The 70,407-nt window shown below is 43.1% G+C and overlaps 2 protein-coding genes, 1 long non-coding RNA gene and 1 pseudogene across 5 annotated transcripts; 3 read left to right on the forward strand and 1 right to left on the reverse strand.

Moving 5' to 3' along the window:
• Window positions 1-6,806: 6,806 nt before the first annotated feature.
• On the forward strand, window positions 6,807-13,720 carry LOC109934674 (zinc finger protein 271-like). Of its 2 annotated transcripts, none has more exons than XM_020533353.2 (2): window positions 6,807-6,846; window positions 11,219-13,720. In XM_020533353.2, exon 2 carries the CDS (start codon window positions 11,654-11,656, stop codon window positions 13,175-13,177), a length of 1,524 nt encoding a protein of 507 aa, XP_020388942.2. In that variant the 5' UTR covers window positions 6,807-6,846; window positions 11,219-11,653; the 3' UTR covers window positions 13,178-13,720. The 2 variants fall into 2 exon arrangements, with proteins under 2 accessions (XP_020388942.2, XP_048472721.1); XM_048616764.1 differs by lacking the exon at window positions 6,807-6,846 and adding an exon at window positions 8,182-8,321.
• Window positions 13,721-17,459: 3,739 nt separating this feature from the next.
• LOC109934675 (zinc finger protein 271-like) lies at window positions 17,460-25,907 on the reverse strand. 2 transcript variants are annotated; one of them, XM_048616768.1, is made up of 2 exons: window positions 25,858-25,907; window positions 17,460-23,793 (listed from the first exon to the last, which is right to left on the reverse strand). In XM_048616768.1, exon 2 carries the CDS (start codon window positions 23,319-23,321, stop codon window positions 22,281-22,283), a length of 1,041 nt encoding a protein of 346 aa, XP_048472725.1. In that variant the 5' UTR covers window positions 23,322-23,793; window positions 25,858-25,907; the 3' UTR covers window positions 17,460-22,280. The 2 variants fall into 2 exon arrangements, with proteins under 2 accessions (XP_048472725.1, XP_048472726.1); XM_048616769.1 differs by having other exon boundaries at window positions 25,713-25,873.
• A 5,143-nt stretch (window positions 25,908-31,050) lies between these two features.
• Window positions 31,051-50,975, forward strand: LOC125487009. Its single transcript, XR_007265562.1, has 3 exons — window positions 31,051-31,095; window positions 38,138-38,217; window positions 50,642-50,975. It is a non-coding gene; the product is annotated as an uncharacterized LOC125487009 (long non-coding RNA).
• Window positions 50,976-55,636: 4,661 nt separating this feature from the next.
• LOC109920672 lies at window positions 55,637-60,647 on the forward strand (annotated as a pseudogene).
• Window positions 60,648-70,407: the final 9,760 nt, after the last annotated feature.

A 70,407-nucleotide genomic window follows, 5' to 3' on the forward strand; every position in this document is an offset into this window, starting at 1 on the left:
TTTAAGGGTTATTGTAAGCAGGCGGGTAAGTGGAACTGAGTCCATGAAAAGATCAGCCATGACCTTATTGAATGGCAGAGCAGGCTCAAGGGGCCTGATGGCCTACCCCTGCTCCTATTTCTTATGTTCTTATGATTCCATTAATTCAGTTACTGGGAATTTAAATCCAACTTAAAATTTTTCAGTCTCTCCAGTGAATGCACAATTTGCTCAATCAATAGCTTTAAAAAGCAGATTATCTGGTCATTATCACATTGCTATTTCTTGAAATTTGCTGCACTCACATTAGAAGGCACATTTCCAGCTTTTCAAGAGTAAGCACACTTCAAAAGTACTTCATTGGCTGTAAAGTGATTTGGGACATCTGGTTGTCCCAAAAGGGTCTATCTCAATGTAATTTGTTCCAAACTTTTTGGAGAAGTTTGCACAGGTTGTGGGTTAGGGTTGGGCAGGAGTATGGGTCTTGGATGAATTTGAAATGACAGAGCATATCTAGATTCCAACAAACTGTGACTTTGTGACAGGATAAAAACCAGCTTAAAACACGCACTTGGAACTCGATGTTAGAAAATCAGTGAGAATCCTTTAACACTCTACATCTCCCAGACAATTACGCCTCATCTTCTCATTTTCAGGAATGAGCTATCATCAAAACTCAACCTGAAACCAGAAGGGAACGCTTCTGATAAACACACTCAATATCCAAACATAGCTTCGGTCAAACAGATCAGCACAATCCACCAAGGAAACGGGTCTCTCAGCTGGATCTTCTCACGCAGCAAAAGGGACGCAATCTCAGCTCCATTGGTAAATGTTTAACAGAGATTTCTAGTGTTGGAATAACATTCCTCATCCTCAGAGGCTTTCAAACTGACACAATCAGTGTGGGAGCTATAGTCACCATGCGTTTGACAGCAGAGCAGTAAACAGCTGCAGTCTTCCAAGACCGTATCCATGCAGTGACGGGATCAGCAATGAATGGGAGGAGGGAAGATAAATTGTTCTGCATTATTCAGTCCTGCTGGAATTCCCCCTCGATTGCGTCGACTGAACCCCTGCAGCACCAGACTCTGAAGCAGTTGTTCCAGATCCTACCCCTCGTTGTGCGAAGAAGTTTTTTCTTCAGGTCGCCATTGACTCATCAGAAATTCCCTGATATCTGTGCCTCTGGTGAGAAAGATGATGATGACAAAAACTGAAGGGAGGCGAGAAGAAGGGGGAAAGAGGGCATTTGGGCTGAAGGGAGGAGGAAGAGCCTGTGATATACAGGAGCGCACCTGCAATCCCTCGCGACAGCCGCTCGGGCTTACGCGCTCTCAGATTCGAACTCCCGAATGCTGAGCGCCGACAGCCGTTGCTCGTGTCAGAACTACAACTCCCGTCAGGCACAGCGGGCCGGGTCTCTTTTCACCCCACTCCGTATCGATACTCTAAACCACAGCGCGCAGGCGTGGAGCTCACGTGCAGCATGGGTAATGTAGTTCGGAGCGGGATTGTGAGGAGCTGTTGTACGAGAGGTGAGGAGTTTAGGTTGATAACCTCCGGAGTTGGGAATTGAGGTACAGAAATGCGAAACGGGGATTGATAAAATAGATTTGAATCAAAAACAGAAATTGCTGGAGAAGCTCAGAAGAGACTGGCAGCATAGAGTCAGACAGCACAGAAACAAACCCTTCGACCCAACTACCGACCAGGTTTCCTGAACTGATCTTGTCCAACTTACCTGCGTTTAGCCCATATCCTTCCAAATCTTTCCTATCATGTACCTGCCCAGTTGGATTTTAAATGCTGCAATTATACACGCCTCTGCCACTTCCTCTGGCAACTCGTTCTACACATGCATCACTGTGTGAAAAGTTGGCCCTCAGGTCCTTTTTAAATTTCACCCCTCTGATCTTAAACTTATGCCCTCTAGTTTTGGAGTCCCCTATTCTGGGGAGGAGACCTCGGCTATTCACTTTATCTATGCCCCTCATGAGTTTATAAACCTCCATAAGGTCACCCCTCAGCCTCCTAGACTCCAGGGGAAAAAAATACAGCCTCTCCTTACTTTAATGTCCAGTCTCGGTAACATCCCTGCAAATCTTCTGCATCCTTTCCAGTTCAATTATAGCAGGGTGACCAGAATTGTCTGGCATACTCCAAATGTAGCCTTACAAATATCTTGTACAGCCGTAACATGACCCACCAAAGCCATGCACTCAATGCTCAGGCTAATGAAGGCAAGTGTGCCAAAACCTTCTTCACCACTCTATATCACCACTTTCAAGAAACTATGTATCTGCACCCCAAGGTCTTTCTGCTTGACAACTCTCTCCAGGGCCTACCATTAATTGTGTAAATCCAGTCCTGGTCTGTTTTATTGAAAACTCAACACTTTCCATTTATCTAAGTTAAACTCTGCATCTGTGGAGACAAAGCAGAATTAAGTTCTGAGGAAGGGTCACCGGACCCAAAACGTTAACTCTGTTTTCTCCTTCACAGATGCTGCCAGACCTGCTGAGCTTTTCCAGCAACTTTGTTTTTGAAGCAGAATTAAAGTTTATGGTCCAGCGACACTTCTTAAGAACTGATGGTAGCTATGAAAAAGTGCTCTTTAAAGTGAAGCTGAAGTGTAGGTGAGGTAAGGGGCTGGGGGGAGGTGGTGTTTTGGGGTTAGTGGGTGCGATGGTGATGGTGAGCGGTGAGTGGGTAGGAAGAGGCAGAGTCCAGAGACAGCTACCTACCACTCCAACACTGTGTTCCCTAGCCAAATCTTTGTCTCGGAATTGCTGTAGTGTTCCAGTGAAGTTCAGCACAAGCTGGGAGAACAATACCTCATTTTCTGCTTGGGGACTCTGCAGCCTCTGGGATTCAACATTGAGTTCAATAAATTGAGAGCCTGATTCCATCCTTCCATTTATTTTTTTCTCCACCCAACACCCAATCCTATCAAGGGATTGCTAAAGCATAGTCACCAATTCCCACATACTCCTAGAGCCATTAGCATATTAAGTGGGTGTGTTCAGCACAGGTAACCCATTTTCTCACTCTTGCCTCTTCATTATCACTTATTCAGCTTTTCTTCTGTCCTGGCCTGCTGTCTGCAATCTTCTTGCTAATGTATCTCGTTTAATATCTCAGCTTCAGCATATTTTATTTTCCTATCTATTAACATTCTAATCAAGAGTTACCAGAGTTGAAACGTTAACTCTGCTTTCTTCCCACAGATGCTACCTGTCTGCTGAGTTTCTCCAACAATTTGAGTTTTTGTTTCAGATCTCCAGCATCTGCTATTCTTGGTTTTATTGACAAAGTGCATATTTCCTAATATGGGGCTTTCTAGAAGGAGAGATCATAGTTTTAGGAGAAAGGATAGCAGATTTAAAATAGAGATGAGGAGAAATTACCTCTCTCAAAGGGTCATGAATCTGGAATTCATCATCCTTGAGTGTTGTGGATGCCAGGACATTGAGTAAATATGATGAGGACATAGACTTTTTTTTACATAATATTGGGTTGAAGTGTTAAGGGAAGGTAGCGGGAAAGTAGAGTTGAGGTCACTATAAGATCAGCCATGACAATCTTAAATGGTGGAGCAGACTGAAGGGGCTAAATTGCTCATTCTTGTTCCCAGTTCTTTTCTTGAATTTAATATCTCTCATTTTATAACTGTTATAAAGCAGAGTTTGATCTCTCCCAAAAAAACTAAAACCAAAATACCCAAAGAGGAACACCTTGCCCTATAATCTGTAGAAAGAATGTGAAAAGTGGTGTAACTTGCCTTTCAGCAACTTCTAGTTGTTAAATAAAACAAAGCCCTGACACTCACTTTACAATCAACAAGTAACAATTTATTTATCTAACTGTAACAATGAACAAACTAACCAAATTATTAACAAACCAAATAAATCCCTTCTAACTACTAACTCTTTCCAAATAAAACAAGATCCTAATAGTATGCTCTTCCAATAAATATGAGTCCCACTTAAATAAAATAAACTATAAAAAGAATTTAGTCTCTCGAAATTACAGCCAGATTACCTGTCTTCCAGAATGTTCTGTGTCTTCCCTGTTGAATGTTGTCAGGAATGCCTCCTCTGTCAGGGATATTAACTAGTTATGCCATTGGTAACTTTGATTTTTAGATGGTGTTCTCTGTAAGACTTAGAGAAGCTATGAGAGCCAACGATTCTCCTGAGAACTGAAAGCTGTTAGCTTTGGCAGATGGCAGTTAGTTCTCCTGCATGTGTCCAACTGTCTTCTTCTTTTATACCCTTGATGACATATCAATGTCTTACATTAGGATTGGTCCTCTGTTATCGGAACCATCAGATTCAAATTTAATTGATTTTTGGTATTGAAGTGCCTGGCTCAAATTGATTGGCTAAATTCAAAACTTTTCTTGGTAACAAAACAAAAGTGCTGCTTGGCCTGTTAACTGTATGACCTTTGATTCAAACGTTTCAATTTGGGTGCTCTCTGTACTTGCAGACTTTCAAGCTGCTCACAGGCTTTTTTTTATCTCTAAGCATGGAAAAAAAGCACATCCTCTTTTAAAGGGACCATGCAATGCTTTCTTCCCCCTAACATTTTACAAACACCAATATTTTATAAACACCAAGTTCTAATGTCCTGCCTCCCAATACACAAGTACTGTACCCAACTTCGCAACAATAACCAAATATGAGTTTTTACTGTAATGTCCGAGATATTGCTGCAGGTGTTGGCTTTTCACAAGATTTTGGGACAGAACTGATAAATGTTGGCATCAATTCTTAGTGATATAACTGTCTAAGAATAAAACATTTTAATACAAATTACAGGAAAATTTTTGTGAGGAAGGGCTTCAAATTTTGGATTGTTTTGCGTGAAATCCGTCCTAATTGTCACTGCAGTGTGGAAGTTGTGGGCATGGCTTTTACAGAGACCTAGTCAGTGTCCAATGTCTATTGTTGTCCCACCAGAAAAATTACTTCCCATATTAGTGGCTCATTAAAAACCAACAATCTGTCAATAGTTAATGCATTCTTTCAACTTTCTCAGTAATTACAGCAACATGGTGAGGGCTTCAAGCTGCGAACTCAGAGCTGTATCCCTGGTTGGGTTGGTGTCCAGGTACAGAGCATGGCAGGAAGGAGGACACCACAATGCTGGATTTTACTTCTCGGACTTGTGAAGAGCACATTCACTCTTACACATGTCATGGAAAACTATTATTTTGTATTATTCAAATTCTGTTATTTTCAATGTGGGTCATTATTTTTGTACTTTGTTTTTAGGTTAACATCCTCAAAATTAAGGAACATGTATACTTGAGAGTTCTTGGGATGGTGAGTCTGTTGTGAATCAATTCTGGAAGTTTGCTAATACAAGGGTAATGTTAGTTAATCTTTGCTGATCTGTCAACTAAGTAATGAGGTTTTATGTGGGAGCACTTCATATTATTCCCTACAGTTTGGAAGTAGGTCATTTGGACCATCGAGTCCACACCAATCCTCAGAAGAACATTCCACCCAGACCCACCCACCCGACTCTATTCCTGCATTTCCCATGGCTAATCCACCTAATCTGAACATTCCTAGACTCTCTAGGTAGTCTAGCACAGCAAATCTAGCTAACCTGCATATCTTTGGACTGAGGGAAGAAACCAGAGCACCCAGAGGAAACCCATGCAGACACAGGGAGAATGTGCAAACTCCAAACAGACGGTCACTCGAGGCTGGAATTGAACCCGGGTCCCTGGTGCTGTGAGACAGCAGTGCTGCCCACTCTGTGCCACTCCAGTAGAGATAATTTATCATTCCTATAGATCACCTCAGAAGACTCGAAGATATTTCCTCCAGTGATTCGGCTATCTGTCTCCCATGACTACATGTCACCTGTATGATTTCCAAAATTTCCCACCATCTCCTTTCTCCCTGATTCTCTCACAAACATTTCCCCTACTCTTTCAGAGTGATTGTTTTCCTCTGAGCTGATTTTCCGAACTGATACACTTTGGCCAATGCAGTGAATTTTTTTTTGATGTTTCCATTACACTGCCGCGTGCACGAAAATGTGTTCAAAGTGACATCACACATGTTCATCCCGGGAATTCCTGACTATCCAATCAGAGTGTTCTGACCGTGTAACCAGTCAGGACACTGAAAGGTGAACCAATCAGGGCAGTGAAAAGATGTCCATTTTCAATGTGAGTTTAGTCATGAAATATGGTCAATGTTTATTACAAAACCAATCGCTGACATAGAGGATATTTTTGGTGAAATAACTGGCAGATCTTGCACCATTTTTTGCGAAGCGTACGTTTTGACTAATGGAGAACAATTCGTCCCCTTCCCTCCAGTTCATGTGCTGATCCAATCACTGCACCTGGACACATTTTTCCAACAGATGGAGACCACACATCCCACACCTGATGTTGTCAGTTTGAAAACCTCTGATGACGAAGAATGCTCTTTCCTCACGAGAAATCTCTGTTTAACATTACCAGGGAAACTGAGGTAGCAGCTGCAATGAGCAAGGTTTATTTAGATGGTTCTATAGCAAGTTTAAGTCTTCACCTTATCTGCTGCTCAAAGTCATCTCCCTTTCACCTGTCAGTTTCCCAAGCTTCAGGAAGCTTATCAGATCTGACAAAGGATCGCTGCACTCGAATGTTAACTCTTATTTCTCTTCAGAGATGCTACGGGATGCTGAGCTCCTCTTACAATTTCTGATATCCGAAACTTTACGTTGTTCCAGAAATATTTGGATTGGCTATGAGAGACGTCAATCAGAGAGCCCACCCACACTGCCCATTCAAACCTCTTCCTCTTCCAGAGCTGGTTCACTTCCTATAGGGACTGAAAACCAAGTGAGGAGATGGTGAGTGAAGGAGCAGCTGTTATACAAATTGTATTCGATAATATCCACTCCAATCTTCAGGCAGTCTGACTATCCTGTGGGCAATCAGGGGTGGAAATGTCCCTTTTGCTGTTGGAAAAGATCCAACTGAGGGAGCTGTTAGTCGGTGCCTTGTGCTGAACTGTTTGACTGGAGCTGTGTGTTGGATATTGAGTGTGTTTATTGGAAGCATTTCCCTTCTGATTCCAGGCTGAGTTTTGTTGATGGCTCATTCCTGAATTTGAGAAGGTGAGGTGTAATTATCTGGGAGGTGCAGAGTCTGAGGATTCGTACTGATTTCCTGTTGTTGAGTTGTGTGTGGAAGTTGGGCGCTGGTTCTTACCCACCGTACTGTCAATGATCAGATCTTTCTGTGTGCTGGGATCTAGTTGTTGCCTATCTTCTAAAAGGCAGGCATTATTACAACATCTCCTATAACTATCTGATGTCCCAAAGTGTTTTGCAGACAATGAAGCGCTTTTGAAGGAGTGGTTCCTTAGCTGTTGTAGGAAACGTCGCAGGAAGTCTATGCATCGAAAACTCCCAAATTTAGTTAACACTCCTGCAGTGCGCATTGGGTCACTAAAAAATGCTTAAGGTGCTTTATAAATGCAAGTTGTTGTCTATGTTTGTGTGTAAAATGCTAGAAAGTGAGCAGATGTTCAACGTGATTCCCCTCGTTGCTCACTATCTGACTGATCCTAACTATGAAACAGTCTCCCAGTGTGGAGATAGACCCAGTGTAGAGGAAGATAGAGTTGGAACCTCAAATGGAGCAGAACAGGATAGGAATAGCTGTACTTGGGTTGAGCTTTGTCAAGGAGCACTGAAAGATGTCCCTTTAAGTTGCAGTCCCCCTCCCTGATATTACCAAGCAGTGGTTCTCATTCTCAGAGAGTGCACTTCTGGGAAAATAATGGGGCCTACAGAATCTCCATCTGAACAGACTCTGCAGGAATTACCTGGAAATTGTGTTTTTTCTTCTGTGGGCAATTCCTCTGTAGCGGGAATTCTCCAAAAATCTCCTTTAAAAATATGAGACCTCGGATGGCTCTGATGAAAATCAGAAAAATAGTTATGCAGGAAAAGTTAAAATAAATATATAGCCTAAACCCTGTGTATCTGTTGAACTGACCCCTGACTTGGTTCATGCACGTTCAGCTTTAGGGAGTGGAAGGTGAGTTACTCATTGTAAGATTCAGAACTTCTCACCCACTCTTGTATGTATATTCTGCTAAAATCCAGGATGTTGATAGTGGGGGATTCAGTGATGGTAATATCATTGATTATCTCCTCAGATGCTGAAGCAGTCCATGTTCAAATGCAAAGAAGTCTGGACATTTTCCAAGCTTGGGCTGAAAAATGGCAAGTAATATTTGCACCACACAAATGCCAGGCAGTGACCATCTCCAATAAGAAGCAAGCTAACCACATCCCCTTCTCATCTACAAGAGCAGGTCAGAGGCTCCGAATATTACAATGAGTAACTCACATTTTCACTACCAAAGTGTGTCCACCATCCACAAATCAGGAATGACATGGATGGGTGCAGCTCCAACAACACTCCAGAAACTTACACCATCCAGAATAAAACAATCCACTTGATTGACACCATATCCACTCCCTCCACCACCAATGCTCAGTGGCAATGATGATGTGAATTCTCTACACAATGCACTGCAGAAATGGATGGCACGGTAGTTCAGTGGTTAGCGCTGCTGTCTCTTAGCTCCAGGGGCCCGGGTTCAATTCCATCCTCAGGCGACTGTCTGTGTGGAGTTTGCACATTCTCCCTGTGTCTGCATGGGTTTCCTCCGGGTGCTCCGGTTTCCTCCCACAGTCCAAAGATGTGCAGGCTAGGTGGATTGCCATGCTAAATTGCCCACAGCGTTCAGGGACGTGTAGATTAGGTGGATTACACAGGGATGGGTCTGGGTGGGATGCTCTGAGGGTCAGTGTGGACTTGTTGGGCCGAAGGGCCTGTTTCCACACTGTAGAGATTCTAAGAATTCACCAAAGATCCTGAGACAGCACCTTCCAAACAAGCATAGCAGATACATGGAAACATCACCACCTGCAAGGTCTTATGAGGAAAGGCTGAGGGACTTGAGGCTGTTTTCGTTAGAGAGAAGAAGGTTAAGAGGTGACTTAATAGAGATATACAAGATGATCAGAGGATTAGATAGGGTGGATAGTGGGAGCCTTTTTCCTCAGATGGTGATGGTTAGCACAAGGGGACATAGCTTTAAATTGAGGGGTGATAGATAGAGGACAGATGTCAGAGGTAGGTTCTTTACTCAGAGAGTAGTAAGGGCATGGAATGCCCTGCCTGCAAAAGTAGTAGACTCGCCAACTTTAAGGGCATTTAAATGGTCATTGGATAAACATATGGATGATAATGGAATAGTACAGTTGGATGGGCTTCAGATTGGTTTCACAGGTCGGCGCAACATCGAGGGCCGAAGGGCCTGTACTGCACTGTAATGTTCTATGTTCTATGCAAGGTGCCCTCCAAGCCAGTCAACATCCTGACTTGGAAATATATCACCATTCCTTTAGTGTCACTGGGTCAAAACCCTGGAAATCCTTCCCAGAGGGCATTGAAGGTTGAAGAAGACAGCTCAGTATCACCTTCTTCAAGGCAACTGGGACAGGCAGCAAGTATTGTCCTGCCAGCAATGTCCATGTCCCATGAATGAATAAAAATACTTCAGCGGTCACCTACCCCTCCCTAGTTTGCATCGTACCCCTCCCCAGCTGCCATTCTACACAGCTAGCATGTTATTGCCATCCCATTGGGCAACCCAGCACCCAATACCCAGCACAGTTGACCCCTCACCACCTGGCAGCCTCTTACCTGGAATTGAAACCCCTGTCTATCTGGCATTAACACTCCCAGCACCTGAACGTTCCCCCAACCTTATAGTTTCAAATCAACCTATTCAGAGATGTTACTCCACATCTGTGGAGCAGGTAGAACTTGAACCCAAACGTCCAGGTTTACAGGTAGGGACACTACTACTGCATCTCAAAATCTCCTGACACTTACCTTCTATCCTTAACCTTTAACATTGCTGTCAAAGTGACTGCTGGGACCTTTAAATTTCAAAATACTGCAGCTGACTGCTGTGGAAAGGGGGCCTCCCTCTGACAGTCCTCTTAGAAATATGGAGGTCCCTTCTTTCGAAACAAAAGAAGGATTTTAGCAACAATCTGCATGAGATTACCCCTCTCCAGAAAATCTGGCCCAATGAGCTAGAAACTAATCCCAGGATACAACAGACAGCTTTCATCTAGAAGAGAAGTCTTGGTCAAAAAACCTAAACTTCTATATAAATGGATATCCTCTCTGAAAGAGCAACTCTGGTCTCCAAAAATTACACAATCTTGGCTTCAATATAACATGAGGGTGAGTTCCATAAAATTCCACTGATCTTGTTATAATCATCAAACGTTATCCAAACACTAACACCAAATCACAGGCAGAGATATTAGGACATTATCCAAGACGTGGTCTATGAGGTCGGTTTACAAAAGGAGGAGGATGAGATGGAGAAGGTTAAGAAGGATATCCAGAGTTCGGGGTCTCAGTAGATGATGGCACTCATGGTGGCTCCTGACACCAATTAGTGGGATGTTGAAATGGGAGATGCTTAAGTGGCCACAAGGAGGAGTGCAGAGATGCTGAAGGAGATTACAGAGATAGGGAGGACTGAAACCATGGTGGAGGGATTTGAAGAAAAGGATGAGACTTTTAAAATGATCTCCTGTCAGACTGGGATTAATGAATAGGTCAGTGACTAGGACGGTGATGAATGAACAGAGCTTGGTATGAATTCAAATAAAGGCAGCAAGATTTTAACTCTCAATCTCTGCATTGTTGATGTTAGGGGAGAAAGTTGACAATTTGGATTGAGTGATCACTTCTCCTAAGTGTTTTTACATTAAACGCATAATCTAAAGGTAAGACTGGTCTTCACCAGCATGACACAAGCCCATGGTGAATTGAAAGCCTGTTATACACTTCAGCTGACTATCTTTCCCATTGTCCTCAAGGTGTCTGGGAACATGGGGGTCTGGGTGGAAGAAAGAAAGTAGTCACATTATCTGCTCCTTGTTATCCCTACTGGAAACACAGGATGTGTGACTATCAACTGAGGAAAAAGGATTTGCATTTGAGCACTGCTCCCTATCCCATACCAACACACACACACACACACACACTCACATACACACAGACACAAGTAGCGGACTGGCACTCATGGTGGAACAGTCTCTAACTGAGGAATCAGCCCTTTCAGAAATCGGGGAGAGGGTTTTGCAGAAACTCATTATTCCTTTCTGTATTTTACAGAAGATTCCACTGTGTAGAAAAGAAAACAGAAATGCTCAACACCACTAAACATCACCCAAGGAACAATTGTTGAAACACATTCACAGCGTTTCCGTTCACAGCATTGCTCGATACAAAGAAGGTTGAACAGTGAAACCATCATCTGGAAATCAGTCAGGTCAGGGGAGCTTTGACCTATCATCAGGTCTGAAACCCGTCAGTGGTGCGGAGCCTTCCATCAGAACCAGTCTTTCTGAGTGTTCATCTATGGGTGATTGGTCAAGGTGAAGCTGGGAAGAAGTGTGAGTGTCTCAGAGTGCGGTGAGAGTTTCATTTATTCATTGAACCGCATAGACCAGTGACTCATTCCTCAACAGGTGAAAGGCTGCTTGCATGTGAGCTGAGAGACAGGGCTGTATATGCTTGTTGCACAACTGTTCACACCGGGACAGCCACATGGAAGGGAAACCATTCAAGTGTGAAGTTTGTGATAAAGCTTTTGTGGCCTCTTCAACCCTCCTGAGACACCAGAGGATTCACACAGGAGAGAAACCCTTCAGGTGTAAGGTTTGTAGCAAAGCATTTATCCAATCCTCGGATCTCCTGAAGCACGAGAGGATACACACAGGGGAGAAACCATTTACATGTGAGGTGTGTGACAAATCATTCTCAGACTCATCGGCCCTCCGCAAACACCAACGTATTCACACTGGAGAGAAACCATTTACATGTGAGGTGTGTGATAAATCATTCTCAGACTTATCGACCTTCCGCAGACACCAACACATTCATGTAGGGGAGAAACTATTCACATGTGAGGTGTGTGATAAATCATTCTCAGACTCATTGGTCCTCCACAAACACCAATGCAGTCACACAGAGGAGAAACTATTCATGTGTGAGGTGTGTGACAAATTATTCTCAGACTTAGCAAGTCTATGTGTACACCAATGCATGCACACAGGCATGAAACCCTTTGTGTGTAAACTATGTGACAAATCATTCCCAGATGTAGCAGGCATCTGTAAACACCAAAGACTTCACACCCAGAAGAAACCATTTACATGCGAAGTGTGTGACAAATCATTCTCACAATTAACAAACCTCCGTGCACACCGACACATTCACACTGGAGAGAAACCATTTACATGTGAGATGTGTGACAAATCATTTTCGCAGTCATCGACCCTCCGTGTCCACCGACACATTCATACCGGGGAGAAACCGTTCACATGTGAGGTGTGTCACAAATCATTTTCGCAGTCATCAACCCTCCGTGTCCACCGACACATTCACACTGGGGAGAAACCCTTCACATGTGAGATATGTGGAAAATCATTCTCACAGTTAACAAACCTCCAAACACACCAACGCGTTCACACTGGAGAGAAACCATTCAAATGCGAAGTGTGTGACAAATCATTCTCACAGTCATCAATCCTCCACGCACATCGACACATTCACACTGGAGAGAAACCATTCACATGCAAAGTGTGTGATAAAGCATTCTCACATTTAACAAACCTCCATGCCCATGAACGCATTCACACTGGAGAAAAACCATTCAAATGCAAGATGTGTGACAAATCATTCTCACATTTGACGAACTTACACACACATCAGCGTATTCACACTGGTGAGAAACCATTCATGTGCAAGGTGTGTGACAAATCATTCTCACAATCATCAATACTCCGCATACATCAACATATTCACACCGGGGAGAAACCATTCACGTGTGAGGTATGTGACAAATCATTTTCACATTTAACAAACTTCCGCACACACCATCGCATTCACACTGGGGAGAAACCATTTACGTGTGAAGTGTGTGACAAATCATTCTCACAATCATCAATCCTCCGTGTACATCGACACATTCACACACAGCAAAAACCATTCAAGTGTGATGTGTGTGGCAAATCATTCTCAAGATCATCCTACCTCCTACTGCATCAGAGAATCCACACAGTAATGTAAACCTTTCAAGTGTGAGGTTTGTGATAAAGCTTTAGGAATGTCTTCAATGTTCCTGACACACCAAAGGATACCACAGGACACAAACTATTCAAATATGAGATGTGGATCTTGCACATTAAATTGATCTTCTTGTCCATGAATTCACACATAGACAGGAGAAATCCTATTGGTGTTACTTCTGTAATTAGGCCTCACAGTCTCCAGGAACATCAACAAAAACCACATAAAAACTGCCAATCTGACTCCAAGATTTGGACCAAATCTGAGACATCTGACTGACAGATCAAGCAAACTGCACGAGGAGCAACTCTCTAAATACTACAGTGATGAAACAATGGACTGAATCCAACAAGTACACATCTATTACTATAAGAACATTGGACAGAGATGAAGTGATCACCCAAAATGGCATCTTGTATAAAGGGAGCAGGATCATTAACACACTCCCAAGAAAAGAGATGCTGAAGCACATCCCACACAAACCATCAAGGAATTGAGTCTAGTCTGAGGAAGCTAAACAAAGTGCTTATGTTTGGCCAGATAAGCAATGTGATGAAGGACCACATCATCTTGCGCAGTGCTTGTAATGAACATCAAGCGAAACAAGATAAAGAGTTGCTCATGACTTGTGACATCCCATGGATGAAGCTTCACCATCACTGAAACTGATTACCTCATCACAGTCGACTACTATTCAGGCAGCAGGGAGTTAGAGAAACTGAGGTGAGTGACTGTCTGAAAGCACACTTCGGTCATCATGACATTCCTGGTATTGTGACTAGTGACAATCACCTTAATTCAGAAGTGAAGAATTAAGACATTGCATCATTGATTGAAAAACTTGGCACCACACATCATCTCCACACTATCCCCAGTCAAATGGAAAGGGTGAGGAAGTGGTGAAAATTGCAAAAGGGATCATCAAAATCGACGTGCTCCAGCATAAATATCATTGCCAGAACTGAGAGTTGTAGAGCGAGAGTGCAGATTTTAAATGCATTCAAGAAAAGCCAGCCCACATGCAAACTTGAGACCCGTGTCCAGATGTTGTCACTGTGATCATACATGGTGAAATGGAACTATCAGATGTGTTGTCAAAACAGCAGTCACTGACATGCAGCTGGAGAAGCTGCTTTACTGCAGATACCTGATGAGGCAGATCACATTACTGAGTCAGGAATTGAATGACCATCGGTCCCAGAGATTATCCATCTGCCAACAAATTCAATGGATCACCAACAACAGTTATCACAGTAACAGTCCCTTTCTCACAGAACTGTGGGTGTACTGACACCACCGCAGACGGCAGCTGGTCAAGAAGGTAAATCACCACCAACTTTTCAAGGGATATATCAGTGTGACTCAACAACAAATTAAGGCAGAGTGAGGGATGTCCAAATCCTGTAATGAATTTAAAGAAGTACTTACATGGCCAGAACATTCCCGAGAGAGAGACAAAGTCACCTGAGAAACCAGCTGACACCAGTTGAGTTGCCAACAATTCTCACCCTTACAATAAAAACATCTGAAAAATTTAAAGCTTACATGTGTGCAATGTTTTTGTAGGGAAAAACACAATTGGGAAATACAAGAAAGAACAGATTTTTTTTCCATGTTTGGTCATTTTATTTATGGATTATGAAAATGAAATAAATTTTAAAAGTAAAGGCATGCAATCCCTTTCCTTTATGAACAAAGAGATGTTTGCATAAATACTTCTATACACTGATGTCAATGTAAACAAAGGTTTGAGACAGAAGCCATCTTAAATAGAACCTGAAATGTTTACAATTCAAATTGCTCCAAATATTGGAAAGCATGAGTATCCTGAAGCTTAATAAACTGACCAGACAAATGGAGGTGACTGAGCAGTAGATAAGGTAGGGATTTAAACTTGTCATTGTCCCATCTGAATAAAACCCCAGTTATTGCAGCTCTGCTCAGTTCCCCTGGAAAACATTTGAGATTTTTTATATGGGAATAGATACTCCACATCATCAGAAGTTAATTTGCTCTATTCCTCCACCTCCTATCACTTCTTTGTCTCTTAACTATCATCCTCTGTCTTCTTTTCACTTTGTCTTCTTTCCTAGCTCTCTTTGCTCTATGTCCTCTCTCACACCTATCTTTCGATCTTCAATATTTTCTACTGCTCTACCCCTCTCCCCTATCAGTCATACTTTGTGATTCTTTCGTGCTCACTTATCTCTCCTCTTCCTGTATCTCTTGTCATCCATTGTTGTAAAGATGATTGAGATAAAAAGAAGATGCACTGTTTTAAATTCTACTAAGCAGAAACTATTCTGCATTATTAAGGAAATAATATTAATCTTAACTGTTACTCCTATTTATAGGACACTGTAATGATACTAGGACTTTAAAGAGGTGGATCTTATCCTTTGTTTTTGAAGAAGAGGTATCGAGGTGTCTATTGAAAGTCCATAAAGTAAACAGCTTGGGAGGCCTTGGATTGTTGTAAAGTTGGAACAATAGAAGCAGCCTGAATGGGTGGGGAAAGCTCCCACAAAACAAGGATTTTTAGCTTTAGGTTTTTTAGTAGCAGTTGCTGCTGGGATCTTGAAGCTGGATGTGGAAGTTGTGTCTTCCTCTCTTGGTTACAGCTAAAAGCTGGGGTTCTCTACCTGCTGCTAGAATTACATGTATGACAATCTATTGTTCTGAGTTTTCCTTTGCCAAGGGTGTGTTTATGGGATGTTACTATATTGGAACAGTTAATTAGTAGTAGGAATAGTTAATAATCTATTATTCTGTTACGTTTTCCAATAGAGTTAAGTTATTCCAATTTCTTTTTTTTGTTGTATTTTAACGGAAGTGTATGAATAAAGTGTGTTTTGCTTCAAATCTGCTAGTCTGACCAATCAAATTGCATCCACAACACAAAGCCTGGCATTTGCCTTTAAAATAAGTAAAGATTTGGGTCTAGACTATCTTCTTAATATATTTTGAGGCAGCTTGATCTGGTCATAACAACACAATTGAAACAAATTGTTAACTGTGGACTTGTAGTTTGCTGAAATAATTGTTGGCCACATTAAGTAGACTGGGGTCATGAATATGACTGACGTTTAATGCCTGAACACTGAAAAATCCTGATTTAATTTTGAACGGCGAACTGAAATAAGTGCAATCAGCAGAAACTCATCACTCTCATTATTCTTATCTGGGGTTGTGACCATTTCTTTGGTTCGTACCAGCGTCCTGGCTGATGCTTAATAAACCAGTGTTAAAGATTACAGAAGTTCAATTTATGCTTGATGTAATTGACATCTAAATTCTTGATCAAATTGTCAGATTATGTTGCTAAAACCGACACAAGAACAGGTAAGCACTGAGCCAGAACCTGTGCTTGTGGTTGTTCCTTTTACTCTTCAAGCAGTTTTACTGAAGCAAACATTGAAAAAAAAATCATGTGACTAATTGAAACAGTTTTGATTCAGATGATGCATTTTGATTTGATTTGAGTTCATCATCAATGCAGTGTGTAAACAACGATTAGTTAATTTTTTTACACATTTTACAATAAATGGTGCTGGGGAATATTTATATAGGAGCTTAAGACCCAAGGAATTACTTATATGGCCCTGGCAACAACGTTTAATCCTTGTTCTCTAAGTCAGAGGGTTCTGGGTTCAAGTCCTACGTCAGGACATGATCACAGAAATTCCTGTCTGACAATTCAGTGCAATATTGAGGGTTGGAAGAGATTATAGGGAACGGCAAGGTCATGGAGGGATTCAAAAACCTCACTCAAACTACCACTTGGGAAGAGTGAGTTATTCCTCATGTTTCATTATGACATATTGTTAGAACTCTGCAGAAACAACAGGACTTTCCTGAGTGAATAAAAGCAGAATTGTCCATCAGCAATATTGATTGAAGACAATCCCTTAAGACATCTGCTCCAGCTAAGCCCAGAGACTTTACCACTTTTCACAGCTTCAGGAACCCAGACATAAAGACAACCTGACACCTGCAGCTCTAACTAGTTACCATTTTGAATCAAATATAGGAGGAAGGGATCCTGTACACAGAGTTGGGACTGAACCCTTAGGAAACTGAAATGAATACAACTGAAATCACTAAGACTGGACATCAATAGTCTTCAGATACAAACGACATCAAGGCATGTGGGTATAGTGGGAATGGAGAGAGGTATAGAGGTAGCTGATTTGTCATCATCTGTTTAAAATGCACACTTTGAGTTGAAGGGCCTGTTCCTGCTACTATTTTCTATGTTCCTTTGGAATATTGTAAGTATTGTTGGACGTGGCTCACTAATCAATCTCGTTTCTGACTTGTGTTGTGGCTTCAAGCCTCACTCCAGTGACCTGAACGCTGAGGCTCACACTTGAAGGAATGTTCCACTATGTGGGGTACCATCTTTCAGAATCCAAATCTCCATTCACGCTGTGGTGAATGTAAAAGATCCCATGATGCTATTGAAGCAAAGTAGCAGAGTAATCCTTAATATCTTAGTGAATATACATTCCGCAGTCATTCACAAAATTAGATTATCTGGTCATTATCACGTTGCTGAAATGGGGATCTTACTATGCACACACTGGCTGACACATTTCCTATATTCCTGCAAGACACTATTGAAAGTATTTTATTGCCTGGAGAGTGCTTGCAGACATCTTGAATTTATGAAAGTTGATATTTAAATGGAAGTCTTTGTATCTTGAGCAAACATGATGCTGTGAACTAGAAGTTATAAACCCATTGATGAAGAAAATGTCTCAGTCCACAGTGACATTGACCAATAAATCGTCTAAGGACACTTACTGTAGGATCCTGAATGTTTCAGTGAATAGGAACATTCCAGGTTGCAGATCAGGTAGTTTCTTTTTAAATGAGATTTACAATAAACCAATGCAGAAGATTGAAAGAACACAAGCAACAATCACATTGTTCAGCTTACACCAAAATAACAAAACAATAACTCAAGCTCTTTTCCAACCTGTCAACATGTAACGAATCTTGGAAAAAGTATAAGGCAGAACTCAGATCTATAAAGATTCACTCCCACTCCCTCACAAGAGGATAGCCATCCTCCCAGACAACACAGTACAAACATTCCCTGAAACAGATTTTCAAATCAATCTGTTCAGAGATGCTATTACTTAAATGCCAGTTTCCTGGCTCAGAGATAGGGACATTATCACTGCAACACAAGAGCCTCTTCAAGGTCTGATTCTACCCCAGACCTGTTCAAGACAGCTGGCTCATGTGACGAAAACACACACACTCACTGTCACATCAGGGAAAATCTCTCAGAATACCACTGACAGAAGTATTCCTCTGTTTGGGGGTGGGGGGGGGGTGGAATCTAAAAAAAGGGTTGGAACATTGAAATTAGAGCTAGGTTGTTCAGGGATGATGTCAGTAAATACTTCTTCACAAAAAGGCTGAACAGGTTGGGACCCACTGGAGTTTAGAAGAATAACAGGTGATCTTACTGAAGCACATTGATTCTTATGGGAGTTGACAGGAAAGATGTCGAGAGGATGTCTCCCTTAACGGGCATGCCTAGGAGCAGAGGGCAGATTGTCAGAAGACAGGGGTGTCAGTTTAAGACTCTTAGTATGTTGTGAATCTTTGGAAGTCTTTATCACTGAGAGCTGCAGGGGCAGAGTCCTTGTATATATTTAAGGCTGAAATACATAGATTCCTTATCAAGAGTTACAGGGAAAGGGTAGGAAAGTGGATGTCAGAATACCCATGATCCGACTGAAAGGCCAATCAGGCAGCTCCTGTTTCTATTTCTTATGGTCTTAAAATGGGACTAGAGATCTGGAACTCTCTGACCACAAAAATTAGTGGAGGCTGGGAGACAATTGGAAGTTTCAAAACTGAAATTATTCAGTTTATTGTCAGGCAATGTTTACTGACACTGCATTGCAGACTTTGAAAACGCATGTGCACACGGTTCCAGAGCGGACCGGTGGGCTGAGGGAAATCAAAGGCGCTTCTCACATTCTCCACCCACACCCCCCCAACCTCTTTCCACCCCAGATTTCTTCCTGCCCAACCACCACCATACCATTCCTCCAGTTCTCTCCAGGGTCTCCATGCCAACTGTCTTCCCAGGACCCCATCATCGCTCAGCCCCCAACCTATCTGTATCCCCATATCTCACCTTTACCTACAGTATGGCAGGACAATTGATCAGGACCCTGGAGAGTGGAAATTGCGGTGCTGGGGGGGGTGGATGGATTGGAAGCAGGGGAGGGCAGATCAGGAAGTAGGGCAGATCTGAGGACAGAGAAAGGTGGGAAATAGGGACACAAGAAGCTGGGTGTGGAAGGAGTTGACACTGGGATAGCAGAGAGAGCTAGAGGAGTTGGAATGGGAAGAGCCAGAGGGCAGAACATACTCAAGGTTGGAGGGGAGGAGAAAAAGATCTGACCAGTGTTGGGGAGGGGGGCCCTAAATGGCCGGCGCTTCTCCGTCCAAATCTCCCTCTTCTCCCGGGTCTCAATCTCTCCCCTCCCGGAAACCCAACCTCCCTCCAGTTTTATGCACACACAGTGTTTAAAGTATATATGTTGATGTCAGCAAATGCAGCCTTATTCTTAAAAAAGGGGGTCAAGGTTTACAGAGTCAAGGCAGGTAGATAGAGTAAATGCTTTAATTGAATGGTGTAACAGGCTCAAGGGATTAATCCAGTTCTATATTCCTTAAATTCTTCTCGATTATTCTCTCCACCCTCAGTTCCAATAACAATTGGTCAGTGCTGGTTTCTTCAACTGCCAGCTGAGTTACTGGCACCACACTCTCTTCATTACAAAGATCACCTACTTTCTCTGTGACATTACCCATTTCCAACACCACACTACTCCCTATCTCCTGTTGAAACCCTCATCCAGGCTGTTGCTGCTTCTCAATTAGACCATTTCAATACTCTGATTTCTTCCTCACAGATGCTGCCAGAACTGCTGAGCTTTTCCAGCAATTTCTGTTTTTGTTCCTCATTTCAATACTATCAGCTTCCCATCTTCCACTCTCCATAACGCTCAGCTCAGCTCAAACTCTCTGCTCTCTGTCCTAACTCTCACACCTATCATCTCTGTGCTCACTGGCCGACACTTGTTCCCAGTCCCCCAGTGCCTCTAATTTAAAATTCTCATGTTCAAGTACAAATTAATCCTTGGCCTCACCCTTCCCAATCATTGTCACCTTCAGCCCAATCTCCCTCCAAGGTCTCTGCACTCCTCCAAGCCTTAACATTAACAACGACATCCAATATCCATGCTTTAAAGCTGTTTTCTTAACCCTTTCTGCATCTTCATCTCTGTCTCCTTATTCAGGAAGATCCTTAAATCCCACTTCTTCAGCCACAGTTTTGTAATCTCCTCTTAATATTACCTTCTCAGTCTCAGTGTTAATTTTTGTCTCATTACGTCTCTATAAAATACTTTGACGTGTTTTACTCTATAATCGCGCTACACAAATGCAACTGTTGTCCTCTCATATTCCCTCCAATCCTCAAAGTACAGACCTGTAGGATAGACAGTGGATATTGATTGGCCTCTAGTGCTCTGTTCCGAGTGGCCATTCAGCATGTGGAGAGCCAGCCAGTGAATGTTGTGAGACAAAGGAGACTGTCACAGCCGAGACACATCCTGCCCTCCCCCTGACTTCCCAGCTGGGCTCATTGATGAGGAATAGGATCCCTGGCTGATTCTCCTCCCCCTTAGACTAGAGACACTGAGGCTAATCGAGGTACCTCAATCACTACCCCAGGAACGGCTCCTCCCCAGGTCCTTATGCTGGTTGATCAGAAGCTGAAGCCTTTGTGACCACTGAGTCACTGATTGTCTTCTTGGTCAGAGTGAGAGTCAGTGAGTGACTTGTACCTAATGCTGCATTGAAAAGAAGCTGAGTTTGTATGGGAGCTTCTAAACATTTGGTCTTCTTCAAACGTTTGGAATGATTTTGGGAGAGGTTTGAGACAGATGCTGCTAAGACAGACAGTGATTTGGAACATCATTGGAAGGTAAACCACACAGACAACTCTCAGTGCAATGGAATCAGGTGTCCTGGCTCCAATTCCATATGGAGATGTCAGTGTACGGTGAGACAGGAAAAGGTAAAATAATCCTGACACACGTCTCACTGGAAGGGTTTGTCTCATTGATATTCTAGGGGGTCTGGCAACAATGTGAAGGTTTTTACAGAACTTAGACCAATAAGGGTTCTACCCTGTGTGAGTACATTGATAGACCATGAGATACGCTGACTTTGTGAAAGTCTTGTCACACACCTCACACCTGAATGGTTTCACTCCAGAATCTGGATCCACTGATGCTTCAGGTGACTAGAAGACTGGGTGAAAATCTTATCACAAAGATCACAGTTGATGTGTTTCACCCTGTGTGTCCCAGATGGGTCAAAGATGTTCCAAATGCTTTAGCACAAATCTCAGACCAGAAGATAACTGCCCTGCGTGGATCCTCTGGAGCAATGACCATTTTAAAATTTTTTTTATTTATTCACGGGATGAGGGTGTCGCTAGCTAGGCCAATATCTATTGTCCATCCCTAATTGCCTAAAGGGCAGGTAAGAGTCACATGTTGGCCAGACCCAGTAAAGATGGCAATTTCCTTCTCCAAAGGACTTTAGTGAACCAAATAGGTTTGCCAAACAATTAACACTGAATTTGTAGTCATTGTTAGGCTCTTAATTCCAGATTTTGTTTTAATTCAAATTCCACCATCTGCCATGGTGGGTTTCAAATACAGCTCCCCAGAACATTAGCTAGATTTCTGGATTAACTGTCCAGCAATAATTCCACTAGGCCATTGCCTCCCCGAAAGGAGGATTCGCAGAACACTAGGATATGATCATCTACTCCCCTGTGTGAATACGCTGGTGTCTGCGGACTGTTAGTGAGTGATAGAATGACTTGTCATGTGCTTCATATTTGAATGATTTATCCCCCTACATGGATCCGCTGGTGATTTGGGAGATCAGAGGAGTAGGTGAAAGCCTTGTCACAGATACTACACCTGAATGGTTTCTCGTCTGTGTGAATGCACTGGTGTACATACAGGTCTGACGTCTTGAAGAAAGATTTCTCTCACACATCACACCTCAATGGCTTCTCTCCAATGTGACTGTGCTGGTGATTCCCGAGTGTCGATGCCAGTGTGAAAGCCTTGTCACACACCTCACATTTAAAGGGTTTCTCTCCCGTGTGAATCCTCTGATGTAGCAGAAGCTGTGAGGACCTCGAGAAGGATTTGTCACATACTTCACACATAAACGGTTTTTCCCCAGTGTGAATGCGTTGGTGGGTGCGGAGTGTTGATGATCTTGCAAACGATCTGTCACACACCTCACATTTGAATGGTTTCTCACCTGTGTGAAGGCGGTAGTGACCCACAAGAGCTGATGACTGTGCAAAGTCTCTGTTACACACCTTACACTTGAATGGTCTTTCCCCGGTGTGCATGCGTTGGTGGACACGAAGGTTCCCAGACTTCAAAAAGGATTGGTTACAAACCTCGCACTTGAAAGGTCTCTCCCCTGTGTGAATCCTCTGGTGAATCAGAAGATTCGAAGCCTTCACAAAAGCTTGATCACAAATCTCACACTTGAATGGTTTCTCCCCTGTATGAGTTCGTTGGTGTGCAAGGAAGTTTGATGATGTCGAGAATGATTTATCACACACCTCGCAAGTGAATGGCTTCTCTCCCGTGTGAATACGTCGGTGATTCATGAGGCTTGATAGTTCTGTGAATCCTCTGTTACACACCTCACACTTGAACGGTTTCTCCCCTGTATGAATGCGCTGGTGTGCAAGAAGATTTGATAACCTTGAGAATGATTTGTCACACACCTCACACATGAATGGTTTCTCTCCTGTGTGAATACGTCGGTGATTCACGAGGCTCGATAGTTCTGTGAATCCTCTGTTACACACCTCACACGTAAATGGCTTCTCCCCAGTGTGAATGCGTTGGTGTCTGCGGAGATATGATGACTGAACAAATGATTTTTTGCACTCCCCACACTCAAATGGTTTCTCCCCTGTGTGAATGCGTTGATGTATACGAAAGTAAGACGAATGTGAGAACGATTTGTCACACACCTCACACTTAAATGGTTTCCCTTCCATGTTGCTGTCCTTGTATGATGCAGCTTGTCTGTTTGGAGATCTGATGAGCCTGTAGAATCCTCCTTACATACCTCACACTTGAACAGCCTCTCACCTGTGGGAATGAGTCAGTGATTCATGAGGCTCGATGAATGATTTAAGCTTTCACCACACTTGGAGCCCACTCACATTTCTTCCTGGCCTCACCCTGACTGATTACCCATAGCTGAACCTTCAGAAAGGTTGGTTCTGATGGAAGACTCAATGACTCACACCACTGACTAGTTTCAGATCTGATGATGCATCAAAGTCCCCCTGTCCCAACTGATTTCCAGATGATGGTTTCATTGCCCAGCCTTTTCTGTGTTGGGCAATGCTGTGAAAGGACTGGGTGTCTTCCCACAGGTGTGCAGTTGTTCCTTGGATGATGGTCAGCATCTATCTGTAGCTTCTATCCTGTCTGTATTCTCTGGTGTACTACGTTGCGATCCTTCTGTAAAACAGGAAAAGGAAACATGATTTCCTTCAACTCCCTCTCCTCCTTTGCTGAAGGACCTGCCACTGGATAGTGACCACAGCAGATAATGTGGCTAAATTATTTCCTCAGCCCAGCTCGCATCTTCCTAGATGTCATGAGGACAATGGAAAAGGCAGTTGGACAGAGTGTAAAACGGGCTCTCAATTCGCTATGATTTGTGTCATACAGGCAAAAACTAATTACACCTTTACAGTGTATGTTTAATATAAAAGACAGGAGAAGGCTAGTCTAATGCAGAAATTAGAAATTTCCCCCCTTGTTTCCCAACATTACTTGAAGTGAACACACTGGGCAGGAAGTGCTAGAAGCTGAGGAAAATATTGCTTCAGTGTAACTGATTGAAAGACACACTGCAATCTTTTAGCTGAATTTGGTGTGTGCAGTCTATCAGCCACAGCACTGGCAAAACTATTAAATCCAAACTCAGGCTTTGGGAATATCTGAAACTTTCAGGTAAAATCTTTAAATATATTCAACAACATTTCAATTAATGTATTTCTAGATATGCCAGCTGAGTGGCAATGTAAATTAGAGAGATATGGAGGTATTTGAAAACATTGAGGATAATTTTAAAATTGATGTGCTGCTTCACAAAGGGCCAGCATAGATCATCAGGCACAGGGATAATTGGGGAACAGGCCTTGGTGTCAGTTAAGACCTGTGCAGCAGAGTTTTGGAGGAACTCAGGTTTACAGAGCAAGATATGAGAGCAACCAGGAGAGCATTGGAATAGTTGAGTCTTGAGCCTGCAAAGATCTGGGTGAGAGTTTCAGCAGATGCGCTGAAACAGGGTATCACTGACCTCTGTTGTGAGTGGATTTTTCACCTTTTCCTGTGCACGATCCCTGCTCCTGACCAACACTGGGAAACAGCAGTGAGAACCAGGTATAGTCATGGAGAATGCTTCATAGTATCTGATTCTATCACAGAATAGTCCAGCACAAGACAAAAGAGGCAGAGGCAGAGCCACGCAGTCAGAAGAGCCGTCTTTCAGATGAGAGCTCCATCAAAGCCCCTTCTGCTCTCTCTGTAAAATATCTCAATGGCACTATTCTGAAGAATCAGAGGGGAGTTATTCCTGGAGTCCTGGCCAACATTACTCCACAAAACAACAGATTGTCCTGTCTCCATCACGTTGCTGATTGCAGGAACTGGCTGTGCACACAATGGCTGCCACATTTCCTACATTACAACAGTGAGCACATTTCAAAACAATTTAGTTTGTGATGATTGTCAGGAAAACCCCATCTGGTTGATTAATGTTCTTCAGGGAATGATATCTGCCTGCATGTAACTCCAGAGTAACTCCTACAGTGGTTGGCTCTTAACTGCCCTCTGGGCAATTTAAGGATGGGCAACAAATGATAGCCCAGCCAGTAAAACCCACATTCTATGAACGAACAAAAAAAAATTGGCTGCAAGGAGCTTTGGAACAATATGATGTTTGTGAATGGCTCCCTATAAACACACATCTTTCTTCTTTTCTTTTCTGATGAGGTGGCAGAGATTTGGTGGTGGGAAGACTGACAGGGATTTGAAAAAACAGAACCATCCAGATGCCACACACATACAGAATAGTCATACGATGTTACACTCTAAATGCAGCTAGGAAGGAAGTTCTAGGAAATTTCCCCAGAGACAATAAACAGTCGGCAGGATAATAACAGCTCCGAACGCGCACATAGAATTCAACAACTGGAAATCAGTACAAATCCTCATACACTCTGCACCTCCCAGATAATTACACGTCACCTTCTCATATTCAGGAATGAGCCATCAACAAAACTCAGCCTGGAAATCAGAGGGAAATGCTTCCAATAAACACATTCAATATCCAACACACAGCTCCAGTCAAACAGTTCAGCACAAAGTACCGAGTAAACAGCTCTCTCAGCTGGATCTTCTCACACAGCATAATGGACATTTCCACCCCGATTGCCCACAGGATAGTCAGACTGCCTGAAGATTGGTGTGGATATTATGGGACACAATTTGTATAAAAGCTGCTCCTTCACTCACCATCTCCTCACTTGGTTTTCAGTCCCTATAGGAAGGGAACCAGCTCTGGAAGAGGAAGAGGAGGGAATGCGCAGCGTGGGTGGGCTCTCTGATTGACGTCTCTCACAGCCAATCGAAATGTTCTTGGATCAACGTTTTAATATATTTTACACAAATCTTACACAGGTACAAGGGCAGTTTTCTTAGTCTTTGCATATCAAGAAAGAAAATTGTGGATCTGATATTCCCGGCAGTAGCAAAAGTCAAAGACATTACTTACTTATGCAGAATACTATTTACACATATTTAAGACAATGAGATGGTCTGACAACTGAATAGACTGCCATTGTACATTGGCAGAAAGGCCTTAGATGGTAGTCTTTGCCCACTGTGCCTTGGTGGCAGCTGCCCCAAGCTTTAGTATGTCTCTCAGCACGTTGTTCTGGATCTTGGAACGTGCCAGTCTGCAACACTCGTTTGAGGTCAACTCCTAGTTTTGGAAGACCAACATGTTTCGGGCAGAACAAAGAACATCTTTCACTGGGTTGGTGGTCTTTTAAGCACAGTCAATGTTTATGCTGGGGAACAGCCTGTAGAGCACTGAGTCGTGCATCACAGAGCTGCTCAGGACAAACCTCAACAAAAACCACAGCATCTGTCTCAACACCTTTGCAATGATATGTTCAAGAACAAGATACAAGCCACTCTCCAACCCAACCCGCCTACCCCCACAGCCGCTTTGAGGGCAGTGTGCCATGGTGCAGTGAGTCCAGGTATACATGAAGGATTTCACAGATAGTGCCCTTCTCATCAGCAGCCAAGCTACGTCTTGGTGCTTGTTGGAAAGTTCTGGCAATGAAGCATTCTGTGAAATGACTGACAGTCTCCTCAGGGAACCACAACATAGGAACCACTCTTTACTTTTTCTGCAGGCTGCTCAACAATTGCAAATGCTGGTTTCGGGCCTAGCAGTTCAGGCCCTGAGCTATCTGGTCACTAACTACTCTCTCAACCTGTCCTGCCACCTTCAGTAATTTTGCAGTTACATTGAGGGCCCTCTGTTCCTGTATCCTTTTAGAATTGTACCTTTGTGAGGTTGTTGACTTGCTCGCTGAGCTGGCTTGTTCTCGTGCAGACGTTTCGTCACCTTGCTAGGTGACATCATCAGTGGAGCCTCTACTGATGATGTCACCTGGCGTGGTGACAAAACGCCTGAATGAGAACAAGCCAGCTTGGCGAGCAAGTCAACAACTTCACCCACAACCCAAGCTACAGATCTTTGCCAAAACTTTAAGTTGTACTTTTATAGAATCATAGAGTCATTGAGATGTACAGCATAGAAACAGACCCTTCAGTTCAACTCGTCAATGCTGTCCAGGTATTCTAAAGTAATCTAGGTCCATTTGTCAGCATTTGGCCCATGTCCCTTTAAACCATTTCTAATTATGTGCCCATCTAGATGCTTTTTAAATGTTGTAATTGCACCCACCTCTACTACTTCCTCTGGCAGCTCATTCCATACACGCACCACCCTCTACGTGAAAAAATTACTCCTTAGGTCCCTTTTAAATCTTTTTCCTCTCACCTTAAACATATGCCTTCTAGTTTTGGACTTCCCTACGCTGGGGGAAAGACTGTGGCTGTTCACCCTATCCATGCCCCTCATGATTTTATAAATTTCTACAAGGTCAACCCTCAACCTCCAATGTTCCAGGGAAAATAGCCCCAGCCTCTCCCTATAGTTCAAACCCTTCAACCCTGGCAACATCTTTGTAAATCTTTTCTGACTCTTTTCAAGTTTAACAACATCCTTCCTGTAGCAGTGAGACCAGACTTGAACGCAGTATTCCAAAAGTGGTGTCACGAATGTCCTGTACAGCTACAACATGATCTCCTAACTCCTATACTCAATGCACTGACCAATAAAGGCATGCGTACCAACCGCCTTTTTCACTACCCTGTCTACCTGCGACTCTACTTTCAAAGAACAATGAACCTGCAACCAAGGTCTCTTTGTTCAATAATACTCCCCAGGAACTTATCATTAAATGCATAAGTCTTGCCCTGATTTGCCTTACCAAAATGCAGCACCTCACATTCATCTAAATTAAACTCCATCTGCCGCTCCTCAGCCCATCAGTCCATCTGATCAAGGTCCCATTATACTCTGAGATAACCTTCTTGGCTGTCCACTACATCAGCAAGTCTGGTTTCATCGGCAAACTTATTAATCATACCTCCTTTATTCACATTCAAATCATTAATATAAATGATAAAAAAAAGTGAATCCAGCATCAAGCTTGTGGCACGTTGCTGGTCACAGGCATCAGACCGAAAAGCAAGCCTCCACCACCACCCTCTCTCTCCTACCTTTGAGCCAGTTATGTATCCAAATGGCTAGTTCTCCCTGTATTCCATGTGATCTAACCTTGCTAACCAGTCGAACATGCAGAACCCTGTCAAATGCCTTTCTGAAGATAACCACATACACTGCTCTGCCTTCATCAATGCTTTTCGTCATGTCCTCAAAAAACTTGATCATTAGTGAGACACACCTTCCCACGCACAAAGCCATTGTTGAGTATCCCTAATCAGTCGGGTCCGGTGACCCTTCCTCAGAACTGACGGTGGCTGGGAAAACGGCAGTTTATATGCAGAAAATAGGGAGGTGGGTGGGATAGGGAGTAAACGATAGGATAGAGCCCGAAGAGAGAGAAAGACCGTTGGACAGACAAAGGAGTTGATAACGATCAGGCTGGGAGGGTGAATAGTTGTTAATGGGGACTGTTAGTGACTAACAACAGGGGGTGTGTAATGGCAGGCTATGTGGTATCAAGGCCTGGTGTGTGGGGTGAGGGGCTGGGACATGGGAGATTTTAGGCCCTAAAATTATTGAACTCAATATTGAGTCCGGAGGGCTGTAGGGTCCTCAAGCGGAAAATGAGGTATTGTTCCTCCAGCTTGCGCTGGGCTTCACTGGAACACTGTAGCAAGCTGGAGACAGAGATATTGGCCAGGGAGCAAGGTGGTGCATTGAAGTGGCAGGCAACAGGTAGTTCAGGGTCTTTTTTGCGAGCAGAACGTAGATGTTCTGCGAAGCGGTCGCCAAGTCTACGCTTCGTTTCCCCAGTGTACAGGAGACCACATTGTGAGCAGCAAATGCAGTAGACTAGATTCTTGGAAGTGCAGGTGAAGTGTTGCTTCACCTTCAACTTCGACAAGGGAGCCTCCGAAATGTCCACATTCTTCCTCAACCGAGGATTCCCCAGCTCCACTGTCGACAGGGCCCTCAATCGGGTCCGACCCATCTCCTGCACTTCTGCCCTTTCCCCTTCTCTTCCCTCCCGCAAATGAAGTGTAGACTTGGCGACCGCTTCGCAGAACATCTACATTCTGTTCGCAAAAAAGACCCTGAACTATCTGTAGCCTGCCACTTTAATGCACCACCCTGTTCCCTGGCCAACATCTCTGTCTCCAGCTTGCTACAGTGTTCCAGTGAAGCCCAGCGCAAGCTGGAGGAACAATACCTTATTTTCCGCTTGGGGACCCTACAGCCCTCCGGACTCAATATTGAGTTCAATAATTTTAGGGCCTAAACTCTCCCATGTCCCAGCCCCCCACCCCACACACCAGGCCTTGTTACCACATAGCCTGCCATTACACACCACCTGTTGTTAGTCACTAACAGTCCCCATTAACAACTATTCATCCTCCCAGCCTGATCGCTAGCAAATCCTTTGTCTGTCCAACTGTCTTTCTCTCTCTTTGGGCTCTATAATACCATTTACTCCTACCCCACCCACCTCCCTATTTTCTGCATATAAACTGACGTTTTCCCAGCCACCATCAATTCTGAGGAAGGGTCACCGGACCCGAAACGTTAACTCTGCTTTCTCCTCCACAGATGCTGCCAGACCTGCTGAGCTTTTCCAGCAACTTTGTTTTTGTTCCTGATTTACTGCATCCGCAGTTCTTTTGGTTTTTATCCCTAATCAGTCCTTGCCTCTCCAAATACATGTAAATCCTGTCCTTCAGAATCCTCTCCAACAACTTGATCAACACTGATATCAGGCTCACCAAATCCACTGATTTGATTATCCCTGCGTAATATTCACTTCTCTCTCTCCATGTCAATTTTTGTCTGGTTACATCTCTATTAAATACTTTTGGGAAAGGCCTTCAGATTAAGATGTTGTGAAAAGACATTTCAATGTATGCACTAGGCATGACAGCTCAATTGCTTCGGTGATTACACAGATAGAGAGGGACAAGGTGATAGAGGAATTTGAAAAGAAAGGAGAATTTTAAAACTGAGGTGCTGCTTGACCAGGAGCCAGAGATCAGCAAGTGCAGGGCTGTTTGGTAAACAGGTCTAGTGTCAGTTAGGACCCGGACAGTACAGTTTTGGATGAGTTTAGATTCACAGTGCAAGATATGACAGCAGCCAGGAGAGCATCGGAACAATTGAGTCCAGAGCCTACAAAGTTATGGATGAGGATCTAAGCCCCAGTTGAAGTAAGGCAGGGTGTCACTGGTCTTTCATATGAGTGAACTTGCACTCTCCTGTGCATCGTGTGCCTGTTGCTGACCAATCTGGGGAAATGACAATGAAAGCCAGATATCATAATGAAGAACCCTTCATAGAATCAGACACACTCACGGCGTAGTCCAGCACAAAAGGTGATCTCAGATGAGTTCTCAAACAGGGCCCCTTCTGATCCCTCTCTAAGGAAAGAAGCTGCTCTTTCATTCACCATCTCCTCACTTGGTCTCAAGTTCCGATACAAAATGAAGCAGCTCTGGAAGAGCAGAGAAGAAGCAGAGTAAACACATTGTAGAGCGGGAGGAACACAGCAGGCCAGGCAGCATCACAGGAGCAGGAAAGTTAATGTTTCAGGTCGGGACCCTATTAGTTGTGCTGGTGATGTTAGTTTGAAAGCCTCGAGGATGAAAAATGCTATTCCTAAACTGGAAATCTCTGTGAGATGTTTACCAGGGCAACTGAGACAGCAGCTGCAATAAGTGAGATTTTACTCAGATGTGACAATGACAAGTTTAAATCTCCACCTGATCTGATGCTCAAAGTCACATCCATTTCTCTGGTCAGTTTCCAAAGGTTCAGGAAGCTCATGTTGCTGCAGAAATATTTGACTGTGAGAGATGTCAATCAGAGAGCCCACCCACTCTGCCCATTCTCTCCTCTTCCTCTTCCAGAGCTGGTTCACTTCCTATAGGGATTGAAAACCAAGTGAGGAGATGGTGAGTGAAGGAGCAGCTTTTATACAAATTGTATCCCATAATATCCACACCAACCTTCAGGCAGTCTGACTATCCTGTGGGCAATCAGGGGTGGAAATGTCCCTTATGCTGTGTGAGAAGATCCAACTGAGAGAGCTGTTTACTCAATGCTTTGTACTGAACTGTTTGACTGGAGCTGTGTGTTGGATATTGTGTGTGTTTATTGGAAGCATTTCCCTTCTGATTTCCAGGCTGAGTTTTGTTGACCAATATACAATATACAACATCCTTTATTGTCCCGTGTGGGAGTGTAGTGAAAAGCCTTGACAATGTCTGCCTTCTTATGGCAACGTCTTCGGTACAAGTACCCATGTACAATTCTTGAATACAGCAGAGGAATAAAAGTAGTTGCCTACTTACAGAGTTGAAAATAAGTTAAAAATAGGAAAATATTAAGGAGTTAACATTACAGAGTTCTAAGTTAAGGATTGTCTCCTCATACCGTTCTCCGTCCAGGACTCGCTGCCTGTGCGCTGCTCCGGGTCTGATTGCCACGTGCAGGGCTTCTTTCCCGCGCTGCTCCGGGCTCACAGCCCACGTGCTGCTCCAGGCTCACTGCTCGCGGTGCTCTGGAGCTCATGAAGTGTACCTGCAGGGCCCAGAGCACAAGGCCCTGCTGCCCGTGCTGGTTCCACCGCGGGATTCGGCCCACGCTCTCTTCCATCCGCCACAGCACTCGGCCCATGCCCGCTCTGGTCCACCTCAGGACTTGGCCAGTTCGCTGCGGTCCACCACAGTTCTCAGCCTGCTCACTCTGGCCCTCCGAGGGACTCAGTCCGCTTGCTCTGCAGCTCCACTCTCCGGGGGTCAGGTGGGGAGGTGGGTGGAACTACAAGAGGAAAGAAAGAAAAGAGGGAGAAAAGGTAAAGGGATTGGCAAGCAGAGGAGTTCCAAGGAGCTCTGACTGGAGCGTCCTACTCTGCTGCCATCTTGAATCATTTTAATTGGCGAATTAATTGGAAAAACTGCAGTATTTTCGAAAAAAAAAGCATACTTGTGGACTCCACAGTGTTAAAAGATGTTGTGGTTTCATGGAGCTTGCTGGGTTACAGTAGTTTGTTCTTCTTCCTTGGGTTGACTTTCTGCTGTGCCTCACGAATGTGCCCCAGAAACTCCTGCTTTTGCTGCTCCACCGTCTTCCCTCCGAGACTTTCCTTCCAATCAACTCTGGCCAGCTCCTCCTCAAAGAATTCTAACAGATTTATCAAGCATGTCCTCACGATAATGAAGCCTTGCTGACTCGGCATTACTTTACTATGCACTTCCAAGTACTCCGCAATCTCATCCTTTATAATGGTTTCCAAAATCTTAGCAACAACTGAGGTCAGGCTAACTGGCCTATCGTTTCCGGTCTTCTGCCTCCCTCCCTTCTGAATCAGGGAATATTACATTAGCCATTTTCTAGTCATCTGGGACCTTCCCTGACTCCAGTGATTCTTGAAAGATCATCACAAGTGCCTCCACAATCTCCTCAGCTATCATCTTCAGAACTCTGGGGTGTAGTAGAGGAGTTGAGGAGTTGCATTACTGATCAAGGAGAATGTCATAGCTGCGCTCAGAGAGGACATCCACTGAGGCAATATGGGTAGAGCTCAAAAATTAGACAGGTGCAATCACTCTGATAGGATTGTACGAAAGGCCGAACAGCCACCAAGAGATTGAGGAACAAATACTAGGCAGGTTATAGAAAAATGCAATAAAACAGGGTTGCCATAGTGGGTGACTTTAATTTCCCCAATATTGACTGGGACTCCCTCAGAGCAAGAGACTTAGATGGAGCAGAATTTGTAAAGTGCGTCCAAAAGGGCTTCTTCTCAGGCAAGTCCACATTTGACATGTGGGAATTGTTTGAAGACTTACTGAGGAGAGTGCAGGGCCGACATGTTTCAGTAAGGAGGAAGGACAAGGTTAGAAAGGCAAGGGACCCTTGGGTAAAGAGGAAGGTTGTGAATTTAGTCAAAATTAAACAAGTGTATATGTAAGGTTAAGGAAGCTAAAATCGGACAGGACCATGAGAAATATAAAGAAAGCAGGGAAGAAGTCAAGCAGGAAATTAGGAGAGCAAGAAGGGTCCATGGAATAGAATAACCTGGTAAGTAGGGTTAAAGAGAATCCCAAGACATTCTATGGAAACATTAAAAACAAGAGGATAACTAGACAGAATATAGGACCACTTAAGCTAAAAGGAGGAACTTGTGCTTGGAGGCAGAGGATGTGGGTGAGATTCTAAATGAGTACTTTGCATCAGTATTCACCCAGAAGGATATGGAGGTTAGTGAGATTAGTGTGGAGCATGCTAATATGCTAGGGCACTTTGAGATCAAGAAAGAAATGGCATTGGGTCTCTTGAAACATATTAAGGTGGATAAGTCCCCAGGGTCCAATATCATCTATCCCAGGTTATTGAGAGAGGCAAGAGAGGAGATTGCTGGGGCTTTGACCAAGACCTTTTATCCTTACTAGCCACTGGAGAGTAGCAAATGTTGTTCTTCTGTTTAAGAAGAGAAATAGGAATAATCCAGGATACTATAGACTGGTGAGTCTCACATTGGCGGTTGGGAAGCTATTGGAGAGAAATCTTAGGGATAGGATTTACCCACATTTGGAAAAGCAAGACCTAATTAGGGACGGTCAGCATGGCTTTGTGCAGGGTGGGTCATGTCTTACTAACTTGATTGAATTTTTTGAGAACGTGACAAAGGTGATTGATGAGGGTAGAACAGTGGATGTTCTTTACGTGGATTTTAGTAAGGCTTTCAACAGGGTCCCTCATGGTAGGCTCATCCAGAAGATTAAGATGCTGGAATCCACGGTGACTTGGCTGCTTGGATTCAGAAGTGGCTTACCCATAAAAGGCAGAGTGTAGTGGTGGAAAGGTGTTTTTCAGGCTGGAGGTCTGTGACTACTGGTGTTCTGCAGGGATCCATACTGGGACCTCTGCTGTTTGTAATGTATATAAATGACTTGGATGAAAACATAGATGTGTGGGTTAGTAAGTTTGCAGATGATAGAAAGATCAGTGGAGTTCTGGATAATGTAGAAGATTGTCAAAGGATACAGAGGGATATAGAGCAATTGCAGATATATATACGGCAGAGAAATGACAGTCAGAGTTTAATCTGAGTAAGTGTGAGGTGCTGCATTTTGGGAGATCAAATGTTAAGGAAAAGTATACGTTACTGGCAGGACCTTAAACAGGGATTGATGTACAGAGGGATCTTGGGATTCAAGTCCATAGCTCCCTGAAAGTGGCCACGCAAGTAGATAGGGTGGTAAAGAAGGCGTATAGCATACTTGCCTTTATTGGTAGGGGAATTGAGTACAAGAGTCAGGATGTCATGTTGCTTTATAAGATTTTGTTAGGCCACACTTGGAGTATTGCATTCAGTTCTGGCTGCCTCATTACAGGAAGGATATGGATGCTTTGGAGAGGGTGCAGAAGAGGTTTACCAGGATTCTGCCTGGATTAGAGGGTATGAGCTTTAAGGAGAGGCTAGAAAAACTTGGCTTGTTTTCTCTGGAGCAGCAGAGGCTGAGGAGAGACAATAGAAGTCTATAAAATTATGAGATGCATAGATAGGGTTGACGGTCAACTTTTTGCCAGAGTTGGAATGTCTAATACTAGGGGATATGCATTAAAAGTGAGAGGGGTAAAGTTCAAAGGAGACATGAGGGACAAGTTTTTGACACAGAGAGTGATAGGAGTCTGGATTGTGCTGTCAGGGGTGGTGTTAGAGGCAGATATGATAGGGATATTTAAGGGGCTTTTAGATAAGCACATGAATATGCAAGGAATGGAGAAATATGGATCAAAGGCAGGCAGAAGGAATTAGTTTAATTTGGCGTCATGTTCGGCAAATATCATGGGACAAAGGGCCAATTCCTGTGCTGTGCAATTCTATGTTCAATGTGAGGTGTGTGAAAATCATTCTCAGATTCATCAAACTTCTGCAGACATCAACACATTCACACAGGCGAGAAACCTCACACATGCAAGGAATATGAAGTCATTCACGGGGTCATCAAAACTTCAAAAACACCAACGAAACTATGCAGCTGTGAGATGTGTGAAAAAACATTCTCAGAGTCATCAAAGCTATACAGACACCAAAGAATTCTCACAGGGGAGAAAACATTCACATGTGAGGTATGTGACATATCATTTTCAGACTCATCAAGACTCTTGGTCCACCAGAGGATTCACACAGGGGAGAAATCATTCATGTGCAAGGTGTGTGAAAAAACATTCTTGGAGTCAACACATCTTCAAAGATACCAACAAATTTGCACAGGAGAGAAACCATTCACATATGAGGTGTGTGACGGATCATTCTCAGACTCATCAACCCTCTGCACACACAAACAAATTCACGCAGGAGAGAAACCATTCATGTGTGAGGTATGTGACAAATCATTCCCAAACTCTTTGCAATGCCACAGGCACCAACGCATTCACACAGGAGAGAAACTGTTTATGTGTGAGGTGTGTGATGCACTGTTCACTCAATCTTCTGCTCCAACAGAGGAATCACAAAGTGTGGAACGCTTCAAATGGGAGGTTTGCAATAAAAGGTTTGTAACTTCTTCAAATCACCTGGGACATGAGGGGATTCAGAAAGTAACAAACTCTTCAGGTTTGATTGTGTGACAAAGCATTCACCCACACCTCCAACCTGAGCTACAGCAGACCCTCACTGGTGAGAAACCATTCAAGTGTGTGGTGTGTGAAAAGGCTTTCATATAGTCAGTATATCTCTTGGTCCATCAAAACGTGAGAAAATTTTGATTGGTCTGAATTCTGTAACAAAGCATTCATACACTTGTCCTGAAATATGAGTGAACATGTGTCAAACCCTTCCAGTATGAAATGTGCCAGGATTGTTTCACCTCTTCCTCCTCTCTCACAGAGGAAATCTCCACATGGTCTTTGAGCCAGGTCACCTACTTCTGTTGCACTGAGAGTGTTCACACAGGATACCTGTCATTTAAAAGTGCTCTATGTCTCAGCAGTGTCTGCCTCAAACCTCGCCCACCATCAAACCAATTGGTTCAAGTACATCAATTTAACCTTTGACCAGTTCACAGTAACACAGCCATCAATGGTGGATGTAACGAATGTCAGAATGGAAGAAGCCCAGAGAACTTGTAGAGAGAAGGGACCAGAGGTGACAAAGAGAGGGGGTGAGGCCATGGCAAATTCTGTCCTTTAGCATGGGGATTTTAAATTGGAGACTCTGAAGGACTGGGAAAAGTGTACAGGTCGGTGAGAACACTGGTGATAGGTGTATGTGAGGTTAGAGATTGCGAAGTTTTGGTTAAGCTGAAGTTTATCGGAGTGGAATATGTGGAGCTGAAATGGAGAGCATTTGAATGGTGTAGTCTAGTCTACAAGCAACAACAGCATGGATGAGGATTTCTACAGCAAATGGACTAACGTGGGGCTGGGAATGTTAGAATTTCCTAGGTGATTTCCTAGGTGATCGATGAGATGGAGAGGTATGGGGTTGAAAACTCACCTGGAGGCTGAAGAGGATGACACTGACCAATTGCTGTTGTGTACTTAATAAAAACCAAAAGAACTGTGGATGCAGTAAATCAGGAACAAAAACAGAAGTTGCTGGAAAAGCTCAGCAAGTCTGTGGCAGCATTTGGGAAGAGAAATCAGAGTTAACATTTCAGGTTTAGTGACCCTTCCTCAGAACTGTTGGTAGCTCAGAAAATGTTGGTTTATATGCAGAAGATAGGATGGGGGGAGGGGGTAAGGAATAAATGATAAGTGGGGAGAGAGCCCAAAGAAAGAGAAGAACAGTTGGACAAACAAAGGAGTGGATTACAATCTAGCTGGGAGAGTGAATAGCTGTTAATGGAGACTATTACTGGCTAACAACAGGTAGTCTGTAATTGCAGACTCTGTGATAACAAGGCCTGGTGTATGGCGTTGGTACCAGGATGTGGGAGAGTTCAGGTTGTAAAATTATTGAACTCAATGTTGAGTCCAGAGGGCTGTTCCCTGGCCCAAATCCCAGTCTGTCTCAGGCTTGTTGCAGTGTTCCAGTGAAGCTTAGCACAAGCCTGAAGAACAATACCTCAGTTTCCATGGAGGGCTCTGCAGCCCTCCAGAATTCAACATCGAGTTCAGTAATTTTAGGATCTGAGTTCTCCTATTTCCTAGGCCCCAACCCCACTCAATTCAATTCAAACTCCAATGGGAGTCTCCTGCTCACCTAATGTGCAGAACACTAGCTATTCATCATCAATCCACTGTTCCATCAAAAATACAAGTTGGAGATTCCTTGATCGTTTGATTCCAACTCCAAAGGAAAGCTGTCATAACCAATGCAGTGCAGGTGAGTGCTGAGCAGTTTCAAGAGCCATGCAGACTTTCAACATTGTTTTCTTCAAAATCTCCAGAGTTAATTTTAATGGAGTGGAACAAGGCTGGAAAGCGTTGAAGACAACTGTCATCTCTTACTGTTAGGCTACCACCAGCTACAAGACCACGAGAAACCAGGAGTGGGTCCAAAAGAACTACCTAAGACCTCATCAAAATGAAGAGGAAAGCTCTCCAGTGCTGGAAAAACATCACTGTCAAGTCAAACAGGTGATCTCATCAAACAGCAAAGGTGGAGTTTGAAGGAAAAACTAGGGAGACTGCAGGTCCAAGGACCAATTCTCCATCCTGGAACCACTAGTTAAATATATGGGCAGACATGTGCATGTAGGATCAGACTCATCAGTCTTGCCAAGATCCATAGAGCCAGAAAGGACCCACAGGGCATTTCCTAGGTGGACAATCATACTCGTTAGCAAGCGATTGCCAATGACTGATCCCTTGCCTAACAATAAATGTATCAATCTCAGTTTTGAAATGACCCAACAGCCTCAAGAGATTTTTGTGGGAAGAGAATTCCAGATTTCCAGTCCCCCTTTTTGGGAAGAGGTGTTTGCCAGCATGACCCCTGAACATGTCGGTCTAATTTTGTTGCTCTGCACCTTGTTCTAGACTCTCTCTCCATGAGTGGTTTTCTCCACGACCAGGATACTTTTATGAAGCGAAAAAGGACAACACACAAGAAAGTCGCGGTAAGAGATCTGTATGCTCTTGTGATGCCAGATACATTGGCCATACATCTCAACAACTGACGGACGATATCAAACAACACATCCCATTGACTTTCGGCAGGGGTAAAGATGCTTAACTGCGCTCAACCAGCCTGTGCTTGCAAAACTTAGATTACAGTTTCCAGCACTAGATGTGATTCTGCTCTCGAACATGTTACCAAATAATCCATATTGTACTAGCAATTACATTGAAAACCAGTCAGGCTTGTTGTATGTTTCAGTTACATGTTCATGTTACACTCATCCAAGATTCATGTTATGGGAAAATCTTCAGTCATTTTAAAAATGGTCTTGTTGGCGCCCAGCGTTCGAGAGTTCGAATCTAAGCGCGCGAGCCCGAGCGGCTGTGACGTGGTGCTGGAATTGGAGGTGTCCCGTGTAAATGGCAGCCCCTGGCGGCAGCAACCGGAATCGCAGCCTCTTCCCGTCAAATCCCTTCCCCTCCCTCTCAATGACAACAAGGTGCAGGGCTGGATGAACACAGCAGGCCAAGCAGCATCATAGGAGCAGAGAGGCTGACGTTTCGGGCCTAGACCCTTCATCAGAAAATGAAGCTGCTTGGCCTGCTGTGTTCATCCAGCTCTGCACCTTGTTGTCTCGGATTCTCCAGCATCTGCAGTTCCTACTATCTCTGATTCAATTTTAACCCCCCTCCCTCTCCATGATTGGTTCCCCGGAGGGACTGCGTCCCAATCCCCCACAGGATCTGGAAGATTTAGGCTCTGCCCCCACGTAATGTAGGACCAGGGCGCGTGGCTTCTCCTCGGGGGCTGCGTGTATTCCCCAAGGCTGTTGAGGGCTGGAGCACAACTCCCATCCCAGAAAAGGAAAGAGGGAGAAACGAGGAACAGCAATTCAGATCTGTATCACCCTTCACTGGGACGGAATGAGGAAGCCCAATGTAAATCAACGAGGGGTATTGGGAAATGGGATTTGCTACGCATCGGGTCAAGGGACCACAGTTTCGAATGACTTCTCCTAAAGTGGTCAAGCATGTTGAATGGCAATATCTAAATCCTCCTGATATTCCAATTGTATGTGATAATGGGAGAGTCTCCTGGTTGGCCGTACTTGATGCAGAGTAGTGCCCTCAAGCTGTGTCCTGATTTTCTTCTTAAAGAAGCCTACAGAGTGTAAAACCGAGAGCTTTAGATCTTTTACTCAAATGGATGAAGCCCAGGAACAGAAATAGCTTCTTATTGGGTGTCTTCTGTGTGATTCTACTGGTGAATATGGATCACAGGAGCCACTTCATAAAAATAGCTATCTGATCATTATCACATTGCAGATTTGTGGGAATTTGCTGTGCACACATGATTGGCCCTGTTCCTACATTTTAACAGTGATCACACTTCAAAATGCATTGATAAAGTTGATACAAAAATGCAAATCGTTTTTCTTCAGGAAATTTTATGCTTGTGAAATGGTAATTAAATATCCATCAATTTTGAAACCCAGAGGTGAAGTGGCACAGTAAGTAGTATTGTGGGTCAAAGGCAGAATCTCTAGATTTCTCTAGGAATTGAGGGCAATGTCTGCTAAAGTGGTCAAGCAAGTTGAATAGCAATGACTAAATCATCCTGATATTCCAATTGTGTGTGATAATAGGAGAATCTCCTGGCTGGCCGTACTTGATGCAGAGTAGTGCCCTCAAGCTGTGTCCTGATTTTGGCCTTTATATTATGTACAGGACGCTTACTGTAGTATCCTGAGTATTTCAGTGAATGGGAACACACCATGCTGACAAGACAGGTAGCTTGGTTAAAGCTAAACAGTGAATTTATTGAGAGTTATAAAACTCTAAAAAGCTCAGAAAATTGATAAAACAGAGAAACAACACAATGTTCAGCTTACTCCAAACTTCAAATCAGCCAAAATGACAAAACATTTGAAAATGACTTGAGATTCTTCTGCAAGATTCTTCCCAAACCATGAAATTAATGTTGGACGAGTGTAAGGTAAACATATCTGACTGTTGTTACATCGAGGTATGATGGCCTGAGGGAACTCAGGTCTGTAGAGACTCAAGCCGCTCCCTCCCCACACTCCGGATAGTTGTCCTTCCAGACAGGAGAGTACAAACAGTCCCCATGGGACTCAACAAACATCCATTACCTGAAGAGAATTTGTCCATAATTCACATCTTGAATGAAAGCAGGGTCTGCTTCACTCTGGGACCTGTCCAGAATTAATATCAGCTGGGACCGTAACAAATGGGTGAGATCCTTGACACAAGCATTAGATCTGATGAACCTCTCCCAGGAGGGCCACAGACATCCCAATACCTTTGGCTGAAACCTCACACCTGAAGGATTACTCTGCTGTGTGGAACCTCTTGTACTGGAGAAGACCTGATGACCTGGAGAAAGATTTGTCGCACACCTCCCCTATGTGAATGCGTCAGAACATAGAACAGTACAGCACAGTACAGGCCCTTAGGCCCACGATGTTGTGCTGACCTATTATCCTAATAAGATCAAACTACTCTGCATACTCTACATTATACTATCATCCATGTGCCAATCCATGAGTTGCTTAGAAGTCTCTAAAGTATCTGACTGCACTACCACTGCCGACAGTGCATTCCACATGCCCACCATTCCCTGTGTAAAGAACGTACCTCTGACATCTCCTCTATACCTTCCTCCAATCATCTTAAAATTATGTCAGTGTTGCACAAGTGCTGAAGACTGCCTGAAGGTTTGGCCACAGATTTCACACTTGAAGGGTTTGTCTCCTGTGTGAATCCTCTGGTGCCTCATGAAATCACTGGGCTAGCTGAAAACTACTTGACAAACCTCACACCTGAAGAGTTTCTCCCCTGTGTGGATCCTCCCATGGAGCAGCAAACTTATAGATATTTGCAAAAGCTTTTATCACATAGCTCACACTTAAAAGGTTTGTCCCCCATGTGGGTCCTCTGATGGACCAGGAGGCCTGAGGAACATGTGAAGCCTTTGTCACACTCAGAGCATTTGAACAGTTTCTCTCTCATGTGCACACGTTGATGTGCGCAGAGGGACACCAGCAGGGGGAATGATTTCTTCCACACTTTGCACAAGAATGGTTTCTCCCCAGTGTGAGTGCATCGTTGTGAGCAGAGGGTCAATGACTGCAAAAACAATATGTCGCACACTTTGCACGGGAATGGTTTCTCCCCAATGTGAACGTATTGGTGAATGGTCAGAGTTGATGAATCTGAAAAAGATTTGTCGCACACTTCACACATGAATGCTTTCTGTCGAATGTGAATGTGTCTGTGTATGCTGAGGGCCGATGACTGTGAGAATGATCTGTTACACCCCTCATATATGAGTGATTTCTTCCCAGTGTGGATGCGTTGGTGTTCATGGAGGGTCAAAGACTTAAGGAATGATTTGTCACACACCTTACGTGTGAAAGGTTTCTCACCTATGTGGGTGCGTTTGTGTAGACGGAGAGTAGATGAATGTGGGAACGATTTGTCACATACTTCGCAGGTGAATGGTTTCTTCCCAGTGTGAACATGCTAGCATGTGTGGAGATTAGATGACTGTGAGAAGGAGTTCTTACACACTTCACACTTAAACAGCTTCTCCCCAGAGTGAATGCACCAGTGTTTCACAAGCATCAATGATATTTGAAGCCTCCGTCACACACCTCATATTTAAATCGCTCCATTTCCATTAAACTACCTTTGTATTGCAAGATGGACAAAAGATGAACCCTGTGCATTCAGGGAGCATATGAGTCTGTGGAACCCTCCTGACATACCTCACACTTGAACAGCCTCTCACCTGTAGGAATGAGGTAGTGGTTCATGAGGGTCAATGAATGCCTGAAATTCTCTCCACACTTGGAGCCATCATGCTTCTTCAAATGTCACCCTGACCAATCAACCACAGCATTCAGAAAGGCTGGTTTTGATGGAAGCTCCCCTGTCCCAACCAGACAATACTTTCACTGTGAAAGACCTTCTGTCAACCTGTCAACCTTCTCTGTATTGAGCAATGTTTTGAAGGGACTGAATGTCTTCCCACAGTTGTGTAGTTGTTCTTTGGGTGATGGTCGGAATTTATCTGTTGTGTCTATGCTCTGTGTTCGCTGGTATGGTAGGGTGCAATCCTTCTGTAAAACAGGAAAAGAAAGCATGATTTCCTCCAATTCCCTGCCCTCCTTTGCTGAAGGAGCTGATTCCTCAGTTAGGGACTTTTCACAGTGAGTGCTAGTATGCTATTCCCTCGTGGGGGTATCAGATATAAGTCCTTTCTTTTTCCTCACTACATTGTGACATACCATCTGTTTCCAGCAGGAACACTGGATAGTGACCATGAGAAGACAATGTGGCTACTTCCCTTCTTCTTCCCAAACTGCCATTTACCCAGGCACTGTTAGAACAATGGAAAAGACACTTGGGTGGAGTGTCAATCAAATTACTCTGAGCTTGTTGGAAAAGTTCAGCAGGTCTGGCAGCATCTGGACGGAGAAATCAGAGGTATTGTTTTAGGTTCAGTGACCCTTCCTCAGAACTGATGGTAGCTGGAAAAATGGAGATAGCAGGGACTGCAGATGCTGGAGTCAGAGTCATATACAGTGTGAAGCTGGAGGAACACGGCAGGTCACACAGCATCAGATGAGCAGGGAAGTCGGCGTTTTGGGTCGGGATCCTTCATTAGGACTGGGGAAGACAGGATTGGGGGGCGCGGATAAGGAGTAAATGATAGATAGAGATAGAGCACAAAGAGAGAGAAGAACAGTTGGACAAAGGAGTGGATAACAATTCGCCTGGGAAAATGAATACCTACTAATAGGGACAATTAATGGCTAACAATGGATTCTGTGTAATAGTGTGTATTGTTTCACATCAGGTCTACAGAGGATGGAATGCAGGAGAGCAGCCAGGGTGCATTGGAATAAGTAGAGTCTGGAGGTAACAAAGAATGAATTTTTCAGCAGTAGATGAGCTGAGGCGGTGTGAAGTCAGGCAATATTATATTAGCAACCATAGAGAAAGGGAGGGGAGCAAACGTGCCAGGATGGAGGCCAGGTAATGCATGACCTTTCTATAATAATTCCCCAATCCAAGGAAAAACCAAAGCAGATGTGGGAACTGGGGCATCTTTGATCACTCTCACTTTATTTTCCAACAGGTGTAATCCAGTCTTGTCAGTAGCCCAAGTAGGACACTTGGGGTGCCTGGAACATGTACTTTTCCCTTCTGGGGCATATGCCTGCCTCGGAGAAATGTCTAAGGACAATGTCCAGTTTCTCTAAATGCTCTTTATTGGTCTTCCTGGTTATTTGCACGTCATCCAGATAAATGGTGACCTGGGGCAGACCTTTCAAAATGTTCTTCAAGGTCTGCTGAAAAATTGCACAGGCTAATGATATCCCAAAGGGCAGTCTTGTATATTGGTGCAAACGCTTATCGTATTAATTGTAACATATTTCTGGAATCCTCATCTAACTGCGATTGCAGGTATGCATGGCTCATGATTAGCTTTGTGAAGGACAGCTCCCCGCCAACTGTGTGTATAAGTCCTCTATGCAAGGGCTTGGGTATTTATGCAGCTGCAAGAAGCAGTTTACCATTTGTTTAAAATCCGCACAAAGGTAAACTGACCATCCAGTTCACAATCTGTGCAACCGGTGCTGTCCATTCCACAAACTGTTTGATGATTTCTTCACTTTCCAGCCCCCTGATTTCTGCCTCAACTTTTGCAGAATCGCGGAATTGTTCCCTGGACAACATGCAAAGTGGCCTTGGCTCCTTTGATAATCCCTAGATCTTCAAGAAAATCCTCCGGATATTTAATTAGGACTTCACTCAGGCAGCTATTTTCTAATCGAAAAATGATGAGCCACTCAAAGCGAATCTTTCTCAATCAATTTCACCCCAATAGGTTTGGGCCTTTTACTACAATCAGCAGTAACTGAACCAGCTGCTTCTCATAAGAGACTGAAACCGAAAATGTACCCTTAATCTGTAGGGGTTCCCCAGTGTAGGTTCTCAGTCTAGCCAAGTTTTTATGCAAACTTACAGGTTAGAGTCCAGAGCAAATTTTGTTAAAGACTGGTGCTGCAATCGCTGATACAGCTGCACCAGTATCAACCTCCATTTGAACTCAGTGACCAATAAACCAGTTTATTTTAATTGGTTCTAATTTGAATGTTGCTGAGCCAATTTAGTTATTCCAAATGAGAAGCCAGAGGAATTTCCAGGGTGTGCACTCTCCTGGATACCAGCCTATGAATTCTCTTACTCAATTTAAGTCAAATAGAACTCCTTTGCTGTCTTGAATCTGCATACCAACAACTACATGCTGGCCTGGATCCTGAATAAAATTTTAACCGTTTAGCTCAGTCTCGGCTTTGTTTTGGGGATTTGCTGTGAGCTGACCTAGAATCCCTCTGTACATGATACATCCTGAGTAAGGCTATGCAATTGCCTTCACTCAAGTGGTGTTCCCCAAGCTCAGTTGGACTGGAACAATGTCCACTTCCATCAGAATACCTCACCAACATTGCTTCTCCCAATGTGGCAGCTATCGATTTCAGGTCCTGTGTTTGGTCCACAGAAATAAGTAGGGGTTCATTCAAGGTCCTCACTGGGCCCACTCTCTTCCATGCTGGGCCCAGTGGAGTTTTGTGCCCTGGGCCCACTTGAGGTAGGCCTGCCCGCCTGACATATAAGGACAGGTCCATACCATCTTTCATCGAATGGTCTGGCAGAAGCAGCAGTCCAAACTTTGAAGACATGCTTGAAGAAATAACCTAGAGTTTCACTAGATACCAAACTGTCCCAGTTCCTATCTAATTATAGGACTGTAGGGATAGCTCCCGCAGAGTTGCTAATCAAGAGAAGACTCTGCACCAAGTTAAATCTGATCTTCCAGGATGTCACGAGGACAGGTCTAGTGATGTATAAAGTTCAGATAAGTGCAACAGTCCTGAACAAGCACATAAACCATATGAAAGCTGCAAACTCACAAACAAGGGCCTAGACCCTTCTTCAGATTGCCCGAAAAGTCAGCTTTCCTGCTCCTCTGATGCTGCTTGGTCTGCTGTGTTCATCCAGCTCTACACCTTGTTATCTCAGATTCTCCAGCATCTGCAGTTCCTACTATCTCTGGGAACAAAACATGCCTGGCACCTTGGAAGAGTCGAAAAGGCTGATGTAACCTATGAGTTCTCCCTCTCCGTCAGGCATTGAAGATACCTCAGAATCCAAGATGGACAGAAGGGATCTTGCTATCTCGACACCTTTGCCACCTGAAGAAGAGAAGGAATTTCTTCCAAGATCCTCTGGGTGCAAGCTACTATGCGTTGCATGCTGCCCACATTTGAGGCAGAGTTGGAGGAACACCCCAGGAGGAGCTGCAAGAGAAAGAACCGGCCTATGCCCTTGAACTTGGACAGTAAGGATGTAGTAATTGTAACAATGTCCGCCAGGTGGACCTCATAGAATATGAGTTCCCTGATTGGGGCTGTGTATCTGTCCAATTAGGGAGCCCTGGCTGACAGAGAAAAACAGGAGTGTCAGACATCCTGACTCTCTAAGAGCTGGCTCTCAGGGAGTGGGATCAGTCAAGGACTTTCCATGTGTAAATAAAGGGTGGCTTGTTAATAGGATCCCAATTTCTGTGGAGTTACTTCAATGACAAATGGAGAGCAGAATTATTGCAAAGACAGAGCCTTGTTTAACCTCAGTTTGCTGTCAGCACAGTCTGTGGTTGCTCCATTTCTGAGGATCATGGCCTGAAGTTTACAGTCAGAGGATGGTGACATATTTCTGACAACAGCTGAACTTGAGAAAGTAACTCTACAAACCTACCTAATCACATGGTCAAAGATTTATATGAGGTTGAAAGAAGCTGTGGAGAGAGTTGCATGCTAAACCTGGATCTGTTTTGTCAACTTGTCACACAGTCAAGAACATGTCACTGTTACCCTCGATTATGTCCTTTCCTGGCCCACTCTGTTACTTCTGTCTCTGAGCTATTCTGTTACTGCTGTCCCTGAGCCATCCTGTTACTGCTGTTCCTGAACAATCCTGTCACTGCTGTTCCTGAACAATCCTGTCACTGCTGTCCCTGAACCATCCTGTCACTGCTGTCCCTGAACCATCCTGTTACTGCTGTCCCTGAACCATCCTGTCACTGCTGTCTCTGAACTGGCGAGTGAGCAAAGAAGTAGCAGATGGAATGTAATGTGGGAAAGTATGAGGTTATGAGCTTTGGTTAGAAAAATAGAGGTGTAGACAATTTTCTAAGTGGGGAAAGGCTTCGGAAATCTAAAGTGCAAAGGGACTTGTGAGTCCTGGTTCAGGACACTCTTTAGGTTAGCATGCAGGTCCAGTTGGCATTTAGGAAGTCATTTCATTCATTTCAAGAGGGCTAGAATACAACAGCAGAGATGTACTTCTAAGGTTATGTGAGGTACTTGTCAGATTGCATTTGGAATGTTGTGAGCAGTTTTTGGTCCACTATCAGAGAAGGATGTGAGGGGGTCCAGGGGAAGTTTACAAGTAAGATCCTGGGCATGAAAGACTTGTCATTTGAGGAGCAATTGAAGATTCTGGGCCTGTACTTAGTGCAGTTTAGAAGGATGAGGGTGACCCAATTGAAACTGACAGAATACTGAGAGGCCTGGATAGAGTGGATGTTGAGAAGATGTTTCCACTAGTAGGAGAGACTTGGGCCCAAGGGCACAGCCTCTGAGTGAAGGGACAATGCTTTAGAACTGAGATGAGGAGAAATTTCTTCAGCCAGATTGTGCTTAATCTGTGGATTATATTGCTGCAGAGGGCTGTGGAGGCCAATCATTGAGTGTGTTTAAGACAGCGATAGATAGGTTCATGATTAGTAGGGACATTAATGATTACCGAGCAAATATGGAAGAATGGGTTGAGAAACATATCAGCCATGATTGAATAGTGGAGCAGACCCAATGGGCCAGATGACCTAATTCTGCGCCTGCATTCTATAGTCTTGTGGTCTTATGGTTTTGTGGGATCACTTAGCTCTGTCTATCACTTGCTGCCAATGCAGTTTAGCACCCAGGTAGTCCTGTTCTGTAACTTCATCAGGTTGACACCTCATTTTCAGCTATGTGTGGTGCTCCTCCTGGCATGCCCTCCTGCACTCTCCATTGAGCCAGCATTGGTTCCCTGGCTTGGTGTTGGTAGAGTGTGGGATATGCCTAGCCAAGAGGTTGCAGGTTCTGTTGGAGTACAATTTGCCTGCTGCTAATGGTTCAACAGCACCTCATGGATTCCTGGTGTTAAATTGTTACATCTTATTGAAATTGGAACTAATCAGCAGGGCCACACAACACAATGGACATTATCCTCAATGTGAAGTTGAGTTTTCATCTCTATAAAGACTTTACAAAGATCAATTCTACCAATAATGTCACAGACAGATGCAGCTACAGTGTAGATTGTTGAGACATGGTCAATTACATTTTTCTCTCTTTTTGATTCCCCACCACCTGCTGCATACCCCAGTCAAACATCAAAGTCCTTTCAGACTCAACCAGCTCAATCAGTAATTGGGCTACCAAGACACTCTTGGTGCTGGACATTGAAATCCCCCACCGAGAGTACATTCTGTGTCCTTGCCACCCTTACTGCTTCCTTCAAGTGGTGATCAATTACTGGAATATTGATTATTAATTTGAGGTAGGGTGGTGATGTTTCTTTGCACATATTTGACCGGATGTGCCATTAGACTTCATGGGGTCCAGAGTCAATGTGGATTCTTACGGTAATTCCCTCCAGATTGTAAATCCACTGCACCATTCCCTCAGCTGAGCCAGTCCTGCTAGAGGGACAGGACATATCCAGGGATGGTCATGGTGGTGCCTGGGACACCGAATGTGTGATTACATGAAAATGATTACATTAGGTTGTTGCTTCACGATTCACAGCCATCCAAATTTTAGACCAAGACCGAGATATTAGAACCAAGGACTTTAGAAGGTTGAGAGGGCTGTGTACAGTGTTGTCATTCCCAGTGTCTAGATTAAAGCCAGGTGACCTGGTTTGATTCTTATGGGTTTTGTAACATTTTGTGACAATTGAGCATTCTGATTGGTTATTTCAGAGGATATTCAAAAATGAACTACTGTTGTGGTCTGGGGTCACATATTGGCTAGACGAGCTAAGGATAGCAGATTTCTTCAAAAAGGGGTTTAGTGAAGTGGTGTTTTCGTGGTAATTGTTGATGATTCCATGGTCATTGTTACTGAGAACAGCTTTCCAAATCAAGGTTTATTAACTGAAGTTAAATTCCACCAGGTGCCATGATAATTTAAACCCAAGTTTTCAGAGCATTAGCCGAAGCCTTTTATGAGTATCAATGGCATATCCATTATGTCACTGCCTCCTCACAAACATTTTTTTTTTTCTTTTTATCCCCTTCCTAAACCTTTTTGCCTCCATTTGCTATTCTCTGTTCAGGTGTTCTGCCTTTCCAAATTCCCTCCGGCAATTTTAAGTAGTCCTTGAACTTCCTGAACTCTTGCCACTATCACAGGCTTGACTGTTTAAGAGACAGCCATTCAATGCTCTTCTTGACATCCTTTGTTGTACTTTCTGAAGCATTTAATGCTTGATTATCAAAAGCAGTGACTCCAACTGTCCATCCACTAAAAGACAGTAAGAAATAGATCACGCACATGCATCCCATAGTGTCCCACAGTTTGGCGCATAACTGCATTACCAGAGTCTCCAATCTCCAGCCATCACTGCCACCTCATAAATTGTAACTCCATTCACCTTAGACTACACTCATATTAATTCAAGACAGGGTGCCCCCAATGATTATGCTCCCAGATGATAAGAGATGAATTTCCTCCCTTTTTAATTCAAACCCTCTCTAGGTTGCCAGAAGGATAATTTTAAAAAAAGGTCCCTTCTGTCATAAATACAGTTTCCCAATTGAACTGTATTTATGTTTTAAAAGGAGACAAATTAACCAGGCTCACTTGAATAAAGAACGAGGTCAGCTTATTAGCTGCAAACATGACAAAATATAACAAAACACTAGGCACATACAACAGCTTAAACAAATATATGAATTGATCTCCGGATTATGTGATGGGTAGATGGTGGAATGTTGCACTGTTAATTTGGATGGTATTGATAAAATGGATTTTGGTTGTAAAGCAATTGATTTTGAGATTGTTAACTCTGCAGGTTAGCTGACGGCCTTTAGTTCTATTTCCTTTTTGATGGTGACTCCACTGGCTGGACTGACGTCCAGCACACAGAGTAAGTGAGAGTTTTCTTTCCCTGCAATGCAGGGCTATCTGACGGCTGTCCTCAAACTTTGACCTGAAGGTTCGGAAAAAGATATCAGAGTTGAAACTTTAACTTTAATTCTAAACCTGTCGAGTTACTCCAGCACCTCTGGTTTTTATTTCAGAGTTCTGACATCAACAGTATTTTGCTTTTCTGGCAAGCTCTGATCACCAGAGACCATCCACCTTGTCAGGGGTGAGGGGAGGGAGAATAGATTACTGTATGATAATTAAATTTGACAGGATTTCTTTGTCCCTAGGATCTCTTCAGCCACCTCACATATCTTTTCCATTCTCCTACAGGGTTGACAAAGACCTATCACTACACTGGTTAATGTTAAGCCAATGTTTCTACGAGATGTTATGTGTGCATGAAATGTGTATGTGTGCATATGTATGTGCGTGTGGGTGTGTGTTCATTCACCAGTATGAAGCAGAGACAATGTCTGCATAAGTATGAGTGTGGTTCAGTCTCTGGAGCAAAATTGAGAATGTTACCCACTAAGCCACAGCTGATTCTTCAATGTGTTAGAAAAGCCAGCAGCACTGTGCTGATGGGAGAATTATTTATTCAACACTGTTATTTTGGAGCCAATAATTGTTCTTTGTGCTTTCTCCTTACTTTAGGAGGTTGAAAACTTGAATGCAAAGTGTTCTACAGCTTTCTGCTGTTGCTGACTCCAATTTTAGCTTGTGGTAAGGAGAGTTGAAATGCCATTGGTCTGATCTCTGAGGATATCTGTAAAGGTCAATGGATACTAGAAGTAAGGGAACAATCAGCACTGCTTTAGATGTTGTATTAGCTTGTTGGTGTTGGTTCCATTCCAATGAGCAATCTAGAAAATGCACAATGCTGAGTGAGCAGAGCTTTCAATAATTTCCCAAGTGACTCCTCAGACTGACCATTTCTGCATCACCCATGCTGGAAAAGATGGAATTCATCCAATTCAGTAGTTGCCTATAGGATCACTCTTCCATGAATGGGTCAAAATCATTCATGTGAGAGGTAGCTGCATCTTAAAACAATATGCTGTGTAAATGTTCTCTCATTTTAATGATGGGTCCACAGTGATTCATGTGAACTGTTTCCTCTTACCTCTAGATCACTCCTACCATGGGATTATGTCTTCACCAATCATTCTTCCAATGGTTCTTTCCCTTGTTATTGGTGCTGTGCTGATTTGGATCTAGTCCTGCCTTCAATCCAATGGTATGGAACAATATCATTGTGAAATTAACTGCACTCACTCACTTCCTCTTAGTTCAGGGTTTCTGTGATCATGATTCTTCACTCAAAGTATGATGGCTTTCAAAGTATTTCCTGATGTTTGTGAGACCGATGTCCCCTCAACATGTAGTGCCTTCCGTGCCCAATAATTGGCAATGGAAATGGAGAACTATTGGGAGGAGGGAGAGATGCATATGGCACAGATCAATTACAGCAATCTGTCTGAGTATCCTTTATATTGAGTTCAAAGATAACTGAATCAGTGTAAAAACTTATGTTAAGAATAAAACCTTGTCAATGACCTTTGCTGGTTTTGTGCTTTTTGCATCTGAAATTGCATCACAGTGGCATCAAGAAGTTGACGTCAAGCCTCAAGGAAGTGATATTAAGAATACTTATTAAAAACGTGTTCTAAAAGGTGAATCACAATCTATATTTTGATGTGGGGATCAATTACAAAATTCCTCAGTTTTTCAGATGATACAAAATGTATGGGATGTGAGATGTGGCGTACAAGCAAGAAATATTTCAAGGGGATTTTGACAGGTTTACTGAGTGAGCAAGAGCATAACAGATGGAAGAAAATGTGGATCAGTGTGAGGTTATTCACTTTGATAGAATGAAGCTACAGAGTATTTCCTAAATGGTGAGAGATTGGAAAGTGTGGATGTTCAAAGGGAACTAGATGTCCTTGTTCATAAGTCATTGAAATCTAACATGCAAATGTAGTAAGCAATTCAGAAGGTAAACAATGTGGATCTAGAACCAAGGGGTATGATCTAAGAGTAAAAGGCAAACCATTTACAACTGAGATGAGGAGGAACTCCTTGACTCAGAGAGTGATGAATCACTGGGTTACTCTATTTCAGAGGACAGTGGAAGCTCAGTCATCAAGTAACTTCAGTACATCCCTAAGTAATTTGGTGTTGTGATCCATTGAGCTACCTTCCTTGGAATGAACAGAAAAAAAGGTTCAGAATCAGCATGTAATGTCATATTGTATTTATCTTTCAGATTGCCCTGTCTTGCTTCTGGGAACTTCTGGGAAGTTCTTCTTGAAATCTAATCTTGCCTCATTTTGTCAACTTCATCCATTTTTCTGATCTAATGTTTAACTATTAGCACACATTCCTGCTGAGAAGGGATGTTTCTTGTTTCTGATGAACAGAAAGCATTTTGGTTATTTCTTCATCCTTATAATGCAGACGAACAAACCTTGTCCTCTGACTTTTCGCTTTGTTCCTCCTGGGCCTTGTGGTTTAATTGTTGACAGTTTAAATTTAACTTGTTTCAGCCACTTTAAGTTGTCCACTTGGATAAACGTGCTTGTTCCAATGGCATTTAAATTTAATCAAACATTTTGCTTCCTTCAAATTTACTGACCTGAATTTATTGTCTCGGTCAGGAACTTCATTTAAAACTTCCAGCCTATTTGGTTCCTGTTCATCTGCCTCTTGTGTTTTACTTCTTTTATTACTTCATAGTATTACTTTTGAATGATATTTTATTTTAAATATCTGACTTTTCCACAATTATAAACTTCAGCTGCCTCTGCCGTTCGAACATGATGCTTATATGGTCCGTTCACACCACACTGCTGTATTTCAAGATGACAGTTCGAGTGTTTTACCCTTTTTGGCAGGTTTTCAGTTTGGAGTGACCTCTGCCTTTGGGGCCTACATTCTGGAAATCAGACTTGGTGATTTTCATGAAGTCTCATGCACAATCACCCAACTCTACTTTCAGATCTTGGTGCTGCCCACCTTTATGACTGCTGAATCCTGTCTAGCTTACATTTAATCTGACAAAGCCTCATCTCTGACCCCAACAACTGTGGGGTTTTGTGACTTATGTAGCAGTCATTTATAAAGGCATCAATGGACTCCACACATCATTTCCTGCCCTTATTAGATCTAGCCTTTTAAATGATCAGGTTGCAATGCTGGGGCTGAGTATGAGACAAAGGCAGGACTTCAGTCCATCCCTTACTTGCTTAAGGCATCATCTGGGATGGAGGCTATTGCATATAGCAATGTACAGACCTAATCCTGACAATCTTGGAACAGCTCTGGAAGAGGTAAGGGTGCTTCAATTGTTCTGGAATGCTGAGAAAGGTCTTCTCCCTATGACTTAATTGCTCCAGTTCTTTCTGATTTCTAGGGACTGTGATCTCATGCTGACTGGTCTGTGGTGAACATTGTGTTTGCTTCTTTGCAGGGTCTGCTGTCAAGTTGCTTGCCGTTTTTTTGTTGTTGCCTCCTGTACTTTTTCTTCCTGCCATAGGTTCATTAAGGCATTGCCACTATATTTTGTCCTTTGGTGTGTACAAGGGCTTATTTCTTCTTTTCAGATATCATGCCTCAGTCTGTGTTCCTTTTCATCATAATGCTATATTGACAGCAGGAATATTTTCAGCACAATTTCTAACAATAATGTTGGGACATCTTATCTCAATGGGATCTTTTCTACTCTGCTCCCCATATGTTCCCACATCATTGCTACAGCTTTATTGCATCAATCTCTCCTTGGATCCTACTGTTAACTCATTACTCAGTACAGAATACTGTCACTGTGCACAATTATGGTGGAAGTGAATATTTAACTGGCAGATCAGTAGAAATCAAGTGGGATGTTTTGTTCTGAATGGATGACAAGCTTCTGAGCATTTTTGAAGTTTTACTGACCCAGGCAAGTGGGGAGTGCTCCATCAGACTCTTGACTTGTCTCTTGTAGATGATGGACAAACTTAGGAGAGTCAGGACTTGCTAACTTTCTTCTCTGAAACAGTTTACATAATTTTACAGTTGACTTCCAACTTTTTGAAAGTCATTTTACCCATCTTGAATTTTGTTCACCTCCATGTACATTTGTCAGCATTCACAGCAGGATGGAAGAAGCCCTCCCTTGGACCTTTAAGATGCAACTCACACAACACCAGCAGCAACAAGAACAGTGGCAGCAACATGAGCATAGGCAAAATCAGCATCAGACTTGATTTGATTTGGTTTGATTTGATTCATTGTAGTCACATGTACCTAAGTACAGTGAAAAGCTTTGTTTGCAAGCAATACAGATAGATCATCGTAAGCAGGTTGGTGAGAGTCGGCTGAGCCACCTGAGTAAGAAGAGGTGTTGTTGTGCCTTCTTGGCTGTTGCGTCTATGTGGGAAATTCAGGACAGGTTGTCGGTTCTTGTCATTCCTAGGAACTTGACGCTCTCAACCCTCTCAACCTCCACTCCATTGATGCAGATGAAGGTATGTTCTCCTCCTTTCTTTCTGAAGTCAATAATCAGTTCTTTTGTTTTACCAATACTGAGAGAGAGGTTTTTATCATTGCACCACGACACCAACGCCTCTATCTCTTTTCTGTATTATGACTCATCATTGTTTGATATCCATCCTATCACAGTGGAGTCACCAGCAAACTTGCAGATGGAATATGTTTGGAATTTGGCTTCACAGATGTGGGTGTACAGGAAGTACAGTAGGAGGCTGAGAACGCATCCTTGGGGGGGGGCCACAGTGTTGACGGTTATTGTGGAGGAGGTGCAGTCATTTATCTTCACTGAGTGTGGTCTATGGGTCAGGAAGCTGAGGATCTCGTTGCAGAAGGTGGAGCCAAGACCTCAGTCTCAGAGTTTTGAGATCAGTCTGAGTCTGATGTAGGTGTCCTTGTTGTCCAGATGTTCCAGGGATAAGTGTGAGGCTAGGGAAATGGCATCCACTGTGGACTTGTTGCGTCGGTAGGCAAATTACAAGGGATCAAAGCGGCTGGGAGGCTCAGGTTGATGTGGGTCACAACCAGCATCTCAAAGCACTTCATGATTATGGAGGTCAGAGCCAGTGGGCGGTAGTGATTAAGGCACTTTGCACGTGTTTTCTTTGGTACTGGAATGATGGTGGTCTTCTTGAAGCAGGTAGGGACTTCGGCTTTTAAGGGGGGTATTTCAAGATGTCAGTGAATACCTCCACCAGCTGGTCTGCACAGGATCTAAGTGCATGGATGAGGACTCTGTCACTTTTCTTGGGTTAACTTTCAGAAAGACTGATCTGATGTCTGCAGCGATGACAGTGGGCAGAAGTGCGCTCAGTGCTGTCAAGGTAGGTGACTCCGTGCTGCTGGCATTCTGCTCAAACCGAGTATAGCATTGAGCTCATCAGGGAGGGATGTATTTTTTGTCCATTCTCTTGCTGTGCTTCATTTTGTATTTTTAACCTCAGTCAAATGCCAGCTCACAGGACAATAGGGATTTATATGGTGAATCAGCTCCATCACAGGGCTCAAAGTTAGGAAGATGTGTCTCATGAAGCTTAGCTTCTCAGTGCAGCTCAATGTCGGCTTCTGCTGTCTGTTTCTTCCCAATGAATTCATTGTCTTGTATAAAACCAGATGGTTCACTTCTATCCTCAACTGCCTCAGTGTTCCTGGTGCAACACTGAGGGAAATGGGGTGAGGAGGCATGGGATTGGAAGGTGTGAAATTGGGCAATTTGCTCCTCTCTGACTCCAGTGCAGTATTGAAAGAAATATGATCATGTGGGGGTCATGGTTCATAGAGGTCTAGTCAGAGCCAAGAGGGAGATCAGTGTATAAGGTTGAAAAGGATTTACAATTAAAGGACCTTACCAACATTAATCAAAACAAATAAGCACAAAATTCGCAGTAGCCTTTTCCGATGAATCATGGAAGGGCTGCTGCTCAGAAGCCTCTGTGCTAGCTGGTGATATAGCAAGCCACCCAAGCCCACTCCCCTGTCTTCTTCCAGTAACTCAAAAAATATTTCATGCATTGGAAAATTATTAGATGTTGTGAAAGGATCTCAAACCAGTGAGGTTCTGTATTTACAAAAACACATTATTATATGCACAATGATATATTTCTCCAATATTGTGTTGTTCACCCATTTAATATTTTCATCAGTTTCAGCACAACCTGAATCCACTCTCTGTTACCCAGAATCCAATGACACTAATAAGGAACAGGACCTGAGTGAATTTCATACACAGAATGAAATAGGGCCTGTTGAGGAATTACAGCTAGATGCTGGATTATCACCACATATCCCAGTGGAATGGAATGAAAGACCAATTGTGTGGGAACAAAGTTTAGTCCAAACAAAAACTTCAACCCCTGAAAACAATGTTTTTGATATTAATACAATAGAATATTCTCCAGCCAACCGCATCACAGAACTAATAACCCAACTTGGCTTAGAAAAACATTGTCTCTAAGTGATGTCCTCAACATAAACACAGAAGCACTTCAAAATAAATCACCAGAATCCCCTCAGGACAATCCAGGATACTTTCTCCAGAATTTAATGATGGTCAATTCAGAGGCAAGGAACTTGAAATTCAAACTGACTAACACACAAAATCAGTCAGAATTGAGAAACTTGGATCTTCTCTCTCTGGATGGAAGCTGTGAAAGTTTATACCATCCCCTGGATATCATTGTGTCTATCTTCCTGTGTGCTGATCCATTCCTTCAGCAGGAGCTAATGGTAAAGGTGTCCTTGTGCCAGTTTGCATTGGCACTATTACTGCCTGCTAGTGGTAAGGGCTGCACCTTCCTGCTGTGGACCCTGCTCCCCATTGTGAAGAAGTGGCACCCACTCTCATTCCGAGATAGTACGGTCTTTTAGGAAACAAACATGGTGATTGCTGACATTCTGATCTTTTCCTTCGTTTGACTCAGTTCCTGTTCCATCTCCAAATCTATGATCCTAAATAATGTCCTCAGCTCTTCCCAGCAACATCACAACTTCTTTTTTCATTTCAACATGGAATGTGGCAATCTACCTCATAGGATTTCTGATGGTCTTGTCGAGTTGTGCTGGTATCTGCCCAGTGGGATTGAGGATTTGGATCTTTTCCTAGAGCCAATGACTAAATTAAACCTTCGAGGTGACGCTAAAGTATTCCACACACAGGTTCAGTTTCTGGCAAACATTTCTTCAGCTTGTTCTAAGGAAGGGTCACCGGACCCAAAACGTTAACTCTGTTTTTACCCTCACAGATGCTGCCGGACTGGCTGAGCTTTTCTAGCAACTTTGATTTTGCTCTCTTCAGGTATTTTTCTTTGGATTGGTAATGTTGATAATGAGACAGTGATAAGCAAAATTCTGCAGTCCCTCACTCAGTCTCCAGCAAGTACATACATTGTGCTCACTGGGAACAGTGTGTACAGTGAGATTAAAGAACACTTAATGGAATTTATTGATTCCTCAGTGTTGAAGAAGAATCAAATATTAGCACAAGTAATTAGAAACAATGCAGAATTTACTGAGGCACTGCAATCTATATTGGGAGAAGTTATGGTAAGAACCCATCAGGAGATGACTCACCAGGGCCTCAGGAGTTTGGAGAAACTGGCAGAAATTGCGAGGGACAAGGTAATTGTAATAGATGAGGATGACAAGTTGTGTTTACTCGGCAAAGCAAGATCTGAAAACATTTCCAATTATATTGAAGGAAAAGTTATTCGTCAACATAAATTGGAAAGTATGTCTCTTCAGGTCCAGGCCCGAAACGTCAGCCTTCCTGCTCCTATGATGCTGCTTGGCCTGCTGTGTTCATCCAGCTCTACACCTTGTTATCTCTATGTCTTTTCAGGGTTTCACTTGGCAGTCGGTTTCCAAAATAGAAAAAGAATAGTGTCCCACAAAAGACGAGAGGAAAGGTCGACACTAAGATATTGTAATGACTTTTGAAGAAGCAAAGAGAAAATTTCAAAAACAGCCGAGAGCAAAAGATATATTGGCTGATATGAAAAGATTCATGACAGCCCTGATAGACAGGGATGAGAGGAAATATTTCCTGCAGTGGATGAAATTCTGGTTGAATACTAAATCAAGAGACACTCTCTGTTTTACATGAAGCGTACAAGGCTCTGTTTGAGAAATCTCATAAATAGTCACAACAGAAAAACTCTACAAGCAACCAACAGTCACAGGAACTCGATCAACAGATAACTGCCGGTTCCCTTGGACTCGAATATTTCATGTGAGAAATCGGACTGATCTACAAAACACTTTTAAACCAGGAATATCATGATAAGGAAGAGAGTCATATTGTGCAAATGCCACCCTACATTGTTGCTAACCTTATGTTGGATGTGTTCCCTCTGGAGCTTATCGATGGAGATATTTCCAACATCCCTTTCCAGTGGATCACTGATGTGCTGAAGGCAGTTTAAGACAGGACTGGCAGAGAGACCCGTGTGTTTGTGCTGACAGTGCTCGGTGTGCAGAGCACACTTCTCAACACCATGTTTGGTTTGCAGTTTGCTGTGAGCAGTGGGCGGTGTACCCATGGGGCCTTCATGCAGCTCATTAAGATGACAGGAGATCTGCAAATGGAGCTGGGCTGTGGGTATATCATGGTGATCGACACTGAGGGGCTGAAAGCACCAGAATTATCGAACATTGACGGCAGTTCTGAACATGATAATGAGCTTGCCACCCTACTGATTGGGTTAAGCTATGTAACATTTGTAAATATGGCCATGGAAAACTCCACCGAGATGAAGGATGTGCTGCAGATAGCGGTCCATGCATTTATACACATGGGAGAGGTGGGGAAAAAGCCTGTTTGTTACTTTGTTCACCAGAATGTGAACCATGTGTCTGCTCATGATCAGAATATCAGAGGCCACAAATATCTGCTGGAACATCTGGATGCGATGACACGAGCAGTGGCAATAATGGAAAAACAAGATCGACAATTCAGTAAGTTCTCAGATGTGTTAGATTATGATCCGATGGAGAATAACTGGAATGTCCCAGGCCTGTGGCATGGGAATCCACCCATGGCAGCTGTCAATGGCGGTTACAGTCACAAGGTGTTTGAGCTGAAGAAAAAGCTTTTTCAGAACCTGAAAGAGAATACAAAGAAAGGGAAACTGTCAACAATCTTTGAGTTCATCCAATGGACTAAATCCTTATGGAGTGCAGTGAAATATGAGAATTTCATTTTTACTTTCCAGAACAGTCTGGTAGCTGAAGCTTACAAGGAACTTTCTATTGAGTGGGATCTGAGGAAAGAGATACATTCCTTCCTGGGAAGAGCACAGAACAGAATTTTTAACACAAATCAGGATCCAGGAGAGGAAGCTGAAAATTTGAAAAGTGAATGGATTGTATTTCTTGATGAATAGAAAGATAAAGCTCTTCAGAAATTGAAGGAATATTATTCCATGGGCAATAACATCAACCTTGTTGAAAAATACAGGGAGGATTTTGTCCAAAGCATTGAATCTCTGATCATTGAGCGTGTGACGTACGTGGACAGGAGTGTGATGACAGTGCAGAAGAGAAGAGCTCTGCAGAAGCTGAATGATAGTAAGGAAAACTATAAAAGTCGGATTGAAGTACAGGTCAATAAACTTATGCAGCAGTACAGCCAAGAAAATAGGGAAATGAATGAAATACAACTGAAGGAAGTGTTTGAGAAAATGTGGCAAAAGACAAATTTCAACATTTAAATATTTGCCATCACCGAAAGCCAATATTGTGAAAGACATGGAACAGAGCCTCTGCCAAAGCATGCCCACAGATACCAAACTCCTCAATCAGAGACTTAGCAAGAAAACCCTGTGTGAACTGAAGGATAAAAAAACTCCAAACCAATCAGAATCACATTGAGTCAAGTGCATTTTATTCCAAATTTATGCCTAAAGTGATTTATTCAATGTTTGATACAAAAGATCTTGAAAGAGCCCAGCAATTGTATGACATGTGGGTGAAGGAGTGTAAGTTTATAATGAAGACAGCAAGACAGGAGCAGGATTGTTACTCTAACCATTGCCGAGAACTCCTGAGAGTCATTGACGAGAAAATCCAGAAACACGAGGATCAGAAATTCACCTTTACTGAACATTTCAGGGCAGATTTTAAACTTCACATTTGTAGGTTTGTAGTTAAACAATACGAAGAAATGCATGAAAGATTTAGAAAGAAAAATGATCCCCTGGAATGGTTAAAAAAGGAGAAATCAGCTTACTGCCAAAGTTTTATGAATATCTACCAAGAGACAGATCACACCAAACAGAGAGCAAAAGCGTTCTGTGAAAATTGCCTGATCCCAGCCATAATGCAAGCTGTTGATAACAGTCTGGGAGTGGAAATTGTTCAGTACATGAGGCAGCATTGCAAAGGAGGGAAATTCTTGTACCAGAAAAACTTTAAAGTGACTCTGATGCTGTATTTGAAGGGGAATGACAGTTTTGAGGAGTATTATCGATATTTACAGCACAGCACAGCCCATCACGTCATTCTAATTAGACTGGCTGAAAGAACAAGCTTTTCAACACTGTGCATTCACAAATGATGGCCAACTTCCTCTGCTGTGCTCTCTTGCACTGGATATTCTGCACGGGTTACCAATCGAGTGAAGGAAACCTTGGAGGATGAAACAGACATGATTGATGAGATTGATATTATCCCAATATTTAATGAGAAACTGAGTGATGAGATACCGATTCCACAGGAGATGTTAGGACCTGTTACTTTTCAGTCTGAAAAGATTAACCCACAGAACTTTAACCAGGAAATTATATGTTTTATCAGTACAAATTATCTGACTGATAGGAAAGAAGATTGGGAGAAGAATATTGCTTGGAAAATCTCTCTCCCACAGATCCAGTCAGTGAATTTTATACAATGTGTTGTGGCTATGGGGAGTGGTGTCCCTTCTGTGGCATCCTGTGTAATGTACAAATAGGGACTACATACAGCACAGTGCTGAAAATCACTGGAGCCAAGGGCTGAATGGGTATAAACATCATGATGCTGGGAAACTTGTATCAGAAAACTGCACAACAGAGTGACACTGCTTTCAGAACAAAGAGACCAAAGAACTACAACTTACATGAACTGCAGAGAACAGAATAAATGGTATCATTTCTGGAATATTCATCCTTATACTAGCATCAAAACATCAGCCTTTTGGAAATGGGTCTAATGTAAATATAACCAAGAGTTTACCGATAAATACTCAGCGCCACAAGCAGGCAACATTTCCAGCTGAAACCTGTCCTGGGGTCCAATTAGAAAAGACATTGGAGATATATACAAGGTGATAATTAATGAGTTCAACTAACTCATTAATTTTAATGATCTTTTTTCGAAGCTGAGAAACTCCATCATCTTCATCAACCAAATCCGTCTCCAAGCCCTTCTCCCTGGTCTCTCCTCACCTCACCCCTCTACTAAACTCCATTCTGAGCTCTTCCCCATTGCATTCCTCTAGTCCGTCTCCTCAGTTTGTAGCACAGTGAGCTCTTTCAGGATCCCTGCTTGGTGTCCACATCTCAGCTGCTGGGTTTCAAATCACAACAGTCTCTTCACCCCCTGAAGTCACAGCCAGTCCCACAAGGGTGGCAAATTGCTCATAGCCACTTGAGTTTCATTACGATAATTCTGCTAGAAACCTCATCCTGTGCTGAGGTTGTGATCTGGATTTTATGAGTATCTAGGAGAAATTCTCCAGCCTATTTAATGGATTTCAAGGAGTTGATCTCAAGGTGACCTTTTTCCTGAAATGGTGTGGAGGTAGTGAAAGCCAATTTACTTCACTGGTTCTTGGGCATAAAGATTTAAAAGGTTAATACAGGGTGTTGAGGTGCAGTGGCAGTGTCCCTACCTCTGAGCCAGGAGGCCTGGTGCAATGTCTACCGGCAAAGTGTGTTTTAACATTTCTGAACAGCTTGATTACAAAATATCTAAAAAAAAGGGTTAATTTTCATTCTCACCCTTTGGTGAAAGAGTTTATATGACAGGTGCCTGAATTCAAGTCATGTGCTGTCTCTTTGATTTACATTGTATAAATATCTGATGAATCCTTGCTGAGTTAGAGTGCAGCTTCAGAATCTTTTCTGGGATGGACTTTCCCAATGTTGACTCAATGAACAAATTGTTGACCTGTACCTTGAGGCTCCTGAGTTATGTAATCTCTCACAACTACCCACTTCCCTTTAGTAAGTTTTGTATGAGAGGGGAAATAACTGCTCAGGATCTGTTAATTATACAGACCTTATGATGATCATCCAAAATAAAACAATGTAAATAGGCAACAGATCCATGAGGATCTAAAGTAGAAACCATTGAGTTAAATTTCATTTTTGACTATGGGTATCTTAACATTAATCTGTATTTTCACTTCTTAGTGGTAATTGGTCTGTTGTTTATTTTTATTATTTTAATTTGTTTAAAGTGAAGTCAGAATGCTATTATCTGATCATTATATATATCAGTATCTAAAAGAAATTATTAACTACCTTCTCGAAAGAACTAGTACCAGTAACAGATTTCCATTGATGTAATGTAGAGATGTGAAATATTAGAATAACATACAATGTTACTGCGATAGGTGATATAACTTATTGCTTCCAATGTTCTCTTCAAATAATGGAATAGGAAATTATAAATGATGTTGTATTTTCCATTATTATATAGAATGTGAAGCCTGGCAATATTATCGTCTTTGTCAAATGTTTTATGTAATGATTTTAACAACACTGAGACTTATTTCAAAATTCTAATTCCAAGGGTTTGGAGTTTTGATTCCACAATATATAAATGCTTAAAATGCAGTCAATAGTGTCTGAATTTAATTGCGTTTTCTTTAAGTTTACAAGAAGTGATTATATTGTCCATTGCTAACTGTACTTTTATCAAGTGATTGGCTTTGAAACTGTGTAAACTTTAATCACAGTTACTATCTGCTTATCAATAAAACCAATGACGAATGCAACTCAGCGTCATCTTTCATCTCAATACCTGAATAAAACTGTATAGAGAGCCACTGGCTGGAGGATGGATGTCTCAACTTATCAATGGCCCAGATATTCCAATTACTGTTGGAACTGAATCAACTGACAGTAATTCTTCTTAAAATTACACATTTCTGTCACCAAATTTTTCCAGCCAAGGTACCTGATCTGGCCTTAACAGAGTCTGTCCATCAGAGAAAACTAGGGAAAAAATTCATTCAGTACAGGAGTACTGAGACACACCACATTTCCATGATACTTGCTGCCTTGTTTACGAAGTTAAAGATCTCAATGGAGCTTTGATAGAAACTGAGGAAAGGTAAGTGTGGAATGTAAGTGAGGGGGTAGGGTGACAGGTGGGTCAGGTGCTGGGTGAGTGAGGGTGAGCTCCAGAAGGATAGACAGAGCTGGGGAAGGACTGGTAGCACCTACAGAACTGGACTGACACCATGTGGGAGCAGGGTGGCGATGGGCACAAAAGTGAATTGCAAGGTCGTTGTCAGCTCTAGCAAAATTAGGCCATACTGGGTTGGGAGTGGTGTCGGATCTAGCAGATCAGGGCTGGGAACATATGTTGGGTCCACATGTATGGGTTGTCATTCAAAGAGAGCCAGGGATTAAGGGGCTAGTTGGAGAGGGGTTCAGTGATGGGTTGAGTGATCAATTTAATAGTTACCCAGGACAGATTAGGTTTTTATCCTCTCAATTTTCCTTGGTCATGGTTAGGCTGAAATGCATCAGGGCTGTTTGCATTCTCCAACTTTAATGAACTCATTTGGATTCAGATGCAGGGAATAGCCCACAGGAAAATTCAGTTTCCTGGACAAAGTGGTGGTGAGTTGCCTTCTTGAACAACTGCAGTCCATGTGTTGTCGGGACGCCTACAATGCTGCTGGGATGGAATTCCAGGATTTTGAACCAGCGACAGTGATATATTTCTAAGTCAGGATGGTGAGTGACATGGAGGGAAACTTGTGGTGAGTGGTGTTCCTTGTCATTCTAGACAGATTTTGAAGGTGCTATCTAAGGATCTTTGATGAATTTCTACAGTGCGCCTTGTAGACACTATACACTGCTACTGCTGAGCATCAGTGATGGAGGGAGTGGATGCTTGTGGATGTGCTGACAATTAAGTGGGCTGCTTTGTCCTGGAGACCACACTGACCCAGGTAGCAACCTCTGACCAGGCTGGAAGGGTCTGGTGCCAGGGTCTCTACTGCCAGTGTTGAAGGAAAAGAATGTGTCCCAGCTGCACCCAGCACCCTCTCCCCATCCAACAGGATCTCCAGGTCCGCATTTATGAAACAAGATGCCAATTTCCCTCTTTCTGTCATGTCCAGGGCAAATTTCAGATAACATTCAGGACAGCTCTGGACTGGCAATGCTTGTCCAGGTGCACAATAACCACTTAAGGATGGCACAAGTGCTGGGGATGCCAGTCTATTCCAGGATATCCCAGCAATGGTGAATTCTTCTGACTACAACGAGTGGTAAAACTGGGCTACTATTGGATGAGTAGTTGTTGTTTAAGGAGCTACTCAATTCCTCACAACTAAACCATATCCCAGTGAGGAAGAAAGATGGTAAGGGGGGTAAAAAAATCATTTATGACTAAACAAGGAAGTCAAGGACAATATAAAATCAAAAACGAAGGTAATACCATATTGCAAAGGCCAGTGGCAGGCTGGAGGATTAGGAAACTTTTAAACATAAACAAAGGGATACTAAAAAATTAATAAAAAGAGCTAAGGTAAATTATGAAAGAAAACTAGCACAAAATATCAAAAAGGATAGCAAAAGCTTCTATAGGTGTATAACAGGAAAGAGGTGCTAAGGTGAATGTTAGTCCCTTGGAAGATGAAACCAGAGAGTTAATAGTGGTAAACACTTAAATGACAAAGGTGCTAAATTAATACTTTGCCTCAGTTTTCATGGTGGAGAACAATGGTATCATTTCAATTGGAATGGCTAGTCAGAAACAATAGAAAGGGTAGAACTTAGAACAATCAACATTGATAGGGGAAAGGTACTCAGCAAACTATTAGGATTGAGAGCAGACCAGTCCCCCGGGCCTTATGACCCACATCCTAGGGTATTAAAGGAAGTGGCAGCAGAGATAGTGGATCCATTGGTTACAATATTCCAAAATTCCCTGGACTGGAAAAATGCTCATGTAACGTCCTTATTCAAAAAGGGAGGGAAGCAATATGTGGGAAATTACAGAACAGTTAGTTTAACATCTGTTGTCGGCAAAGTGTTATCAATTATCAAGGAAGCAATATCAGTTCATTTGGAAAGTCAAATTGCTAAGCATGGTTTTATAAAAGGCAAATCATATTTGACTAATTTGCTAAAGTTCTTTGAAGATGTAACAATCAACGTGGATAATGGTAATCCTGTAGATGTAATATATCTGGACTTCCAGAAGACATTTGATAAGGTGCCACACAAAAGTTAATTCACAAGGTTGGATCATATGGGATTAGGGGTAGTTTATTAGCTTGTATATTGACTGGCTGATGGACAGAAGACAGAGAGTCATGATAAATGTTTTTTTTTTCTGGATGACAAAAAGTAACTAATGGGGTGCTACAAGGTTTGGTCCTTCGACTCCAGCTATTTAAAACTACATTAATGACTTGGATACAGGGATGGAAAGCTTTATAGCCAAATTTCCAAGTGACACAAAAATACCGGGACAGTAAATTGCATTGAGGAAATAAGTACCTTACAAATAGATATAGATAGTTTAGGAGAGTGGGCCAAAATGTGACAGTTGGAGTTTAACATTGATAAGTGTGAGGTCAAGCATTTTGGTCAGAAAAATGGGAAGATGACCTATTATGTAAATGGGGAAAGACTTCGGGATGCTCCAGTGCAGAGGAATCTTGGTGTCCTCGTTCATAAGTCACAGAAAACTAGCATGCAGGTACATCAGATAATAAAGAAAATGAATGGAATGTTGTCTTTTATAGGAAAAGGAACAGAATATAACGGTAAGGAAGTATTGTAACAACTATACAAGGCATTGGTGAGACTGGACCTGGAGTATTGCTCACAGTTTTGGTCCCTTTATTTGAGGAAAGATGTAGTGGCATTGGAGGCAATTCAGATGAGATTCACTAGATTGATCCCAGAGGTGAGGGGTTTGTCATATAAGGAGAGATTGAACAGTTTAGACCTATACTCTCTGGAATTTAAAAGAATGAGGGGATATCAAATTAAGGTATTGAAGATGATAAAAGGTGCAGGTAAAATAGACGTGGAGCAGATGTTTCCTCTTGTTGGGCATTCTAGGTCGAGAGGTCATAGTCTTCGGATAAGGGGTAGCAAATTTAAAATGAGTTGAGGAGAAACTACTTCTCCAAAAGGGTTGTGAATCTGTGGAACTCGCAACTCCAAAGTGCTGTGGATGCTGGGACAGTGTATAAATTTAAGGAGGAGTGAGTAAATTTAAGGATAGATTTTTAATTTGTAATGGGTTGAAGAGTTATGGGGAGAAGGCAGGAAATTGAGGGTGAGGAGCATATCAGCCATGATCGAATGGCGAGCAGACTTCGATGGGCCGAATGGCCTACTTCTGCCCCTATAATTTATGAACTGATGAGTGAGTTGCCAAAGTCGCATGGTGGTACTTAATGAGCAAATTTAGGAAGACATGGCAAGAAAACTCTCTCAGTTTCAGAGACAGAAAACCTCCTTGAAATTCAATGAAATTGACAACTAGCCAAAGAAATACAAGATATTCCTCTAACTGGCGAGTCTAAAATCAGCAGACACAATTTAAAAATAAGGGGATGCTACTAAGGCCCAAGGTGATGTGAACCTTTCTTAACCAGAGTGGTGAGTCTTTGGAATTATCTCCCCGAACGGCTGGGAAGTTCAGTCTTTGAGTATGTTAAGAATATAAAAATATAAGAACTAGAAACAGAAGTAGATAATTCAGTCTTTCGATCCTATTTATTTTCAATCTTATCTTGGCCTCCAAATCACTTTTCTGCCCAATCTCCAGTGTCCTGCCCACTCTCCACTTTCCTGCCCACTCTCCATAACCCTTCAATCCATTACTAATTAAAAATCTGTCTACCTCCTCCTTAATTCAATGTCGCAACATCCACCTCACTCTGGAGCAGTAAGTACCACAGACTCACGACCCTTTGAGAGAAGTAATTTCTCCTCATCTCTGTTTTAAATCTGCCAAACCTTAAACTAAAAGTGTGACCTCTCTTTATAGATTACCCACAAGGGGAAACATCCTCTCTGCACCGACTTTGTCAATCTCATTCAACATCTGAGAAACCTCTCATTCTTCTTAAATCTAAACAGTTTAGGCCTAACCTGCTCAATCTCTGTTCATAAAATAAAGGTAGAGATTGATGGATTTCTGATATCCAACGGCTGACAGGGTTTTGCATATGAGCTGAGTAAAACATGTTTCAACAGCAATGATTGTACTGAATGACAGAGCAGGCTCAGTAGGATGAATGGCTGATGCCTGTTCCCATTTGTCAAACAACCAAGACAGCAGCTGCAATAAAGGAGGTTTCATTCAGATGGGACAATGGCAAGTTCAAATTCCCAATTGATCTGATGTTCAAAGTCACTTCCATTTCACCGGTCAGTTTCCCAAGCTTCAGGAAACTTATTCTGCTCCAGAAATATTTGGATTAACTGTGAGAGATGTCAATCAGAGTCCACCCAGCCTGCCCATTCTCTCCTCTTCTTCTTCCAGAGCTAGTTCACTTCCTATAGGGACCAAAAACCAAGTGAGGCCATGTTGGTGAAGCAGCAGCTTTGACACAAAGAGTATTCCACAATATCCACACCAATCTTCAGGCAGTCTGACTATCTTGTGGGCAATCAGGGTTGGAAATGCCCTTTAAGCTGAAGATCCAACTGACAGGGTTGGTTACTCGATGCTTTGCACTGCGCTATTTGACTGGAGCTGTTTCCCTCCTGATTAACAGGCTAAGTTTTGTTGATGGTTCATTCCTGAATATGAGAAGGCGAGGTGTAATCATGTGGGATGTGCAGACTGTCTGAGGATTTTCACTGATTTCCCGTTTTTGAGTTCTCTGGATATGTGTGTTGGGAGCTGGTTATTATCCCGTGGGTGAGGAATGGTCAGTTCACTATGTGTTGAGATTTGGATGTTGCCTGTCCTTTCAAATTCCTCCAAGACTTCTCACCCTGTAACTTAAGCAGAAAAGATAAAATATGAAGACTTCCATTTATGTGGAGCCTTTCATTACCACCAGATGTCCCAAAATTCTTTCCAGCCAATGCAGTAGTTTTGAAATGTGGTCACTGTTGTAATGCAGGCAAAATGGCAGTCAACGTGCACACAGCAAACTCCCACAAATGCCAAGAGATAATGACTAGACATTTGATTTTGCGTTGGTTTTGATTGTGGGATTAATGTTGGCCAGGACTCCAGGGATAGCCCCACTGTTCTTCAAAATTTGCCAAGAGATCTTTATGGATTTGCTTTAGTCCAACAGCATTCATTTTTTCTTTAAACAGAAAGAAGGGGAGCCTTCTGTAATGCCCATCTCAGAGAAAGGAGAAGCTGTTTAAAGTTTGGCGGTTGTTTGAAGGCGAGAAGTGGGAGTGTATGGATGATCTTGGTGAGAAGTTCGTCAACATCAATAACATGTTGAAGGTCGTGAAGAACATGGTATTGTTTCTCCACTCCAGGGAAGTACTGGACAATCAAGGGTACTGTCACGGTCGTTGCCTCACACTGTTTGTATGATCGTTTGTTCTCTGCCTATTTATCTCTCTGGCTATAAATTCGGCGCCTGTATGCTTCTCTTCACTTCACATGATGAAGGAACAGCATTCCTAAAGCTTGTGATTTCAATAAACCTGGTGTCATGTGACTTCTGGCCTTCTTCACCAGAGTCCAACACCAGCAAACTCTGCATTATAAAGGGAGAAGGCAGGAGAGTGGATAGGATTAATTGCAAGGTGAGAAGGCCAGCATGCAGATGACAGGATGAATGGCCTCTTTATGTGATAAAAGGTGTAGAGCTGGATGAACACAGCAGGCCAGGCAGCATCAGAGGAGCAGGAAGGCTGATGTTTCGGGCCTAGACCCTTCTTCAGAAATGGGGGAGGGGACGGGGGTTCTGAAATAAATAGGGAGAGAGGGGGAGGCAGATAGAAGATGGATAGAGGAGAAGATAGGTGGAGAGGAGACAGACAGGTCAAAGAGGTGGGGATGGAGCCAGTAAAGGTGAGTGTAGGTGGGGAGTTAGGGAGGAGATAGGTCAGTCCAGGGAGGACGGACAGGTCAAGGGGGCGGGATGAGGTTTTGGGATGCGGTAGGGGGAGGGGAGATTTTGAAGCTTGTGAAATCCACATTGATACCATTGGGCTGCAGGGTTCCCAAGCGGAATATAAGTTGCTGTTCCTGCAACCTTCGGGTGGCATCGTTGTGGCACTGCAGTAGGCCCAGGATGGAAGTGTCGTCTGAGGAGTGGGAGGGGGAGTTGAAATGGTTCACGACTGGGAGGTGCAGTTGTTTAGTGCGAACTGAGCGTAGGTGTTCTGCAAAGTGGTCCCCAAGCCTCCGCTTGGTTTCCCCAATGTAGAGGAGGCCACAACGGGAACAGCGGATGCAGTATACCACATTAGCAGACTCTTGAACAGACTTCTCATATATTAAGTTTGATCTTTCTTTGCAACTCCTCTGTAGCTGTAAGAATATATTCTGCATTCTGTTCTATTATCCTGATATGCCTGGATAGCACGCAAAACAATACTTTTCCTTGTATCTCAGTAATATTGAAAATAATATATCAAATCAAGTCAAATCAAAGATAGTAGGAACTGCAGATGCTGGAGAATCTGAGATAACAAGGTGTAGAGCTGGATGAACACAGCAGGCCAAGCAGCATCAGACGAGCAGGAAGGCTGATGTTTCGGGCCTAGACCACTCTTCAGAAATCTTCTGAAGATTTCTGAAGAATGGTCTAGGCCCGAAACATCAGCCTTCCTGCTCCTCTGATGCTGCTTGGCCTGCTGTGTTCATCCAGCTCTACACCTTGTTATCTCAGATTCTCCAGCATCTGCAGTTCCTACTGTCTCTGGCCTCTTTATGTGTTGTTCTAATTCAATGCGAAGCACGAAAAGGGCAGATTAAATGGAGCAGGACAATAGATACATTGAGATAAGTGAAGATGATCGCGGGAGGGAGACCAGAATGTGAAGGGTGATGGGTGAAGGAGAAAGTAGGAATAGGCTGCGATCCCACTTACAGGGGCGCACCTCGCGCGCTCTGATTCGAACACTGGACGCAAACCGCCGCCGAGGGGCTCAGAACTACAACTCCCGTCAGGCACCGCGGTCTATTCCATATTGCTGTCATTCAGCGCTCTGCCGCGTTGTTCATAAGAAGCTTGGGCTTTGTAGTTCGGAGTGGTGAAAACCTGTCTCCCCCCTGCACAGGACTCGGACCCGCTGGAAATCAGGCAAGACGCCCTTCAGGAAACTCATTTTGCTGCCGAAATATTTGGATTGGCTGTGAGAAACGTCAATCAGAGAGCCCATCCACACAGTCTATTCCCTCCCCTTCCTCTTCCAGAGCTGGTTCACTTCCTATAGGGACTGAAAGTCGAGTGAGGAGATGGTGAGTGAAGGAGCAGCTTTTATACAAATTGTATCCCATAATATCCACACCAATCTTCAGGCAGTCTGACTATCCTGTGGGCAATCGGGGTGGAAATGTCCGTTATGCTGTGTGAGAAGATCCCGCTGAGAGAGCTGTTTACTCAGTGCTTTGTGCTGAACTGTTTGACTGGAGCTGTGTGTTGGATATTGAGATAACAAGGTGTAGAGCTGGATGAAGACAGCAGGCCAAGCA

This window comes from Rhincodon typus, chromosome 35 (genome assembly GCF_021869965.1).
Source record: "Rhincodon typus isolate 14 chromosome 35, sRhiTyp1.1, whole genome shotgun sequence".
NCBI lineage: Eukaryota > Metazoa > Chordata > Chondrichthyes > Orectolobiformes > Rhincodontidae > Rhincodon > Rhincodon typus.

What these genes read in the sequence shown, in the direction of transcription:
- LOC109934674 (XM_020533353.2), top strand. Translation starts at nt 11,654, where the DNA reads ATGGAAGGGAAACCATTCAAGTGTGAAGTTTGTGATAAAGCTTTTGTG.
- LOC109934675 (XM_048616768.1), bottom strand. Translation starts at nt 23,321, where the DNA reads ATGGAAGGGAAACCATTTAAGTGTGAGGTGTGTGACAAATCGTTCTCA.